At 43.5% G+C, this 72,089-nt stretch overlaps 1 protein-coding gene across 1 annotated transcript; it reads right to left on the bottom strand.

Moving 5' to 3' along the window:
- Positions 1–40,685: 40,685 nt before the first annotated feature.
- On the bottom strand, positions 40,686–50,487 carry LOC125543042 (ABC transporter G family member 31). Its single transcript, XM_048706286.1, has 24 exons — positions 50,013–50,487; positions 49,430–49,550; positions 49,148–49,236; positions 48,949–49,033; positions 48,385–48,544; positions 48,235–48,311; positions 48,098–48,151; positions 47,534–47,624; positions 47,119–47,420; positions 46,755–47,036; positions 45,443–45,759; positions 45,186–45,346; positions 44,990–45,093; positions 44,559–44,715; positions 44,356–44,472; positions 44,157–44,251; positions 43,740–44,072; positions 43,364–43,654; positions 43,040–43,123; positions 42,826–42,959; positions 42,512–42,739; positions 42,257–42,428; positions 41,907–42,161; positions 40,686–41,123 (listed from the first exon to the last, which is right to left on the bottom strand). Exons 1-24 carry the CDS (start codon positions 50,324–50,326, stop codon positions 40,851–40,853), a joined length of 4,296 nt encoding a protein of 1,431 aa, XP_048562243.1. The 5' UTR covers positions 50,327–50,487; the 3' UTR covers positions 40,686–40,850.
- Between the last annotated feature and the right edge of the window lie 21,602 nt (positions 50,488–72,089).

The following is a 72,089-nucleotide window of genomic DNA, read 5'->3' as shown; positions in this document are numbered from 1 at the left end:
TAGTAGAATCCGCCAAGTGCAAATTTAAAGAGCATTCTTCAATATTGGTAAGACCAAGCACATCACATAAAGATTTCGGAATTGTAGAAACACTAGCACCCAAGTCACACAAAGCAAAACACTCATAATTTCTAATCTTTACTTTGATAGTAGGTTCCCATTCATCATGCAATTTTCTAGGAATTTAAACTTCTAGTTCCAACTTTTCTTCTAAAGCTTTCATCATAGCATCAACAATATATTTAGTAAAAGCTTTATTTTGTTCATAAGCATGGGGTGAATTTATCATGGATTGCAACAAAGAAATACAATCAATCAAAGAACAAATATCATAATTAAAGTCTTTGTAATCCAAAAGAGTGGGCACATTACTAGTTAAAGTAATGACCTCTTCAAACCCACTTTTATCAATTTTCTCAACAAGATTTTCACCCTCCGAAATATCGGGACACCGTATAACTAAAGTTGACTCTTCTCTAGTCCCTTTTTGATCAATATTAACTTTACTAAACAAGGAATAAATAGAAGAAACACCAATCATTTTAAGATCTTCATCACTTTTACGAAAGTAAACACTAGAAAATGCTTTTTCTAAAAGTTCTCTTTTTGCTCTAAGCATAGCAGTTCTTTTCTTACTTTCATCCATAGAAACATAAAGAGCTTTAATTGATTCATCAACTTTAGGCACAAAAATTTTCATCGTGAGATTTTCCACATCATGAGCAATTCTATCAACACTTCTAGACAAAGCATCGATCTTACTCAACTTTTCTTCTATGGCAATGTTGAAAACTTTTTGCGCATTGATAAATTAGTTAATATTATTCTCAAGATCAGAGGTGTTCCTATTATTATTATAAGATTGATTTCCATAGGAATTACCATAATTATTAGAGGAATTACTAGGAAAAGGCCTAGGATTAAAATTACCTCTATAAGCATTGTTATTGAAATTATTTCGAGAGATAAAATTCACATCTATGGCATCACTATTTTGCTCAATCAAAGTAGAAAAAGGGATATCATTAAAATCAATAGGAGCACTTCTACTAGAAACCAATTTCACAAGAGCATCAACTTTTTCACTCAAAGAAGAAATTTCTTCAACCGAATTAACTTTTTTACTAGTAGGAGCTCTTTCGGTATGCCATTGCGAATAATTTGCCATAATATTATGAAGAAATTTGGTGGCTTCACCCAAATTAATTTCCATAAAAGTACCACCCGCGGCGGAATCTCAAAGATTACGAGAAACAAAATTCAACCCCGCATAAAAATTTTGTATGATCATCCAAAGATTTAACCCATGAGTTGGGCAATTCCTTAGCATCATTTTCATCCTTTCCCAAGATTGTGCAACATGCTCAAGTTAAAGTTGCCTGAAATTCATGATCTGGGTTCTAAGGGAAATAATTTTTGCAGGCGGAAAATACTTAGTGATAAAAGCATCTTTGCACTTATTCCAAGAATCGATACTATTGCAAGGCAAAGAAGAGAACCATTTTTTTGCAGAATCACGCAAAGAAAACAGAAATAATTTCATCTTCACAACATCATTGTCCACATATTTTTTCTTTTGCATATCGCATAATTCCACGAAGGTATTAAGATGGGACGCGGCATTCTCATTAGGAGTACCAGAAAATTGATCTTTCATAACAAGATTCAGCACAGCAGTATTAATATCACAAGACTCCGCACTAGTGGCGGGAGGAGCAATCGGACTGCCAATAAAATCATTGTTGTTGGTATTTGGGAAATCACACAACTTGGTGTTATCTTGAGTCATGATGGCTAGGCAACAAGATTGCACTCAAAAACAAATCCGGCAAGAAAACGATGAACGAAAACGAGGGGTGAATAAAACGACAAATTTTTGTGAAGTGGGGGAGAGGAAAACAAGAGGCAAATGGCAAATAATGTAAATTGCGAGGAGATGATATTTGTGATTAGGAACCACGTATATGTTGAAGATCCTCCCCGGCAACGGCGCTAGAAATTCCCTTTTGATAGAGGCCTTAAGCTACATCGGTATTTCCCCAAAGAGGAAGGGATGATGCAGCACAGCAGCGGTTGGTATTTCCCTCAATGATGAAACCAAGGTTATCGAACCAGTAGGAGAACCAAGCAACACAACGTAAACAGCCCCTGCACACAAATAACAAATACTGGCAACCCGACATGTAAAAGGGGTCGTCAATCCCTTTCGGGTAGCGGCGCCCCAAGATAGGAAAACGGACGTGAATAAAATTGTAGTAGATTGATAGATCGAACGCCAAATAAAATAAATGAGAATAAATTGCAGCAAGATATTTTTGTATTTTTGGTTTAATACATCTGAAAATAAAAGCAAAGAAAAAGTAGATCGCAAAGGAAAATAATATGAGAAAGAGGCCTGGGGGCCGTAGGTTTCACTAGTGGCTTCTCTTGAGAAAAATAGCAAACGGTGGGTGAACGAAATACTCTTGGGCAATTGATAGAGCTTCAAATACTCAGACAATATCCAGGCAATGATCATTATAGGCATCACGTCCAAGATTAGTAGACTGACTCCTGCCTACATCTACTACTATTACTCCACACATCGACCGCTATCCAACATGCATCTAGTGTATTAAGTTCATGGAGAAGCGGAGTAATGCAATAAGAATGATGACATGATGTAGACAAGATCTATCAATGTACAGATAGACCCCATCATTTTATCCTTAGTAGAAATGATACATACGTGTCGGTTCCCCTTCTGTCACTCGGATCAAGCACCGTAAGATCGAACCCACTACAAAGCACCTCTTCCCATTGCAAGATTAATAGATCAAGTTGGCCAAACAAAACCCAAATATTGGAGAAGAAATACGAGGCTATAAGCAATCATGCATATAAGAGATCAAAGAAACTCAAATAACTTCCATGGATAAAAAGAGATAGCTCTGATCATAAACTCAAAGTTCATCGGATCCCAACAAACACACCGCAAAAGAGTTACATCATATGGATCTCCAACAGACCATTGTATTGAGAATCAAATGAGAGAGAGGTAGCCATCTAGCTACTAACTACGGAGCCGAAGGTCTACAAGGAACTACTCGCGCATCATCAGAGAGGCACCAATGGAAGTGGTGAACCCCTCTGTGATTGGATCTGGTGGTTCTAGACTCTGTGGCGGTTGGAATTGATTTTCGTCGACTCTCCTAGGGTTTCTGGAATATTGGGGTATTTATAGAGCAAAGAGGCGGTCCGGGGCACACCCGAGGTGGGCACAACCCAACAGGGCACGCTTGGGCCTCCTGGCGTGCCCTGGTGGGTTGTGCTCCCCTCGGAGCACCCCCAGGCGCTGCCTTGGCCCATTGGGTGTCTTCTAGTCCATAAAAAATCTCCGTAAAGTTTTGTTGCATTTGGACTCCGTTTGGTATTAATTTCCTGCGATGTAAAAAACATGCAGAAAACAACAGCTGTCACTTGGCACTATGTCAATAGGTTAGTACCAAAAAATGATATTAAATGATTATAAAACATCCAAGATTGATAATATAACAGCATGGAACAATCAAATATTATAGATATGTTGGAGACGTATCATTTACTAACATGGAAATTTCCAAAACCATACTGTCCTCTCTCATAATAATTACATGTAGGTTCATATTCAAATTCAACAGTATAGCTATCACATAAATTATTCTCTACATGATCCACATGCATGCAAAGTTGACACTCTTCCAAAATAGTGGGATTATCATTAACTAAAGTCATGACCTTTCCAAACCAACTTTTATCAAAAATTTCATAAGATTGAATATTCTCCAAATATGTGGGATTTAAAGTAGACACTCTTCCAAACCCACTTTCAATATTATTGCAAACATTATTATCGATCTCATATTCATCATGGCGCTTAAATAAATTCTGAAGATCATAAGAAGAATCACCCCAATCATGATCATTACAATAAGTAATAGACATAGCAAAATTAGCATCCCCAAGCTTAGGGTTTTGCATAATATTAGCACAATTGACATTAACAGAATTTATAATAACATCATTGTAATCATGCTTTTTATTCAAGGAGCGATCGTGAATCTCTTCATAAATTTCTTCATCAAAAATTTTAGATTCATGAATTTCAAGCAAAACTTCATAAAGGTAATCTAGTGCACACAACTCACTAGAAATTGGTTCATCATAATTGGATCTCTTAAAAAGATTAGCAAGTGGATGAGGATCCATAAACTTTTAGCAAGCGAAGATGCAAGCAAAAATAAGGCACATGGTAACACAAGATCGAACGAAAGAAGGGTGAAGAAAAGGCAAATCTTTTCGAAGATTGTTTCAGAAGTGGGGGAGAGGAAAACGAGAGGCGAATGGCGAATAATGTAATGCAAGAGATGAGAGTTTATGATGGGTACTTGGTATGTCTTGACCTGTCATAGATCTCCCCGGCAACGGTGCCAGAAATTCTTCCTACTACTTCTTGAGCTTGCGTTGGTTTTTCTCTTGAAGAGGAAAGGGTGATGCAGGAAAGTAGAGTAAGTATTTCCCTCAGTTTGAGAACCAAGGTATCAATCTAGTAGGAGACAACAAACAAGTCACTGAATACCTGCACAAACAATCAAACAACTTGCACCCAACGCGATAAAGGGGTTGTCAATCCCTTCACAGTTACTTGCAAAAGTGAGATCTAATAGAGATAGATAAACAGTAAAGTAAATATTTTTGGTATTTTTGGTTTACAGATCGGAGAGTAAAATATTGTAAAGGAAGTAAATAGGAAACTAAAGTTTTAGATCGGAAACTTATATGCTAGAAAATAGACCTGGGGGCCATAGGTTTCACTAGAGGCTTCTCTCAAGATAGAAAATATTACGATGGGTGAATAAATTACTGCCGAGCAATTGATAGAAAAGCGCAAAGTTATGATGATATCTAAGGCAATGATCATGAATATAGGCATCACGTCCGTGTCAAGTAGACCGAAATGATTCTACATCTACTACTATTACTCCACAAATCGACCGCTATCCAGCATGCATCTAGAGTATTAAGTTCATAAAGAACGGAGTAACACATTAAGCAAGATGGCATGATGTAGAGGAATTAACTCAAGCAATATGATGAAAACCCCATCTTTTTATCCTCGATGGAAACAATACAATACATGCCTTGCTGCCCCTACCGTCACTAGGAAAGGACACTGCAAGATTGAACCCAAAGCTAAGCACTTCTGCCATTGCAAGAAAAACCAATCTAGTTGGCCAAACCAAATGGATAGTTCAAAGAGACTTGTAAATATATAAAATCATGCATATAAGAATTCAGAGAAGATTCAAATAATATTCATAGATAAGCTAGTCATAAATCCACAATTCATCGGATCTCGGCAAACACAGCGCAAAAAAGTATTACGTCGAATAGATCTCCAAGAACATCGAGGAGGACATGGTATTGAGAATCAAAGAGAGAGAAGAAGCCATCTAGATACTAGCTATGGACCCATAGGTCTATAGTAAACTACTCACGCTTCATCGGAAGGGCAATGGTGTTGATGTAGAAGCCCTCCGTGATCGAATCCCCCTTCGGCAGGACGCCGGAAAAAGGCCCCTAGATGGGTTCTCACGGGTACAGAAGGTTGCAGCGGTGGAAAAGTGTTTTTGTGGCTCTCTTTGTTGGTTTTGGGACATATGAGAATATATGTGCGAAGAAACTAGGTCGGCGGAGTCATGAGGGACCCACAAGGGTGGGGGGCGCGCCCTCCGTCCTTGTGGCCGCCTCGTGGCTTCTCCGACTTGCACTCCAAGTCCTCTGGATGTCTTCTGGTCCAAGAATAATCATCGTGAAATTTTTATTCTGTTTGGACTCCATTTGGTATTCCTTTTCTGCGAAACTCTAAAACAAGGAAAAAATAGAAACTGGCACTGGGCTCTAGGTTAATAGGTTAGTCCCAAAAATAATACAAAATAGCATATTAATGCATATAAAACATCCAAAACAGATAATATAATAGCATGGAACAATCAAAAATTATAGATACGTTGGAGACGTATCATGATCCATGCCGCAACTATCCATGATAGTTGGAGTGTTCTTTACAAAAGAGACATCGTCACCGGTACTAATAATTTTGACCGACTCGATTGGAATTGTACCCGATTTCTTGTGTTCGCCTCTTCCTCTTCCTCCTCTTCTTCAAATATTACCTCCTATGGGTCTTCTTCAGATGAGGAATCATCGCTCTCCATGCGACATGGCCTCTCATGCTTCTTTCCATGGAGACGAGATTCATCTTCAAGTTCAAAGTCCTCATGGTACCGGTTTGAACCATGTGGGAGGCTTCCTCCCTCGATGAGATGGTCCTCCTCTTTCCGAGAATAGGTTTGTCTTCCGTCCCATGATGTGTCGTGGCTCCGCGGATTCTCTATGCGCATGAACTTGACAAAGGGTCTAAAGATATTGATCTTGTTATTTATGAGGAGAGAAACTACCTCAGAGGGGTATATAAGAATGTTAGATCACACGGTTTCATCAGATAAATTTAATTGAAAGAGAATAGGAAACAAACCAGATGAAATCAGATCAATTTGCATCAAATCACATAGTTAGGGAAAAAGATGGAGTCGGGTATGAGTGGAGTCACTCCTATCGGCCCTCGTATCGACTCCCTTTACACGTGTCATTTCACCAAAGCAAAAGATGGCCTCGGGTACGAGCGCATACGCCCGTACAATAGTCATACTCCAACCTCAGCACCTACATTTTTTGTGGAATGAAAAAAGAATTATTTTTTTGAGTGCAAATCATATAATGGTCTACGGTACGAGCATTGGCTCCCGTACCATAGGCCGTACCTCGCTTCTCAAAACGTTCTTCGGTTTACTGAGAGAATGATGTCCTTAAGTACGGGCGAGGTCGCTCATACCGTCGGTCATACCATGCCCAAAAACCTTCTTCCTACATGTTTTCCTTAGCCCAGGTTAATGAAAACAAAATAGTCTTACCATGGTGAAATTTGTATAGATGATAGGGCCCATCTGTATGCTTTGCCCAAGGCTTGTTCTGGTGAAGTATTTTGGTCCCCTTCTTCTTCTTTGTTCTTGGCGGATTTGTTGAGAATTCTATCCTGGGCAACTTAATAAGACACAAGTTGTTAGGATAATTATTCTTATCGAAGTCACGTACCTATCTCACTTCTACCTTCAAAGGGAATGCACATGGGTAGATTGCAGGCATATCAATATTCCCAAAGGTGCATTTTGTGATCCCTCAAGAGACAGTAGTACCATAAGGAATACAAAGTTCTCCTCCCTTCTCTTCTACTTCACTTGGTTCCATTAGTGGGACCTTCACCTTAGCAATATTGATTTCGCTTCTTTCCACATGGGTAGCAGAGCCCACCGGATCCATCTTAGCTTTGAACCTATTTTTGCTAACACATTCTTTATTACCTGACGATCTGTATAAACTCTAACTTTTGCATCTATAATATAGGGTCTGAATTTTCATGAGCAAATACCACAACATATAGTTATCTATCATTTATATCATAATTGTAACGCCCTCGATGCGGCTATAGCTCCCACGTGTCGAGGCACGACTTAGAGACATAACCGCATTGAAAGCAATGTCGCAAGTTAGGCAATCTTCACAACATCCCATGTAATATAAATAATAAATGGGAGATAACATAGTTGGCTTACACTCGCCACGTCAATCAAGTACATAAGAATAACATTACAACATTCAAACACTCATGGCCCGACTATGGCGCCAAAATAAAAGATAACCCAACATGCGACACGGTCCCGATCACCCCTAACAGGACACCACTACTGATCATCAGGGAAAGACACGTAGTAACGTTGAGAGTCCTCGTCGAACTCCCACTTGAGCTCAAGCGCGTCACCTAGAGCGGAATCATCAGGCCCTGCATCTGGTGTAATAGTAATCTGTGAGCCACAGGGACTCAGCAATCTCGCACCCTCGCGATCAAGACTATTTAAGCTTAATAGGTAAGGCAAGGATTATATGTGGAGCTGCAGCAAGCGACTAGCATATATAGTGGCTAACCAGTTCGCAAAAGAGAGCGAGAAGAGGAGGCAAAGCGCGAACGAGAAACTAGAGAGCAACCTGCGCAAACATTACTCCAACATCGTGTCCACTTCCCGGACTCCGCCGAGAAGAGGCCATCACGGTAACTCACACTATTGATTAATTTTAATTAAGTTAAGGTTCAAGTTATCTACAACCGGACATTAACAAATTCCCATCTGCCCATAACCGCGGGCACGGCTTTCGAAAGTTCAAATCCCTGTAGGGGAGTCCCAACTTAGCCCATGACAAGCTCTCACGGTCAACGAAGGAATAGATCTCCTCCCGAGACGTTCCGATCAGACTCGGTACCTCGGTTCTTCAAGACACTTCGACAGGTTAAAACAAATCCAGCAACACCGCCCGAATGTGCCGACAAATCCCGATAGGAACTGCACATATCTCTTTCTCAGGGCACACTCAGATAGGTCAAGCTATGAGTAAAACCAACCCTCGAGTTTCCCCGAGGTGGCCCCGCAGGCTGCCTGGTTCGGACCAACACTCAGAGGAGCACTGGCCTAGGGGGGTTTAAATAAGATGACCCTCGGGCTCCGGAAACCCAAGGGAAAAAGGGGCTAGGTGGCAAATGGTAAAACCAAGGTTGGGCATTGCTAGAAAAGCTTTAATCAAGGCGAACTATCAAGGGGTTCCCATTATAACCCAACCGCGTAAGGAACGCAAAATCCGGGAACATAACACCGATATGACGGAAACTAGGGCGGCAAGAGTGGAACAAAACACTAGGCGAGAGGCCGAGCCTTCCACCCTATACCAAGTATATAGATGCATTAAGATAGCATGGCAATATAATGATATCCCAACAAGTAAATAATGTTCCAACAAGGAATGGCCTCCAATCTTCACCTGCAACTAGCAACGCTATAAGAGGGGTTGAGCAAAGCAGTAACATAGCCAATCAACGGTTTGCTAGGGCATGGTGGGTTAGAGGTTCGACATGGCAATTTGGGAGGCATGATAAGCAAGTGGTAGGCATCGTAGCATAGGCATAGAAAAAGAGCGAGCATCTAGCAAAGCAAAGATAGTAGTGATTTCGAGGGTATGATCATCTTGCCTGCAAAGTTGTCAGAGTTGACTGGATCCTCGAAAGCAAACTCAACGGGCTCCTCGTTAGCGAACTCATCTCCCGGCTCTACGGAAACAAGACAAACAAGCAAACGGAACACAATCAACCACGTGCAAGGCTCAAACAATATGATGCAAGGATGGTATGCTATGCGGGATGCAATATGTGATGCATATGCAAGATTTGGCAAGGAATGAATGAACCTGGCCTCAACTTGGAAATCCAAGTATGCCACTGGAAAGATGAGATGAAAATCGCTTGAAAACGATATAAAGATCACCGGAATCGGAGTTACGGTTTGGAAATGGCAAGCGATTCAAATATGACCACGTTCTGCGATTTACAGCAAGTAGCCATCTAAATGCAACAAATGAGCATGCCACAGCACTCAAACATGGCATCAAAATACATGGCAGGAATCCATTCATGATGCTTAACAAAAGTCTAGCACTGAGCTACGGCCAATTCATTCATTAATAGGTTCAAACAAGCATGCCAAAAATGCATTTGACAAACAGATTTCAGACTTAGTGAAATTAACACTTGTCTGGAATTTTAGATCAGATAGCACACTTCGGAGCAACAAAGCTACATGCTACAGGACCTGAACATGGCAAAGTAAAGCATGGCATGGGGCTACTCAAAGATCTTAACAAAAGTTACGATGCAATGAACAGGAGCAAAAAGTTAGGGTTTCGGGCAAAAGTCAACCCGAACGGGATCTCAGATCCAGATCCACTATTCATGCACGGATAACAAGGATCATCGGCCGGAGCTTCAAGGTCGCCGGAGTTCGTCGGGGAGGCGTGGGACTTGCCGCGGAGGACGCCAGCGTGGAGGAAGAGGCGCGGGGCCGGAGCCGCGTCGGTGGTTGCCGGAGATGGAGGCGCGGCCAGCGAGGATGACCGCGGCGGCCGGAGCGGGTGGAGGTCGGTGGCGGAGCGGTGGCATCCGGTGGCGGCACGGTGGCGTCCGGTGGCGGCGCCGGCGACCGGATGGAAGAAGACGGCGGCGCGCGGGCAGGGTGCGGCGGCTCGGGCGCGCGGGCCGGGAGGGCCGGCGCTGGGCCGCGCGGGCCTGGCGGCGGAGGAGGCCGGCGGTGCCATGTGGCAGGCGCGGATAGGGCGCGGGCGGCGGCAGCGGTTTTTCCGGCCGGCGCGAGGTGGAATTTAGGGTTTGGACGGGGGAGAGATCTGGATTTGGATGAGGGGGTCTATATATAGGCATAGAGGGAGCTAGGAGTGTCCAAATGAGGTGCGGTTTTCGGCCACGCGATCGTGATCGAACGCTCTAGATGATGAGAGAGGTTTTGGTGGGTTTTGGGCCAAATTGGAGGGGTGTTGGGCTGCAACACACACGAGGCCTTTTCGGTCCCTCGGTTAATCGTTGGAGTATCAAACGAAGTCCAAATGGTACGAAAGTTGACAGGCGGTCTACCGGTAGTAAACCAAGGCCGCTTGGCAAGTCTCGGTCCAATCCGGAAATGTTCAATCCCCACACACGAAAGAAAGGTAGAAATGACCACCGGAGGTGAACGAAGCACCGGAATGCAAAACGGACAACGGGGAAAATGCTCGAATGCATGAGATGAACACGTATGCAAATGCAATGCACATGATGACATGATATGAGATGCATGACAACGATAACAATACACGGAGACAAAAACCCGAACCCGAGAAAATAAAATAACTTAAGGCCGGAAACGGCAAGAGTTGGAGTACATATTGGGTAAATTACATCCGGGGTGTTACAACACTCCACCACTACGAAAGGATCTCGTCCCGAGATCTAGGACTGAAAGAACGCCGGGTACTCAGAACGGAGGTGATCCTCGCGTTCCCAGGTAGCTTCACGATCGGAATGGTGTGACCACTTGACTTTGAGGAATTTGATTGACTTGTTGCGAGTCTTGCATTCAGTCTCTTCAAGAATAGCAACTGGGTGCTCATGATAAGAGAGATCTTCTTGGAGCTCAATGTCCTCAAAGTTGACGGTGCGGTCAGGAGTCTTGAAGCACTTTTGGAGCTAAGAGACATGGAACACATCATGAACATTTGCAAAGTTTGAAGGAAGCTCGAGTTGATATGCGAGATCGCCTCTCTTGCTGACAATCTTGAAAGGTCCCACGTATCTGGGGGCAAGCTTCCCTTTGATACCGAAGCGACGAGTACCTTTCATTGGAGAGACGTGGAGGTAAACATGATCTCCGATCTCGAAAGCCAAATCATGGTGCTTACTATCATAGTAACTCTTCTGACGGGATTGGGCTGCTTTGAGGTTATCTCGAATGACTTTGCACATTTCCTCTGCCTCTGTGATTAAGTCATTTCCGAGAAGCTGACGTTCACCAGTTTCAGACCAGTTGAGAGGGGTACGGCACTTCCTGCCATACAGAATTTCAAATGGGGCCTTGCCCGAGCTTGCTTGGAAACTATTGTTGTAGGAGAATTCAGCATAAGGAAGACAATCCTCCCACTTCATGCCAAAGGAGATCACACAAGCCCTGAGCATATCTTCAAGAATCTGGTTGACACGCTCGACTTGTCCGCTAGTTTGAGGATGGAAAGCTGTGCTGAAGCGGATGTTGGTGCCCATGGCCTTCTGAAAAGAATCCCAAAACTTGGAGGTAAAGATGCTGCCACGGTCTGAAGAGATCACTTGTGGAATACCGTGCAGAGAGACAATCCGAGAGGTATAGAGTTCCGCCAATTGAGCTGCAGTGATCGACTCTTTGATAGGCGGAAAGTGAGCCACTTTAGTGAGTTTGTCGATGACAACGAATATAGCATCATTGCCACGCTTGGACTTTGGAAACCCAGTCACGAAGTCCATTTCAATGTGGTCAAACTTCCATTCTGGAATGGCAAGAGGTTGGGGGAGACCCGCTGGTCTTTGGTGTTCTGCCTTCACTCTTCTGTAGACATCACACTCATTCACGAATTGAGCAATCTCTTGCTTCATTCGAGTCCACCAATAAGCCTGCTTGAGGTCCTGATACATCTTCGTGATCCCAGGGTGGATGGAGAGGAGAGAATTGTGAGCCTCGTTCATGATCACTTTACGAAGTTCACCTTTGGGCACAACAATACGATCCTCGAAGAAGAGAGTATCCTTGTCATCAAGGCGGTAGCACTTGTACTTGGGTTGACTCTTGGCAATCCCAATCTTCACCTTTTTCACCATAGCATCAAGAAGCTGGGCTTGGCGAATCTGGTCTTCCAAGGTAGGAGAGACTTGAAGGTTGGCGAGGAAACCTTGAGGAACAACTTGCAGATTAAGTTTGCGGAAAGCTTCACAAAGCTCGGGTTGATAAGGCTTGAGAATCAGACTGTTGCAATAAGCCTTCCTGCTCAATGCGTCAGCAATCACATTGGCCTTGCCTGGAGTATACTCGATACTCGGATTATACTCTTGAATCATTTCGACCCATCGAGTTTGCCTGAGGTTGAGATTAGGCTGAGTGAAGATGTACTTGAGACTCTTGTGGTCAGTGAAGATGTCCACTTTTCTTCCCAATAAGAGATGTCTCCAAGTCAAAAGAGCATGCACAACTGCCGCCAACTCGAGGTCATGAGTGGGGTAGTTCTTCTCGTTGGGCTTCAACTGGCGAGAGGTATAAGCAACAACTTTCTTCTCTTGCATCAACACTGCGCCAAGACCTTGGAGAGAGGCATCACAAAAGACCTCGTACGGCTTGGATTCATCAGGCGGAGTCAGAACTGGAGCGGTGACCAATTTCTTTTTCAAAGTGTTGAAAGCAATGTCACACTCCGGAGACCAAACGTACTTGACGTGCTTCTGGAGAAGATTTGAGAGAGGCTTCGCGATCTTAGAAAAGTTTTCAACGAATCTTCGGCAGTAGCTTGCGAGACCGAGGAAGCTACGGAGTTGCTTCACGTTCTGAGGAGGTTCCCAATTCACAATCACAGACACCTTCTCAGGATTCACCGCAATGCCCTTGGCAGAGATGATATGACCAAGGTAAAGAACCTCATCGAGCCAAAATTCGCACTTGGAGAACTTGGCGTAGAACTTGTGTTCCCTCAGCTTATCGAGTACCAAACGCAAGTGCTTGGCATGATCTTCCATGTTCATCGAGAAAACTAGAATGTCGTCGAGATAGACCAAAACGAAGTCATTGGTGTAGGCGTTGAAGATGAAGTTCATCATGCAAGAGAACGTCGGAGGAGCGTTGACGAGGCCAAAAGACATGACAGTGTATTCATATGAACCATAGCTTGTCCTGAAAGCCGTCTTGGGAATATCTTGCTCCCGGATTCGAATCTGATGATAACCCATACGGAGATCAAGCTTGGAGAATACTTGGGCACCTTTGAGTTGTTTGAACAGCTCATTGATGTTGGGAAGTGGGTATTTGTTCTTGATGGTCTTCTTGTTCAATGTACGGTAATCAACACAAAGTCGGTCCGTTCCATCCTTGTTCTTCACAAAAAGAACACCACAACCCCACGGAGAAGAACTAGGCCGGATGAGACCCATTCTTTCTTGAATATCGAGTTGCTTCTTCAGCTCCTTCAACTCTTCAGGTCCGAGCTTGTAAGGACGCTTGCACACTGGTTCCGTGCCAGGCTCAAGATCAATGACGAATTCAACTGGCCGGTGCGGAGGCATTCCTGGAAGCTCTTCTGGAAAGACGTCTTGATATTCGCAAACGACTGGAATTTGTGAGATAGCATCCAGTTCACCCTTCTCATTGAGAGAAAACAGATGGATGGTATCATCACGAGCGGCAAAGACAATTACATCCTTAGACGAATGAGTCAATTGAATCTGCCTTGTAGCACAATCAAGATGCGCCTTGTGCTTAGAAAGCCAATCCATTCCGAGAATAAGATCAATATCTGAGTTACCAAGAACCATTGGGGAAGAAAGGAACTTGTAGTCGCCCAACGTGATAGTAACATCTGGCACCTCCAGACTTGCACTCAAACGTTTGCCAGGAGAAACGATATCCATTTGTTTACCCAAATGAGAAGAAACGAACTCATGATTGGTAAAAAATGGCTTTGACATGAAACAATGCGATGCACCAGTGTCAAAAAGAACTCTTGCAGGAATATCGTTAACAGGAAGGTTACCCATGATGACATCTGATGAGTCCTTTGCCTGGGCTGCATTCAGCAAGTTGACCTTGGCGTGCTTGGGGTTATGGTTGACCACAGCTGTACTTGCCGATCTCACAGGAGGAGGAGGAGGAAGACGCCTCTGGTTGAAACACTTGTTGGCATAGTGACCCTTCTTTTGGCACTTGTTGCACATGACCTCTGAAAGCGGACGGTGATACGGAGCACTTGATCTTGGAGCTTGAGACAAAGTCTTGTTCTGAAAGCCAGGGTTGGGTGGGTGGGAAGATCCACTGCCACCTTTGCTCTTGTGCTGATACGGCTGACGGAACGGAGGAGGAGGAAGCCAATACTTCTGTTGCTTGGCCACTTGAGTAGAGGAAGAAGGAGTAGCATCTCTGACTCGCTTCTTGGAAGCATCACACCTCAGTTGAGCGGCCTCTTGCTTCAATGCCATGTTGTAGAACTCATTGTATCTCAAAGGCTCAAAGAGGACAAGAGCTAGCTGAATTTCTTCTCTGAGACCACCCCTGAACTGGTATATCATGCTCTTCTCATCAGGGACGTCCTGCTTAGCAAAGCGGGCGAGCTTCTGAAACAACTTGTTGTAGTCATAGACAGACAAAGAGCCTTGCTTCAGGTTGCGGAATTCCTCGCGCTTGCTTTCAACCACGCTTTGAGGGATATGATGAGCTTTGAAGTCTTGACGGAATTCATCCCAGGTAATAACACGTCCACCTCTGGAATCCTTGTACTGCTGGAACCATTCTGCAGCTTGATCTTTGAGTTGGAAGGATGCGAACTTGATGAAGTCCTCAGGCCTGACGTTACTGCACTCGAAATGCTTGCACAGATCCACGAGCCAATCGTCAGCATCAGTTGCCTCACCACAATTGCTGAAAGTCTTTGGCCCATTAGCAAGGAACTGGTTGAGTGTAGCAAAGTGATTCTGATTGTTGCCTTGGTTCCCTTGGTTGCCTTGATTGCGCTCTTGAAGAATTTGCATGATCAACTGTGTGTTTGGATTGGTTGCGGCCATCACAGCTTGCCATGCCTCCGGAGGAGGTGGAGGTGGTGGCGGATCTTGATTCTGATTCTGATTGGTGCTCTTAGCGGGAGCCATCCTGAAGAGGTTGACCACCGTTAGCACATTGACAGACAAAATGAAGCTGAATCCAACAGAATGAAAATTGCAACATAAAGTCTTCACATCCGAACAAAATGAACGAACGCATTCCTCTTGAAATGGTCACATATCCATACATTGAGAAGCCACTTAGAATTTAGGTAGAGAAATAAATCAACAAGGTACGGATCAAGAACGAATACTCGGTAAGAAATCCCAATCTCAAACCAAATATCCGTGGAAGAAGAACTAGAGCTACGAGAATTCCCACCTATGAAACTCCCGAACCTTTCCGGTTATGCAATCAGGTGTTGGGGATACAGGGGAAGCATAATATCTCACCCAAATCTAGAAAATCCTACATCCAGCTGTATCCATCCTTCAACACATAACCGAGAAAAACTTCGGAAACCATCTACCTCAACCTTCGAAAAGCATCCGTTATACAAGTTATGGCGATACTCCCGAACTCCCGCCCCAGTACTGGGTGGCGTCGAGGTTATCTCACCAACAAACTGCATAAAAGAGATTTTCGATGTCGGCGTACTAAACTCAGGTATTCCAGAACTGCAACGATAAAATTATGACGACAACACCTCAGAGCTCAACTCCCCGGGACACTTCCACAAAACCCCTGACAGGAGGCACCAAGACAATGTTCTCGTCATAACACCATCGGAACGATTCCAAGATACCCGCGTGATCCTAAAAAAATTAGTGAAATTTGAGAAGAGAAGAGTCAAAACTCTACGTCAGGATGCCTTACCAGAGCGATGAGGAGACTGGGAAGTAAAAAGAATTCCTAAACTCTCCGGTATATAATTCCTAATTGACTCAAAACATTTTCTAGACACAACTCGGCTGCTAAAACGATCAAGCAATGGGGCTCCTAAGGTCGGGGAAGGCTCTGATTACCAACTTGTAACGCCCTCGATGCGGCTATAGCTCCCACGTGTCGAGGCACGACTTAGAGACATAACCGCATTGAAAGCAATGTCGCAAGTTAGGAAATCTTCACAACATCCCATGTAATATAAATAATAAAGGGGAGATAACATAGTTGGCTTACACTCGCCACGTCAATCAAGTACATAAGAATAGCATTACAACATTCAAACACTCATGGCCCGACTACGGCGCCAAAATAAAAGATAACCCAACATGCAACACGGTCCCGATCACCCCCAACTGGACACCACTACTGATCATCAGGGAAAGACACGTAGTAACGTTGAGAGTCCTCGTCGAACTCCCACTTGAGCTCAAGCGCGTCACCTGGAGCGGAATCATCAGGCCCTGCATCTGGTGTAATAGTAATCTGTGAGCCATAGGGACTCAGCAATCTCGCACCCTCGCGATCAAGACTATTTAAGCTTAATAGGTAAGGCAAGGATTATATGTGGAGCTGCAGCAAGCGACTAGCATATATAGTGGCTAACCTGTTCGCAAAAGAGAGCGAGAACAGGAGGCAAAGCGCGAACGAGAAACTAGAGAGCAACCTGCGAAAACATTACTCCAACACCGTGTCCACTTCCCGGACTCCGCCGAGAAGAGGCCATCATGGTAACTCACACTATTGATTCATTTTAATTAAGTTAAGGTTCAAGTTATCTACAACCAGACATTAACAAATTCCCATCTGCCCATAACCGCGGGCACGGCTTTCGAAAGTTCAAATCCCTGCAGGGGAGTCCCAACTTAGCCCATGACAAGCTCTCACGGTCAACGAAGGAATAGACCTCCTCCCGAGACGTTCCGATCAGACTCGGTACCTCGGTTCTTCAAGACACTTCGACAGGTTAAAACAAATCCAGCAACACCGCCCGAATGTGCCGACAAATCCCGATAGGAGCTGCACATATCTCTTTCTCAGGGCACACTCAGATAGGTCAAGCTACGAGTAAAACCAACCCTCGAGTTTCCCCGAGGTGGCCCCGCAGGCTGCCTGGTTCGGACCAACACTCAGAGGAGCACTGGCCCGGGGGGGTTTAAATAAGATGACCCTCGGGCTCCGAAAACCCAAGGGAAAAAGGGGCTAGGTGGCAAATGGTAAAACCAAGGTTGGGCATTGCTGGAAAAGCTTTAATCAAGGCGAACTATCAAGGGGTTCCCATTATAACCCAACCGCGTAAGGAACGCAAAATCCGGGAACATAACACCGATATGACGGAAACTAGGGCGGCAAGAGTGGAACAAAACACTAGGCGAGAGGCCGAGCCTTCCACCCTTTACCAAGTATATAGATGCATTAAGATAACATGGCAATATAATGATATCCCAACAAGTAAATAATGTTCCAACAAGGAACGGCCTCCAATCTTCACCTGCAACTAGCAACGCTATAAGAGGGGCTGAGCAAAGCGGTAACATAGCCAATCAACGGTTTGCTAGGGCATGGTGGGTTAGAGGTTCGACATGGCAATTTGGGAGGCATGATAAGCAAGTGGTAGGCATCGTAGCATAGGCATAGCAAAAGAGCGAGCATCTAGCAAAGCAAAGATAGTAGTGATTTCGAGGGTATGATCATCTTGCCTGCAAAGTTGTCAGAGTTGACTGGATCCTCGAAAGCAAACTCAACGGGCTTCTCGTTAGCGAACTCGTCTCCCGGCTCTACCCAAACAAGACAAACAAGCGAATGGAACACAATCAACCACATGCAAGGCTCAAACAATATGATGCAAGGATGGTATGCTATGCGGGATGCAATATGTGATGCATATGCAAAATTTGGCAAGGAAAGAATGAACCTGGCCTCAACTTGGAAATCCAAGTGTGCCACTGGAAAGATGAGATGAAAATCGCTTGAAAACGATATAAAGATCACCGAAATCAGAGTTGCGGTTTGGAAATGGCAAGCGATTCAAATATGACCACGTTCTGCGATTTACAGCAAGTAGCCATCTAAATGCAACAAATGAGCATGCCACAGCACCCAAACAAGGCATCAAAATACATGGCAGGAATCCATTCATGATGCTTAACAAAAGTCTAGCACTGAGCTACGGCCAATTCATTCATTAACAGGTTCAAACAAGCATGGCAAAAATGCATTTGACAAACAGATTTCAGACTTAGTGAAATTAACACTTGTCTGGAATTTCAGATCAGATAGCACACTTCGGAGCAACAAAGCTACATGCTACAGGACCTGAACATGGCAAAGTAAAGCATGGCATGGGGCTACTCAAAGAGCTTAACAAAAGTCCCTTAGTGACCTTGAGCCAAAAGGGATCAGAAAATACATTTGCAAGCATGTTAACATGGCAAAAACATAATCAGATCACAGACATAGTGAAAACTGGAGCATGCTGAAACAGATATCAAGTAGGCATGTTTACGAGCTCGATGCACTCTCTACAGAGCAAGCCATGACAATCTAAGTATACACCTATCAAGAATACACAAAATGCAAGCTAGACATGGCAAGAATAATAACATAGCATGCACGGGTCAACTACAACATCATCGGCAAAATCGCTAACAAGTAGACAATCTGCCCAGATTCGCGAAATAGCAAAAGTAGAGCTCGATTGAATCAAGCTAGGGTGCTCCATAATTGCAAACAAAGACATGGATCTATAGAGAAATACAAGATTAACAAAACATCCTTACTGATCATCCTTAAAAGAGGCACGGATCACTAGGAAACAACATGAACATATGGCAATATGAGATAAACAGGTCAAGGACTTAGTGGAAATGCCAAGTCCCTGAAATCAGCATTCACAAATGTCTCACTTTGCAAGCTTGTGCTAGTCACCACACACATCACAAAAATACATGGGTTGCACCTCTGGAAAGATGGCAAAACCCTTAACAAAACATATGTAGAGCTCATGGGCATATCATGCACACAATAATATGGCAAAAATGACAAATATCTAATTGGAGCAACAGATCTGACAATTATCTCAAGTAGCACTCTTCTAACAGAATTTTGGGCATCAAGATGAACTCAAATGAAAATGATGCAATGAGATGAAATGATGTGCTCTTTGAGATGAACATTTTTATATGCTATATGCCCAAAACGGAGCTACGTATGCAAAGTTACGATGCAATGAACAGGAGCAAAAAGTTAGGGTTTCGGGCAAAAGTCAACGAACGGGATCTCAGATCCAGATCCACTATTCACGCACGGATAACGAGGATCGCCGGCCGGAGCTTCGAGGTCGCCGGAGTTCGTCGGGGAGGCATGGGACTTGCCGCGGAGGACGCCGGCGTGGAGGAAGAGGCGCAGGGCCGGAGCCGCGGCGGTGGTTGCCGGAGATGGAGGCGCGGCCGGCGAGGATGACCGCGGCGGCCGGAGCGGGTGGAGGTCGGTGGCGGAGCAGTGGCGTCCGGTGGCGGTGCCGGCGATCGGATGGAAGAAGACGGCGGCGCGCGGGCAGGGTGCGGCGGCTCGGGCGCGCGGGCCGGGAGAGCCGGCGCTGGGCCTCGCGGGCCTGGCGGCGGAGGAGGCCGGCGGTGCCACGTGGCAGGCGCGGATAGGGCGCGGGCGGCGGCGGCGGTTTGTCCGGCCGGCGCGAGGTGGAATTTAGGGTTTGGACGGGGGATTGATCCGGATTTGGATGAGGGGGTCTATATATAGGCATAGAGGGAGCTAGGAGTGTCCAAATGAGGTGCGGTTTTCGGCCACGCGGTCGTGGTCGTACGCTCTCGGTGATGAGAGAGGTTTTGGTGGGTTTGGGGCCAAATTGGAGCGGTGTTGGGCTGCAACACACACGAGGCATTTTCGGTCCCTCGGTTAACCGTTGGAGTATCAAACGAAGTCCAAATGGTACTAAACTTGACAGGCGGTCTACCGGTAGTAAACCAAGTCCGCTTGGCAAGTCTTGGTCCAATCCGGAAATGTTCAATCCCCACACATGAAAGAAAGGTAGAAATGACCACCGGAGGTGAACGAAGCGCCGGAATGCAAAACGGACAACGGGGAAAATGCTCGAATGCATGAGATGAACACGTATGCAAATGCAATGCACATGATGACATGATATGAGATGCATGACAACGATAACAACACATGGAGACAAAAACCCGAACCCGAGAAAATAAAATAACTTAAGGCCGGAAACGGCAAGAGTTGGAGTACATATTGGGTAAATTACATCCGGGGTGTTACAATAATTTCTTTGAGCATAACATAAAACTCGTTACCTTATTGTGACAAAACAGTGCTTACCGCATTGTTGTTAGTCTCATGAATGACCTCAAAAGGTTGATCCCTCTTGGTTGGTTTGATAAGTTGGTGTTGTGATCAAAGCTTCCTTCCATTGTTTGAAGTCTAATATACATTATTTATCAAAGTTGAAAGGGGCACTTTTCTGCAATAGGTTAGTTAAAGGCTTCAAGATGCTAGAAAAAATCTTAATGAAGCGTCTATAAAAACCTGCATGCCCTAGAAAACTCTAACCCCTTTGATATCTCAAGGGTATGGTAGATTTTCTATGGCATCTATATTTTCTCTATCAACTTCGATGCCTTTACTAGATATTTTATGACCTATGACAATTCCTTTATTCTCCCTTGATTTATGTCGGTGAGGATTTCATCAACAAGATGATTCTTATTCACTCTAGACCAAACTCGATGTAGCTTTGGTTTAGGAGCTTGAGCTTCCTCTTCCTCTTCTTCTTGATCATCTCGTCCTTGAGATGCTGGTGAAGGAGGTTGGTTGTGATCTTGTTAAACTTCTCTTCTTCTTGCTGATTGTCACTAGTGGATGCCTCTTCATTTGCTTGTGGTTCACCTTGATATGATGTAGAGGGTTCCACCTGAATAGAAGAATTACACTATTTGATTTCCACGGGCTTCACATTCCCTATGGCTAGATCATTGATCACTTCCGAAGGTTCATTGTCACCTAAATAATTCGGCAATTTGTTGGCTTGGGAACCGCTAGATTAATCAAACTTCACATCTGCTATTTCTTCAACTTTTCGAGTGAAGTTCCTCAAGGCATGAAAAGTGTGCGAATTTAATTTGTAACCAAGGAGAAAACCTTCATGCGACTTGGGAGAAAATTAGAACGATGATGTTTATCAAGAATGTAGCATTTTGAGCCAAATACCCGAAAGTATCCAACTTGTCGTTTGTTATCGATTAAGAGCTCATACACCGTCTTGCCAAGTAGCTTGTTGAGATAAAGCCTATTTGTAGCATGAAATGTCATTTGAACCGCTTCGATCCAAAAATTCTTTGGAGTCTTGTACTCATCCAACAACTTACTTGCGATCTCGATCAATGTTCGATTTTTCCTCTCAACAACTTTGTTTTGTTAAGGAGTCTAAGTTGTCGGGAACTCATCTGAAATGCCTTCTTCATCAAGAAATGTGTCAACATTTGCGTTCTTGAGCTTGGTTACATTGTAACTTCGCACCTTCTTGATCTTCACTTAAAATTTGTTTTGTTCTTTCCTTGAAAAACCTTTAAAGATGCTTGGAACCTACGCTTTGTCATCAAGGAAGAAAACCCAAGTGAATCTAGAATAATCATTAGCAATGACTAATGATACAGCTCCAATGTATATTCTTTTTAAGTATTCATGCTATATTTACATCATTTATTTATTTATTGGCACAATATTTATTTGGACTAACCTATTAATCGAGTGTTAGAGGTCAGTTCTTGTTTGCTATTGTTTTGGGGTTTTTAGGTCAAAAGTTCACGGAGCCGGAACAAGCTGAAATTTTTTGTGATTTTTTTATGGAATATATCAGAAATTTTGGGTGAAGGAATAAATGTAAGGTGGTGCACGAGGGGCCCACACGGCCTCATGGCGCGGGAAGACCATAGCTGTGTGGTGGTTCCCTAAGGTAGTCTGTGCCACACTTTCGCCGCAAGAAAGGTAGTTTTCGAGAGAAAAATATGTATTTTTTAGCAGAAACGGTGCTTAGCCATAGAAGTAGGTCCAAAACATTGAATAAAAAAAGAGAAAAGGAGAAGGAGAGATCCAATATCAAAGGGGCTCTCGCCCCTCTGGGAGCCATGGTGGCCAAGTACGAGAGGGGGAAAGCTCTCCCCATCTAGTGGGGAGGTCATGGAGGGGGAGCCTCTCTCTCTCTCTCTTTCTCTCTCTCACTCTCTCGGTGGTGCCGGAGTGCCACCAGGGAGCTATCATCACAAACATCTCCATCATATTCATCACCTCTATTCAATGGTCTACTCTCCCACAACCCACTGTAATCCCCTACTTAAACATGGTGTTGGATGGTATCGATTATTATGATAATGATTTCTTGCATCTTCTTTGTGTATGAGTAGAATACTTTTGTCATTTGGGTTAATTGGTGAATTTCTATGATTGGTTTGAGTTACTTGTGGTTATGTTACTGTCCTTTGCTGCCCATCATATGAGCACCTACGCGTGGATCACACCATAGAGTTAGTTGTATATTGATAGGACTATGCATACGGGGGCAGGAGTGACTCCTCGCCGGACCATGGAAATTGGTACGTATGGGATCGAAGGGAGGCCAATAAAAATTAATGCTATGGTTGGGTTTACATTAATATGAACTTGTTAGTAGTTTGGGATGCTTGCTAATAGTTCCAATCATTAGTGCATGAAATTCCAAGTAAGGATAGTACACTAGCAGAGCTCTCTCCCACCTATAAACTTGGAGTGATGATCAGTTTAGTAACTTAGCTAATTGCCTAAGAATAATTCTGCACACCATGCCACCACTATTCCACACTCGATATTTGTATTATATTGTACTATTACATTGGCAGCACCTAACTTTTATGTTAACCTTCTTTGTTATCTTGCAAACCTATCCTTTCGTACCCATAAGGTAGTTCTATTTTTTTCCTAGATAAAGAAAACGCTTGTTGTACGTAGGGTTGTATCATTGGCAAATAGGACTTGTTGATTTGGATTTAACCTTTATCTCCTTGTGGGTTCGACACCCCATACTTACAACCTCTATCATTGGAAAGTGCTATGACAATTCCTTACACTTGCGGATTATCAAGCTCTTTTCTGGAGCCGTCGCTGAGGAGCAATAGCGTAGGATGAATATTCTCGTGTGGGCTTGTCAGCTTTAACTAAGTAGATTTTATTTTATGTTCTCGCTTTCTATCTTTAGTTGCGGGTCAAACACGCAAAATATAATATTTGTTTACTTGCACCGTTATGCCTAGATTAATGGCTTTAAAGAAAGCTTTGTCCGGGAGATAACCCGGAAGTTCTAGAGAGTATTTTTATTCTTTTGAGTGCATTTAAACTTTTCAAAAACACAAAAAAAATACAGAGGGGAACGTAAAACTTTTTCAAAACGGAAGTGATTGGAAAGTTATGCATTGAAGAAATTAGGATCAATCTTGAACACTTGTGTTCATGCTCATGAAAACAATATAAATCTTTTGATGGAAGTTTCTCATAAAAATAATTATCCCCTTGTATAAACTACTATACCATAAAAATAAAGTGCTGATGTTTTCCTTTAGGATGTTTATATTGCAAGTTTGGTATGTGTTGTGCAGAAGCAGAATAGTATCTTGCGATATTTTAATTTACTCTATGTACTAGAATGTGGTAAAATATTGAAATATTGACACGGTGCTACAGTACAAATTTTCTGTTATGTCCTAATTTTTAGAATCTTTGCAGTTGCAGAAGTATGCATATTAATGAGATTACTAGTATGCATATTAATGAGATTACTACCGATTGTTTTGGTTTTGACAGAATGTTGTTATGTTTTATTATCTTCATATACTTGTGTGTTCATGGCTTATACTGGAGGATATAAATTATTGAAATGAATGTATACAATAGCTAATATTTGGAAATAATTATGCACCTTGTCTTGAAAGTACTTGATATGTGATTTATGTTTATGTGTACTAATCCCTCTAATAAAAGTTTTGTTAACTTTTGTGTGGATGAAGTTTATAAGAGTCAGGGGAGACAATGATATGAGAGAAAGTTGGAGAGATGCAAGAGCTCAAGCTTGGGGATTCCCAAGGCCTCCCCATAAAATAATTGGTTCTCAAGCTCCAAGCCGAGGGTACCCCGGCATCCCCTCCATCTTCTTCAATAACTATCGGTGTGTCTCGGTTGAGCCTATATTTTATTTGTTCACATGATATGTGCAAAATCTTGGAGCATCATTTTTATTTATTTTTTATTTTGAATAAAACAAACACTATGTTGATGACTTGCAAGTGCACACGGTTGTTGTAGCATTTTCATGATAAGTAAGTGTTGAACCCACAAAGAGCGGAAAGGAAAGCACCACAGACTCCGCAACTGCGTTGTCACTTAACGCACTTATGTACACATCCAAATCGGAGTTTGAAAATAGTTTACTCCGTCGATTTCTAAGGAAACAGAATAAAGGGTGTTTGCTACACTATGAACTAGAAGGTAAAACAAGAACATAATATACTACACTAGTAGAGATGGTGCTTGAGCATTAAAGTGTTCTCGAGAGTTCCGAAGCCATTACCACAAATATGGCCTGCATAATAAGTGTGGAGCAAATGATCTCTCTATCTCTCTCTCTCTCTCTCTCTCTCTCTCTCTTATCGTCTATCCATCCTTCATATGCATAAGTGGGCGGTTCCCAGTACATAACATGTTCTACTCTAAGTTAGACTTCATGCCACATACGCCACCAACCGTACCTTCCCATGCAGGTACTTATTACTCCCCTATCAATTGCAAAGACTCGGAATTAAGGATTTTACTATCACCTCAAATTACCTCAACATCCTAATGCTTATGACGGTAGTAGTTCCTCCATGGCCAATCATGGCGATAATGCAAGTGAGGCATCCTCTCAACACTCATGAAGAATACTAACTGATACGTCTCCAACGTATCTATAACTTTTTATTGTTCCATGCTATTATAGTATCAATCTTGGATGTTTTATATAATTTTTGTGGTATTTTATATCATTTTTTGGGACTGGCCTATTAACCCAGTGCCAAGTGTCAGTTGTTGTTTTATGCTTGTTTTTAGTTTTCCAGGAAATCAGTACCAAACGGAGTCCAAATGCTACGAAATTTTTTGACGGTTTTTTTAGGGACAAGAGAGACCATATAAGCTTCGGGAGGAGACCAGACGACAAGCAAGGAGACGCTAAGGCAACAGGGCGTGCCTAGGGGTAGGCGCACTCTGATGCCTTGTGGGCCCCTTGTGGCTCCGTCTGACCTAATTCCACCTCTATAAATTCTCTGAAAACGGGAAACCAACAGAGAGCCACCCGAAACACTTTTTCCGTCGCCGCAAGTTTCGATTCTTCCGCGATCCCATCTGGAGGCCTTTTTCGATATTCTGCCGGAGGGAGAATCGATCACAGAGGGCTTCTACATCATCCTTGCTGCCTTCGGATGATGCGTGAGTAGTTCATCACAGGCCTATGGGTCCATATCTAGTAGATAGATGGCTTCTTCTCTCTCTTTGATTCAATACAATGTTCTCCTTGATGTTCTTGGAATTCTATCCGATATAATATTCTTTGCAGTGTGTTTGTTGGGATCCGATGAATTATGGGTTTATGATCTGAATATTTAAGAATATTAATTAAGTCTTCTCTGTACTCTTTTATGCATAATTGTTATAGCTTTGTATTTCTCTCCGATCTATCAATTTGGTTTGGCCAACTAGATTGGTTTATCTTCAGTCGGAGAGGTGCTTTATAATGGGTTCAATCTTGCGGTGCTCCATTACAAACCCGTCCAGTCCTAGCCGTTGGAACCAGGACTAATGCTCACATTTAGTTCCGGGCCAAACCCGGCCGGGACTAGTGCTCCGGATGAAAGGCCAGTTTTCTACTAGTGCTTTGAAGGAGTAATACACCTTGTTCACCTGCATGATTCTAGAAAACAGCCCATATGATATGGCACTCGGTGAGACTATGACTTTAGGGCATTGGTCCTTAGGGCCACGTGCACGAAGACTTTCCGGTTGTCATTGACAAAGTCATAGTGGCTCTGATATGGAAGCAACGATAGAGACGCGTCAGCGGCTCATTTTGGCGGTGGCAGTGGTCGTTTGGTTGTCCAGAGAGCTCGATGTAATTATTATTATGTTTGGGATGTTTGGTACTTTCTCATAGTAATTATGTACGTGCAATCCACGTATTAGGTAGGATATTAGTGGCACATTATATTAGGTAAGGTATATTTGTGGCACATTGATATTTGGTAAGATATTAATTGCTTTCTTCACGGGAATGGTAAGATATTAATTACATGTTCTAATTACATAGCACTGGTGGGTAATTAGAGCGTTAAACGTATTTGGTGCTCAACATTGAAGCAATTTGAACTACTAGATCACATGATTTGACGGTTGAGATGGTTTGAATCTGCTTCTTTGAGTCTTTTTATATTGGTATAGATATAGATATATGGGTCATTTCGTAAAAGGAAAAAGATACGGGCACTCGGCGCAACCCCCACCCACCAAGCATAGGCAACAGTCGGTTTGTCCGCAGACAATCCGAAAGCTTTAGAGACAATTGTACATGACGTAACGACACAGGAAATACCCCCATCATGCTCACTATACCATAGATTAGAGCATGTGATTGCTTGACTAACCGATATATATGTAGCTCAGGTGCCAAATCAATCGGGGCTTCATTCTAGTTGGTGACTAATCAACATCCACAGATGGCCAAGGCTCTGTACCATCTGTCTCCATTAAAACCGTTGCCCCGTACAGTGCAGGAAGTACGTGGCCAACCCTAATCTACACATCTATTGCCTTTTCCTTTCCCCGCTAGTGCACGGTGCTTAATGCTGTCACTAATATCCCCTCCAAAAAAGCTTATCCTACGCCGCTCCCCTAATGTCGGTACGTGACGCTGTCGGGCGCGCTGGAATGACTCAAGATCTGCTCCACTAGTCAACGCATCTGCATGGGGTTTCCTTGTTTTGGTAAAAGGACATGCAAGCAAAACCCTAGCTAGGTTAGCCTAGATGCACCATGACCATGACTCGTCCTGGTACCAGTCTGCCACTAATTTGATTCACATGACACAAAAGGACGTAACCTTTTTGTGTGGAGAATAACAGAATCCAGCTCCGGTTGAATTCTATCCTGTCCTGTCTAGTGGGTGAAATAAGTGTCACTGGTCGATCTCCCGAAGATACCACCAGATGGTGCTGTCCTAGCTAGCTAGCAGCTAATTACAATTCGGTTAGCTTTTCTTGTTTATCATAGCATTGAACTTATAAAGGATGAGCGGGTTGGTAGTCACAACCGCGGCATCCACGTCGACTGTGAATAGTCCTGCGACTCGCGCGGCAGCGAACGAAAAAGCGGCAGCGAAAGAAAAAGAAATGACCCCACGTCCTCCCATGCCCCCTCCTCCTCCTCTCACGAGTCACGCCCGACCCCCTCCTCCTCCTCTCCTCCTCCTCCCGTCCTTCCTCAAAACCCTAGCCGCCGCCCCCCTCCTCCTCCCACCTCAGTCGCCGCCGCCGCCTCCTCCTCCTCCTCCCACCTTAGTCGCCTCCTAGGAGAGCTCGACACGATGGGGTGGCCGTGGAGCGCGCCCCGTCCGGAGAGACAAGGCGGCTCCCGAGCAGGGCATCCGACAGCGCTGGCTTCTCCTCCCCTGCGCCACCGCTGCCCACCCCTCCTCATCTCGTGCGGGCACGGAGGTGAGCTTCTCCGACGGCGGCGGCGACCTGCAGTCAAAGGGTGATGGCGACGGCGCTCGATTTGATCTACAGGAGAGAGAAAGAAGATGAGAGGGAGAGAGAGACGGAAGGAGAGGAGGTAGAAATAGAGAGGAAAGAGGAGAGGGATGTGCGGCGGCCGACGGGAGAGGGTCACCGAAAGGAACAACTGGTCATCGTTCACACCGTGTTGGGCCAGAGATGGCTCTGTACAGCCCACACGTCTGCAGGTTCCTTCTTCCTTCCTGCTCCTCTCCTCTTTTGATTAGCTGTAACTGCATGTTTGGGTCAGTGATATGCCTGCTGTCGCTGGGCAGTACTTTAGGCAAGTCAACCTTCCAATTCAGTACACGTCTGCACAAGGAGAAGAGCCCCTGTTAGCTTTTCTTTTTGCAGATTAGCCCAATAATCTACATCAGTCGATTTGAGGGTATGCTGAATGTGATATTTAATGAATATGGTCATTCTGTTGTTCAGAGTACACAAGTGGTTGCCCTTGAAGTCTCCTCCTTGCCCCGCTTATTCATTAAGGTAAGATTTTGATTTTCTCAATTTGTCGCTTCAGTTCCACATTAACCATGAATTGTTGTGTGTAAATACTCATATCCCGTTAAGTTCATGTGTATAAATCAAGTGGGTTGAAGTGTACTGTGAATTTCCTGAAAAATTTTACTTGAGATATTATATGCATGGTGTGAATTGTTGAGTTTGCTTGGTTAATGCCATGCCTATGCAGATCAACAGGGGGGAGGTCCAGGGTGAGACCTTCAAGAGGGATTTGATGTTGCTATTATTTCAGTTTGCAGATAGAGGATGTGATTCCAGCAAGACAGTGACGATGGCGATGACAAGTGAGATTTATGTTAAGGAGTATTAGCATATGCTCATAGGATCACTAGAAGCATATAAAGGTATCCACAATGATGGTTGCTTTCTTATCGACAAAGAATTAAATTATAATTATAGACGGTAAGAGTAGTACCTTTATAATCATAGCTGTATGCAATGATCCATCATGTATTTCTGTTTAAAACCGCAACCCGTAATTGTTTGATGTCATGAAATGTATATATATATATATATATATATATATATATATATATATATATATATATATATTGTTTACATTCTTAAGTTAGCCTCCAGACTATCTACATTGTCATGGTAACCTTGGTAGGTTATAATATGCAGATCGATAATCCCGGTTCAGTTTGAGCTTTCCATGTGTCTTTTTAGCCAAATATTAGGATCACAACTTAACTTAAATTAGCAGTATAGTGTCAATGGGCGTCATCTGAAGCTAATAAGATGTTGTTACTGAAGAACAGCCCCTTGCTACTTACTTGCACAGTACGTGAAAAACACCCTAAATAGATTAAAGAAATCATACTTGACTGTGATTGCATTTGGTTGACGCTTACGTGTATTTCTCATCGGTAGATCAAGGGGGTAATCTTCTACATTTCAGGTCCAAGCTTTCAATGCATTTTTCTATCTTTTTTTCATATCCCAATCATCATCTGCAAGGCCGAAGCATGCATGTCTATATGGTTTTGTGGCACTGATTTCGTTCCATGCCAGTTTATTTCCAGCAGTTGGTCTGCTTCTTCATAGAGATTTTATCAGTATACTAAATTAAATAAGAAACTGAATGTGTACTGCTTTCACCTTCAGTTTGAACATGATTGTCCTATTTGTGACATAGGTGAAAATTAGCAAGCAAGCTACAGTCGGTGCATGGATGACCAAGTTTACTTGTTACTTTATGAAGATGATGATTCCTAAATAGAATTACGAGCTAGGTCCTGCATGTTGACCGTGCTTCAAGGTACAGTTGTTCATGCCTTATAAAATTGTAATGCTTTTTATTGGTTGTGCATCCTAGGACCAAAAGCTTGATTCATAGATAGCCGAAGAACTGAGGAATTTTACTCTCTGTCGTTGCAGGGTAGAAGAGAATGTGAGGAGGGGACGCGCACTCCATATTTTGTTATGCACACCTTCCTAAACTATACTTTTCTTCTTAACATATGTTCATTGTCCGGCAGAAGCTGTAGATTTCAGCGTACAATAATTTCCAAAATGGTAGAAGGTAAGAACCATGTTACATGATCCTTTTGTGTTCTCTTGATTTAAATTAACACGTACCTGTTAAACTTGGTGATGATTTTCGAGGTGTATTTATAAATTATCTGCCAAGGTTATTCCTTCAGGCAGTTTTTTTTTCTGAAGCCTAGGCATATTGGTTGTTTGGTTGGCTCTCTTTACTAGTAGGAAGATAACTACTACGTGTTGCTTAGTTGTGTTGCTTAGTTATTAGTGGATTGACTGTATGAATTATCTTATGTTCACCCAGAGTTATAGGTTTCTAAATACTAGCTAGGCTCTTGGGACTTAATTCTAATGGTTAGTTTTTTTGGATTCATGTACTCCGGTGCTACAGCCTAGGTAAAGCTCCTTCACAATAGTATTTAAAGCTTATATTGATAACTCCATCAGAGTTCAAGCATTAGGCTCTCTGCTCTGTGTATTGCAAAGTGTTCTATATAATGCTTTGATGTTCCTTTGTCACTGTTTGATGTTCTACCTTGGGTGGCCTCTGTCTTGGTTTACAGCTCCATATGGCTACCTATGTATACCTATGTAGATTTTGTTTGAACTGTACTCAAATCGTGCAGATGTTTCTATATTCTTGCCTTCATCTTTTTAACTCATGAGATTGTTAGATAGTTGAATATCATTGGTCTCTGTCGGCATTCTATTTTCGCAGTTTGAAATGAGTATTGGTCCATTGATATTAAACTTCACAATAGGTAGTGGCATCTTCAGGAAAAAGTAGTGGCAAATATGCTGGAGATTTCTTTTCTGCTGCAGGAATGACACTATTGCCCAAATCCTCAACACATATTTTTTAGTAACTGAGAGGATTATTCACCTTTGTTGTTGTAGGCATTCAAGACCTGGCAGGGCTGGGTCAACCGGCCCTTCGTGTTCAAGACCCGGCTCTTATGAGCCTTGACAGTCGTGCTACCGGCTGGGCATCATCATCCTGAGCCATGTCCGGAACCAGACCAGTAGGGGCACCCTAAGCGAGCACTCGAGGCATGCTGTCAAGTTGGACGAGTGCAACCAGGCCAGCTGTTGTGTGTGTCCACGGTTACATTGTTGTATTGTTGGTTAAAGACAATGTTTTTCTTCCTGAATTATGAAACCTCGAACAACAGTAGGATATAATCGTTTTGTTCGTTTTGCAATCAAAGCTTCCATCGAATAATATTTTAGAATTGTGCTCCGTCTTATTCATAAACTGTGGCTATTTTGTAGATTCATACACGATATGGCTTTGTGTGCATTGAAATAGCAACAAGTTGGCCTCTCGGTCTCATTTTTGTATACATTTGACTCATACACGCAGCCAGCATGTCCATGTGATCTGGATGAATTTCTCTATCATGTTTTATGTTGTGATGTCTTTGATTTTTGTCTCTTCCAGATTTACATATAGATGCCTCGGTGAATACTCAAGAATTTTGTGTTCTTTTCTATTGACGGCCTTTAGGTATTTTATTTTTATTTTTGTAATGATTCTGAAACGAGGTCATTCCCTACTAATCTTGCTCTCCAGGCCTGGTGGTGGGATGCTTGATCAAGAATGCAGGGTGAGTAAAACAAAACGCTTTTATCTCTCTGGTCATCTAGAGCATATGGAGGGAGCAAGATAGCGGGCTTTGACAGTGTCTTCACACCACCCCAGAGGGGGTGCCACTGAGGTCTTTCTCATGGAACACGGTGCAATGTGGTTTTATGCACGCCTATGAGCAGGCTACCCTGCATGCTGGTCTTCTACTGCTTTCCCAGGCATATTACTTCCCCGTGAGATGCTTCCAAGGGCTCTATTCGGCTCCATTGTATTTTTCTTCTTTTTTGATTGCTTTTCCTTCTCTGTTTCTTTTTTATATGCAAGGCCATAAATTTTTACCATGCATCCTTGCTCACACAGAAAATTACTTCAAAATACACATGCTTCTAAAAATGCACATCCTTTTCAAAACTATGTATATCTTATTATCAAAGATTATAAGGTAGAATGTGTTTGCCCACGACTAAAACAAGTAATGCATTGTACTTTTTTCAAAGCACACGTGGAATTAGCAGGCTCCTTCAGGTATTTCAAGGGAAAACAGAATCTGTTTAACTAATTTTCTATATTGCTTATTTATGCATTTGTGACCATAGCTTTCCACTTTAGCTCATAAACTGGATGGCAAAATAGAGTTTGCCCATTTCATATCTATGTTGTCTTATTAGGAAAAAAGATTTTGTTTAATAGCTGATGCTTAATATGTTTTGTTGTCTAGACAGCTGATGGCATGCTTCTTTCTTGATAATTGTCAATTCTTTTGTACAGGGTCCCTCAGCTACTTATGCTTTGGTAGACAATGAGAGTATGTAGATAGCATGTATGGTTTTTACATTGTTTTGCGCAGGTTGAGATGCATCACATGATGTTTTCCTTTTACGTTTTTGAGTATTACATAGTCCTTTCTTTTTTCACAAGGGGCAGTAGTTGTGCCATTTGATTCGAAGGACAAAGAGTTGATCACAAAGGCGTAGCATTCAGGATATATACACAAAAAAGTATAGAACCAAATTATATGATGTAATTGACCACTTTCTATTAACTTCTCTTGTATACAATGTTCACGAGTTCATGTATTAAGTACATTTTATTGTGTCACTTGTGTTTACTCTTTTTTAATGCAAGTTTACAGCTACTCGGAGTTCCTAATTGTAGACTCAACTATCTTGACCTACTGATGATCTAATTTGTGGCATTATTACCTTAAGAAAATATTTGCATTTAATTTCCTTTATATATAGGGGTATAAGTTCTAACCAAATGTACTCAAATATACGGTTATTAAAAAAATGCAAACATTTTCAACACGAACATGGTTTTAAACGGGTCTTTGCGCCATTTGGCGCAACTGGTCATCTAGTACTAGAAATACTACTACTACACATGTAGGTAAATTACTACTTCAGGAATAGCAATATTTTTTTCAATATTGCTCCATCTACGGACAAGCTACGAAAAAGTAACGTAATCTTCCTAACTATTATTCTCTCCCCCCTCCCCTGAATTTCGGGGGTGGGCCCCTCCATCCTCTTATACATCCAATAAAGCACCTAAGAAGTTTTACGTAGGTGTAACATTACTCTTTTTTTTGTCTAATGATAATCCATGGCGATGACTCGTGACATGAATATTTTTCTTTGAACTACTCCAATGGGTACCAAGCATAGACACCACCCCTCAAGCGGTTACCAACATGTTAACCATGGCATTCGACAATATATCAAAGGGTAATCATATCGGTTCTCTTTTCTTCTTCGAGTACAAACAGTTGAATTGCTAGGCAAACTAGCTAAGCTAGAAGCTAGGATGAATACAAGAAACTTTTAGGGTAAGGTGGATCGTCAAGGAGATACTCCTACGTGCAAGTGCATGGAGCAACATGCTCATCGCATCGTCGGATCTTGTCACTTATCATCTTCCATATATTTTGGTTGGGCTAAATGCCGATACGGCTGAATGACTAGATGAGTCACCGAAAGGTCACCACCACTGAAAGGCAGATCAATCTTTGAGCAAGGCCATGTAGAATCTCACCTATCCGTCAAAATTAGCACGGCATGCCATGTTTGTCCCCACCTAGTGCCGACCGTCAAATTTAGCATGGTACGCCCTGTTTAATCAGAGCCTAAACATACTTATAGTGTCCCTACAAAAATTATAGTGTGAGATCAAAAAAACAAAAATTATAGTGTGTGCAAGTACTCTCTCTATGAAAAAAGAGAGCTAGGTCACTAGTCACTACGATCGGCAACAACACACAGGCTAACTTTACACAACATGCAGCATGACAGGCTCCGTCTCTCTACAGCTAGCCTTTGCATGCCACATCCATGTCCTATAGCTGGCTAGCCATATATAGGATAGCAACAGTATGCATGCAGGCCAATTCCATCTCAAATTTTCTGTTTTGAGAACCGAATCTTAGCCATATCTGATCTTGCTTGCTCGTGCTATAGAGTGGCTTTGGTTGAGTTGTCGATCTCGCGATTTTCGCGCTAGGAAACAACAGAATGGTGTGGAACATTTGATCGGTCCGTTATATATCCCAGCCAAGAGGTATAATATATATTATATGACAGGGCGAAGTTCAAAAATCCAAACAATTAATTACACCAAACATGAAATGAATCAAACTAAAAGAGAAAACCCTGAGATTACGTATGTGTTCTCGCTTGTTTGTTCACTGAGCAAGATCGCCACTGTACACAATGGAAAGAGATAACCCTTCTCATTCTAGAATAGCAGAACACCGGGTGTATACAAACTTTGTTCGTCATTTGTTGTCTTAACTGAATAGGCGGTGCTCTCGACAAGTATCGTGAATAAATTTGATACGTATAACATCTTTCATATTGAAAAAAAAAACCTGCATGTCCTCTTCCTCCGCTAGACACGCATTAATCTCATAGGATTTCTATAGTATAGGATTTACATAGGAAATTTTCCTTTGAAGCCTTTTGGTTTGTAGGAATGGATTCCTATTCATATGTAGGATAGGAATCAATCCTTCACATTTTGGAGGAAAAAAAACATTAGCTAAGACTCAATGAAAAAATTCCTATCCTATGCATCAAATGGCATCTCTTTCTATATAGGAATTGAGATACATGTCATCTCACTTCCTATGATCTTCCTATTCCTATAACATTCATATCCTATGAACCAAAGGAGGCTAACTAGGCAATGATTACTAAAGTAACCGACGTGGGAATGCTTTGTCGGGGAACGGATCCAAGATTGAGAAATTGTGTACAAATAATGTGTTTATCAGAGACAAATTCAAGATTAGTAATGAAAGTCAATCAAAACTTTAACACTCCATGGGGAAATGGTGTAGCAAATATCACTTTAGTACTATGCATATATAGCTTAATTAAGAAAGAGTTCGGCCTCGGAGGCTTAGAGGATATTATCCTCCGCTGTATTATGTCGTTTCCTTTGTTGTGTGTGTGTTGTGGTGTTGTGTTCTACTGTTGGCTGTAAAGATTTCATTAATTTAAAGCCGGGTGATAGCCTCTTTACTAAAAAAAATCTAAAAAGATCTGGCTCTGGACATATATATGGCCTATTACCTGGCTTCGTCCCTAGCGATCATTGAGGTGTCGACTTCTCACTGGAAGCGTTGAATGTGTTCGGCAGCATCCTTTTTCTGGATTTCCATTGTTTGATTGGAGGTCCCATCTTCAGTTACACATGGTTCAATCATGCTAAAGCATATCATGGAACAGCTAGTGAGTAGTAGTACTGGCAAAAGAACTTATTTGCATGCGTACAAGGAACTGATAGATAGTGATCACTCCTAAATGGAGGCTCACCATGTGGGCATTCCAAGCCTCCAACACATATTGTCTAGGAACATTGTCAGGGAAAACATGACAACCCAAATTGGAACTAGGAAGTTATTGCCTTCCATGTGGATGGCACATGATGTGGGGAACCAACCCAAAATTTTTAGAGTGGGCAAACAGCCCCAGAATTCATGAACACAAGGACATTGCCTGCCTTGTCCCAACAGGTTGCTCAACTTGTCCGGTCGGTGCACACATACCCAACAGCAAGGCCCAAACATTTATCATGTTGTAGAAATTGGCGACGCACACATACACATACGTATGGGGGAGTAGATCATGCTAATCATCGTCCATGGAGCAAACTCTCACCAATGGAAGCGTTTGTACATGTTGCACCTCAGACATAGCAGCTAGATAGCTAGGTTATATAGGAAGCATTAGGACAAAGTGTGTGAGGGTGGTGGGTGTTGAGGGTGGTAATGCATGTGATGTCCCTTGGTGAGGCTGCGAGGCTGCTGAGCTAGTTGGTTGATAGCTAGTACATACAAAGGAGAAAGAATAGGGAGAGGGGATGGAGTGTAGTGTGCACATCTCCTAGCTGACAGGACCTCCAGCACTAAGAGCTCAATGGGAAGAAAGGCACATCTATATGCAGCACATGAACAATGCTATGCAAGGATCATGCACTTGGAGATTTTGTCATTTCGGTGTCACAACCTCTCAATGTAGGACAAGAAAACACATTGGCTAGCTCCATGTACAAACTAGTTAGTGCACTCCCCTTCTGGTGGACAAAAAAGAGGAGACACCGGGCTTTGTTGCTTCTCCGGCACCATTGATCGGAAGCAGGACATTTTGTTGGGCATGTGAGGCGGTCGTTGTGGAAAAAAGCAGTTAGGATATGCTTGTGAAAATGTGTTGTCTATCATGATGAAATCCTAGAGGATGTATAGTATGTCTAGCTCGAGCATTTTCCTTCTTCCTTTTTCTTCTTTCCTTACCTCCCTTTGCAGCGTACTACTCCCTCCGTCCCAAAATTCTTGTCTTAGATTAGTCTAGATACGGATGTATCTAACACTAAAACGTGACTTGATACATCCGTATTTAGACAAATCTAAGACAAGAATTTTGGGACGGAGGGAGTACTTCGGTAGACTAATCAAGGTATGGCATGAAGATTCGGTGCAAGTCCTCTGGTATTTATTTTATTTTATTTTGGTTGGAAATTTTCGTGGTAAATGATTCTACATCCCTTCAGCAAATATCACAGATATTTATAAACTTGTTGATGTAGACATTGTTTCCAAATTTGATCATTGTATAACTGAATGATCAATGCTCCCAAGTGTACCCTTGAGAAAAGCTACATCACATGTATAGCATGATGCATCAGAGAGTTATTGCTGCCTTTAGTCTCTCTTTCCGACGAGATTTTTCTTGGAACAATTATGGCGGAAACTAGGAAAACCATAGGAGAGGGCACTAATTAAAATGAAAAGTTATAAATCATCGTCAATCGCAATCGAGCGTATTGAAGGGAGGGGGCATGAGGACATGATCAATTTGCCAAGTGCCCCATTAATTTGGCATGTCCTGTCGACTGATTCATACGCATCCATATAAGCCAAACCATGTATAAAACTGCCTCTGTCACACTTATCTCCTTGTAGCTTCTTCATCCAGCAAGGGTCCCATGAGCATAAATGTTAGTCTCCTTTTATTTCCTTTTGTGCTACCACAAGCACTGGACAGAGGGACATGATCCAATTGCAAAATCTTAGCTGAAATTCGATGTGGATTAACCACTGCTAAGCAGGGATAAAAGCAGATGCGATATTATCTCACATGCATGTCTGAGAATATGGACATATCCCAGGTGGCAAATGAAATTGAGGATGAGTGGTTAAGAATAAGATATGTTTCTTGTTATTCCCCACTATGTATATATTCTTGGGAGATTTATTGGTTATTGTGGATATGATACATGACATTTCAGTATTTGTATCTTCAGACCCACAAAAAAAAGTATTTGTATCTTCAGATTATTAGGTACAGGACCTGCCACGTGAACAAGACCACCGCCACATCATCAACCGTACGGCTTTGGCAAAGGTCAATGAACAAAAATATGCGTGGAATTTAACGGCCATAAGTTCTTTTTTCTTGTTTTCGTTTATCAAGGGGGCATTGCCAATGAAACTCTGATACAAGAGCAGTTTTAACATGGTCCCTCTTACCCCCTCTTTTCACATGAAAGGTAAGAGTATAAAATAGATCTTAGCCGTTGATCTCATCAATGAATGGCTTGATTGACTCTTACCTTCTTACCTCACATGTAAAAAAGGAGATAAGAGGGACCATGTTAAAATTTGCCCTGATACAAATAGAAGGAATTTATTGACTCGGTTGTGGCATCAAAGCGATACAACTGCAAAGACTTCATACCCGGTCTATACATAACAAAGCCCTAATCAACTAACTCTGAAATAGCTGCTCTTGTTTGATTCTCAAGGCTAGACGACAGCTTACGTACGTGTGAGTGTGCAGAGGGGAAAAAACAGAGATCGAGAGGCAGCTGCTGGACGCCAGAGAAGACGGCAAAATCTCGTAGCGAATTAAGTTGGTGCTATTGGTTAGCTTAGTTTAGTTGGCGCTCATCAGTTTGGCAGAGAGCGAGAGGGGGATCGTCCTTGGCATTAGCTTTGGTCTTTCTTTGGTCCTTTCCCTTGGAGCGTGCCCATCTTGTCTCATCAATATATTCTCTGCAAGAGCAAGAGCGAGTGATTGTCCTGGCCTATATAATATTGTTATTTTCCCCTATCCTCACTAGCTCTTCCAAGAAGAGTTATCAAAAGAAAACAGGCGAAAAAACAGAAGTACTTGCTCTAGATTAAATATTGAGTCCAATCAGTGGGTTGGAACAAACTTGATCCCTAGTTTTAGCTTTAGCTTTAGTTTTGTACTACTTCCTCCTCCGATGGATCCTTGAAAATGGATGTATGCGCATGCATATTTTTTTTATAAAGAGGGTTTTTATTAATTTAAAATATAGCATCAGGCAGATACAATCATGATGACCAACACCCATTCTCTGTATATTTAGGATGTGCACAACCAAAACACGAACTATCAGACAAAAAAACGACATATCAGCAACAGAGTTGTAAGCTTTTTTCGAAAAGGAGGATACACACCATCCCTACATCGAGCAATGCACATAGCCATTTTATTATTCAACAGAGTGACAAAAATAAATATATGGATCTATCCAAAGCCACCTTCCTAACGATTTATGTCGCTACACCTATTAGCTTGATGATGCGTCCAGACAACGCACCTATGCACACCATCTAATCCGATGATCTCAGCAAGCCGCAAACAGTGAGCCGAGATCAATAACCGGTCTAGCGGACTCTCAGCGTGCATCGCATGTACACGCTCCAGAATCTGCCGCCGCCAGCTATGGCTATGTCGATTTGTCGAGGGAGATGATAGTCCGATCCAAAGATTATGTTGTCACGGTGTCATTCATGTTAGGTAAAAACCTTCCTGCGCATCCTCTGATCGTCCCTAGATGGATGCGCATGCATGTGGCCGGTGGGTGAGTCGATCGGCAGAAATCTGCGCCTCTTGTCACCATCCGTCTGCGGCGCCGCAGCTGCCAAAAGACGATCTATCTAGTGGTAACAACTGACTGGTGCAGCCGATCCGTGGGTCTGCTCATGCATGATCAGCCCAATTATTGTTAGGTTAGCAGCTAGGTAGGTGAGCTAAGCTAAGGTAGCTGCCTGGCAGATAGGTCATTAGCCAGCGGCCGTCCAGTCCATGACTAACGACGCAGCTGCGTGCATGCATGGCTGGCTTTGGCTAATGGCTCTAGCCCTGCACCTGCACGCGGTCACACACATGCACGGTCGGTCGCAACTGGACTGGCCTCGGATGAGCCGCTACGTAAAGGCCAGAACGAGCCCGGTTCGATAAGACCTAAAACCGCCGCGAGAGGTTAGCACGCATGTACCGATGTACGTACGGAGGCCGGCCGGGATAAGCCTAGCTCGCCGCCCGCCTTGGAGAGCTCGATCGGTGCGGTGGAATTCGGTCTCATCGACTGGGCATGCGATTTGTCCACACGTAGTACTCCTACTTGACCACTGACTGACTGGCCAGACCGGTGACTTACTTTGCTGGTGCGTACGCCTCGCGCTTGCTCTGTGCATGCATGCATGTAGGCGGCGGCTCCGGGCCTGTCGCGTTCCGGCACGCCCTTAAAGCTGATGGATGGACTATGCGCCACGGAAGAAGGGCTACGCGGCGCCGTAGGAAACCCCTACGCGCGCGCGCTACGCTACCGTCCACGTACCGAGGGCCTCTTGACACTCGTCAAGGACCAGCCAGCAGCCACCGGCCTCCACTGGATCGGATCGCCATCTCTTGGTTGGTTTGGCTCTTGCATGCATGGCAGCATGGCGCTGACCGCTCGAGACCGATCGAGCACGCGAAGGCCGCATGCATGCATGCAGGGGCCACCGTACAGGCTACATGGCTAAGCGGCCACACGGCAGTGATCGATCTTCTTATCACCGGTCCGCCGCTGCTGCAGGTGCTGCTGCAGGGCGCGCAAGAGCACAAGTTGTAGGTCAGTCAAATACGCCATGGAGCCGACCCAAGTGCGGCAGCCTAACGATCGACGGCGCCAGGGCAAGCGGACAAAGGTTCGGCCCTGGCGTATTGGTTGTTGCCTACCGCCCCCGCCGTGCCGTGTGTATACGCGCGCGACGTCACGCGTGCATGCGCCAACGACAAACACTCTCCACGTAGCTAGTATATTCTTCCGTCACGATCAATCAGGCTGTAAAATAGATATACAGTACTAGTACTGTAGTATAAAGCCGGGGTACGTGTGTGTCTTGATCTGTTGCGTTTACGTGCGTACGTGCCTGCTGAAGCGCAGAGAGATGCTATGCTATATGCTTCTTGTCAAACGGGTGGTTCTTTCGCATCCAACGGTCAGGTCAGTGTCCTTGGATGGAAGCAGCCATGGCTGGATGGATAGATAATGTAGCTGCTGCTGCTGCTACGTCCAAAAGGGTATCAGGGCCGGACGACGGACAGCCCAGATGCATCGCCCAAAGCGGTCAAAAAAGACGGCCAGGTGTCGACCACGCACCGGCGCTCCCGGACGCGGCAAATGCTCAACGAATATATGCAGGCCCGCCCCGCCCCGCACGTATCAACAAACAAACCAACTCAAAGCCTTTGCTTGCTATACATGATAATACATACACTTCTTGTTTCAAATGTCTCTCTCGAAATTATTTACGAGCTCTTAATTGATTGAACACATGCATGCTGGGTAATTAAGTTAAACTGCGCGGGGTACATTTGCTGCTGCCGATCATCTGCGCTGGAAGTTGAGGTTCCTGATGGCGAGGGCGAAGACGACGGCGAAGAGGACGCAGAAGCCGATCACCATCGTGGCGACTACGCCGAGGAAGTCGTGCCGGAACCCAAAGTGCTCCTCCAGGAACGCCACGACGGTGGTGGTTCTGATGCCGTCGGCCAGCAGCAGGGGCTGGTCCAGGTCGCCGAACTGGGAGGTCAGGAGCCCGTACAGCGTCCAGGACACCGGGTTGGCCCAGTAGTACCACCTCCACCACACTGGGATCAGCTGCATTATTATTTGGTAACGGAATCGTTAACCAAGCACAACAGGATGGTGCCGACTAGCAAGTGTATGATTGTTGTTCTGATCAGGTACAAGCGTGTAGATCAAGACAGGCAGTGTGTCTACCATGCTAAGCTGAATATACTTAAATTTGTTTATTTGTTTTCCTTAATGTTCGACAAAACTACAAAACTGTATCCATGTGCATGTGTTGTGCTGGTTCACAGCATGGATAAAAGAATGAGTACCCTATTTATTTGGAAGGAAAAGGAAAAATTGACAAGCCCAATGGTCCAGTGCTGACGCGGTTGTGTGTGCACAGTGATCGATCTTACTAGTGTATGGAAGCCCATATGGCCCGACACGTTCTGTACAGGCCAGTCAAACATATTAGGGCCCACCTATCACCAACTTGCCTTATCACAAAAATTATGTGATGTTTTCCTATTGCATGGAATTGCTTGTTCAACTCTACGGTGCTGATGAAACCCTTCTCCCAAAAAAATAAGAAAAAAAAACTCTAGAGTGCAAATAAGAACAAATCTTAGGTCATACGCACCAATTATTGGTTTGGATATTGTGCATTTCAAAAAATTCTCCACTAGAAGACCATACGACCTACTAGTATACTTGATTTTCCCAAAAGGCTTGCACTGGAAAAAACACCCTAGGACTCAACCATACCCAGATTGCCAAACGGAAACGGAACTGGAAGTCCACCGTAGGACGGAAGTTTTTGATTGGTTTCGTTAGATTCAAATCATGGGGGTGATATTCGTTCCATACCTTTCTTGGGATCATGAACCCGCAGAAGAGATTCCATAGCGTGTAGAATGGGGCGGCAATGATAGGCGCGACCATATGGTTTGGTGTGATCGCCGTTGTCATCATGCCATAAAAGGTGAAGTACAACAGAGTGAAGTACATGAAGAACAGGAACCACAAGAACTTCACTGCTGTCCACTCAAACGAACCCAGGCTGTAGAAAATTGTACCATAAACAAGTGACTGTACAAGAATGTAAGGGAACTCCACAGTAACCTGCCGAAGAACAATGCGTTAGAAAGTGCTATGATGATGAGCACTGGATGGATACACTGAGGGATATAGAAGTTCCGTATAAGAAATATATATACCAGAGAGAATGCGAAAGGTAATGCCGAATACATCCCAGCAGCTCGCTCTCTATATGATACGAATCTTTCGATGGAAATCACAGGCTGAACAGATGTGGCATTAGTGATTCCTATGAAAAGCACTGCTGCATACATGGCACCCATGGCATTGAATATATCATGTTGGGTCTCCCTGACAATTATAAAACGACATTACAGTTAGCTCGCTGTGAATATAATTATGGAAATCGGTGTCAGAACCATCAGATGACATACCTTCTAGATCCAAATTTCCAACAAATCGTCCCAAACATCAAGGAGATGATGACAGTGTAGAAAAACCGAACTGCGGTGTATTGAGGATTCCTCCAGTATGATAGGTTTTGCTTCCATAAGCAAGCAATAAACTGAGCACAGAATGGTTGAGCATACTTGGTAGAGAAAGTAAGCTCTTTCACTTCACTGTTCGGTTTGCTCAAGGCCTCGACGATTTCTTTGGTCTGCCTGAAATACAATAACACAAACAGGTATGAGTGACGGAAAAACAACTATGAAACACATAGTGCAATTAAAAGGGATATTGTGTTTACAGAAATAATTTCGACTGTCGATAGTATTCAGCAAAATCCACTCCAAGAATCTGCTCCATTTGTGTACTCGTGACATCCAACATCCATGCAGCAGGATTATAGCCATCCCTGATTTTAGGCACCCCTGGAACTGCCTGTTTGTAAACTTCAGAGTGTAAGTACAAAGGCCTTGTCTAAGTTTCTTCAGTGAGAAAACACACACTGCAGAACATACCTGGAAAAACTCAACCAGATTCCGCGATTTGGAACCCAAGGGACCAGCATATATGAGTTGCCCTCCACGCTTCATAAACAAAAGCTGAGGAGAATATGCATAAGTTAGGAGAGGACAATGGTGGAGTCATCATATATCCTTAACAGTAGCAGTACAAGATAAAATCATGTACAATACATATTATTAAGATAAATGGAACTTTCAAAGAGGTCATGTACATTCCATATTATTAAGATAAATGGAACTTTCAAAGAGGTCTGAGATAAAATTATTTTTAGGTGTCATATTCACTGTTAAAAACGGATATTTTGTGGAAAAAATAACCTCATCAAAGGATTCAAATATGTCGATGCTTGGCTGATGGATGGTGCACACGATTGTCCGCCCTGTATTAACAATATTTCGTACAGTTCTCATCACAATGGCTGCAGACCTAGCATCCAACCCTGACGTAGGTTCATCCATGAATACAATGGAAGGATTTGCCACAAGCTCCACAGCTATCGTCAACCTTTTGCGTTGTTCCGTAGACAGACCATTAACTCCTGGCAGGCCAACAAGAGCACCACTTAACGGATTCAGCTCAACAAGTTCCATTACCTCTTCCACAAAGGCCTATGAAAAAGAAAACAGCAAAGATCGAAAGGTCAACATTATGATGTCTGGAACAATGAAACATATAGCTTCAGCCAATGCATACCCTTTGAGTGTCATCATTGACATGAGAAGGCAACCGGAGGCATGCCGAGTATAACAAAGACTCAATCACAGTCAAGCAAGGTGAATGGACATCATTTTGTTCACAATAACCGGATATCCTTGTGAAAGTCTCTTGGTTCTTAGGATATCCAGATATAGAAATGCTTCCTTCTATGAGTCCTCCAGTCTTCCGGCCGGCTAAAACATCCATGAGGGTGGTTTTACCAGCACCACTGACTCCAACAAGGGCTGTTAGTACCCCTGGCCTAAATGCGCCAGTGACATCAACAAGCAACTGAAGGCGGTCTTCTGCTATCCCTTGCTTTTTCAATTCCTGCGAGCATAAGTGGGTGAATGCATAAATTATAATTCTTTTAAACATTTTTTTTGTCATGCATATGGACAACATCTGACATACCTCTGGTACATCAACGTAGTAGTTTATATTCTTAAAACACATAGAAAGGGGTTGAAAGGGTAACACCATGCCCTTCTGTTCCTTGAGCTTAAGCCCTGCAGCGCAGTGAATACGGACGATGGGAATCACACTTAGTAAAAGGTGAAAATATCTTGTGATGTAAGAGCTGGATTGAAATAATTCATTTATCTAGCTTTACCATTCAGTGAATTTGAATGCAGGTAAGATCTCAGCTCTAGGGCTACTCTGTCACTCCTCCTAGATTCCTTGTTTCGAATTGCATCCTTGGACACAACAGCTTGCATATTCCCAATTGCTGTCAACGATAATCACTTTGGAGAATGAGAAGCTATTTTGAATAAGCTCAAACTGCTTGGGTCTTATAAGGTAGTGTGAACTTACGGTTGAGAATTGTCAAGAACAATGTAAATAAGGCATTCAAAACAATCGTGTACCCTAACAATGCTCCTACTCCAATCCAAAACCAATATTTTTCCTTGAATAATCCATATCCAGTGAGTACAGCTTCACCTAATGTGATATTCTGATCTGCAAATGGCTGCCATCAAACAAAAGTAAATTAAGTATCAGTTACAAATACTGAACTATTATTCCACAAAAAAGAATACTGAACTATTTTAAGGCTAATTACAACTTTTCTTGGTAAAATGCCTTATTGTAAGTTCATGAGAACAATATACTATGTCTTAAGTAATTTGGGTTTCCACATTATTACACCCACAAAAATCCATGTGTTGTGTGTTGTTGTTGCGTACAACTAAATCAAAAAATATAACAGACTGCCTCGGAGAAGGATTAAAATCAAGTATCACCTTGCTCCAAGAATGCCCATGGAATTCATTTACCGATATAGCATTTTGTGCATACATCATAGGAGATATCCAGTAACCCCAAATCCACCAGACTGGTATGCTTTCTGTTAGATAGTCAGAAACAGGTTGTAACATGTTAGATGTATAGGTTCAAAATGTAACCGCAGGTAGTTGAAATTATTTCAGAGAAATCAACCTTTGGTTATGATGAATCCTCCAAGAATCATAACAACCAACAAAGCAAACGATCCAAAGGTATTAGCAACTATCATATTTCGGCCCAAAGATGCCATGACCCGGAAAAGAGCCAAAGATGTCTGGTGCAGAAAGAAAAGCAACAGAAATTGTCCCAGAAATCTGCACATCACAAACTAAGATCAATCTTGAAACTAAAAGATCTCTGAAGTTCTGAACAGAAAACAAAATTAACAAAGTCGATGTCATGTCAGTTACCTTGTGAATTGGGGATCATAACCAACCACATAATATGTTACAAGTGTCCACATTCCTGATTCAATAAGTGAGGTTGGAATGCTCAGGAGCCATGAAGGAAGCGTATAAGCCCACGGTGGATAGAAATGCAAATCTCTGTGCTTGTAAAGAACTGGAAGCTTCGCCACCAACATTGAGACTTCAGTAAAGCCGTTGAATAGAATCATCACTATTGCAAAATAGAGGGCTCCAAGATAAATGATACCATCATCAACTGAATCATGGTGCATTGTTGTTCGAAAAAATACAGTCATTGTGATGAGGGCCACAAGTAGAAGCTGGCACAAAGAGATCATGTCAGAACATCCTTGATTGATTGTGGAGAGAATTCATATGTTGTCATAATACTATGACATTGTCCAAGACGTAAACAGAGAACACTTGTCATATCAAACTTGTGACTGGATATAACAAACATTTAAGCGCAAATGGTAAAGTTACGGTAACCATTGCGCTTAGCCTTTCCCGACTCCGATAACAAATTCCGTCTGTAGGTGTGGCATTACTCACATTTAAGTATACTAGGATTGCATTTATACACAAACTAGGAAGAAAAAACAAGCATTTCTAATAACTCAACACTTTACATTTCAGAGTTTGTTATATAGTTGCCTTAGCAAGGCCAATATAGTCCTTGATTTGTACGTTGAGCCATGCATAGGCTTTCTGTGTCAATTATCAAATAGTGTGATAGCTACCCTGTGCATGTACGTATTGTATGATAATAATAGAAAGTCAGCAAACCGCAGTTCAGTTACAGCTGCTAAGGAAAATAGGAATATGGTAAGAATTCTGACAGAAATCTAGCACTTAATTTGGTGGACACTAATATTGAAGTAAGATATTACAGTTGCTTAGAGGTGTAACATTTTAAATAACTCTCACAAAAGAATATCTAACCGTTAACTTGCTGCCTTTTGGTGAACTGTCAAAGTCTTTCATTGACAGTTGGTTGGGATATATTAGTTTTTTAAAACAGGAAAAAAAATAAAAAGGATGTAGGTAGCACCACCTATAATCCAATAGTCCCTTTCACATATATCCAATTAAATGTGAAATGAAATATCTTCCATTCGAAAAACATGAAATCAGATAGCACATGATTTGTTTTCTTAGAAATTAATTTTAACGATTAATTCATAAAGAAAAATTGATATGCTCTAGTATACCACATTACACCGTGCAATTGCACAGGGCAATTGGCTAATTGGTTCTAACCTCTAACTCGTGCCATGGTACTAGTCTAGAAGATGCATCTCTTGGATTAAAGTACCTGAATGAATTTGAAGACGTAGATGAATGAGTTCCTTTTCATCAGCAGACGCTGCCACTGGAAGTTGGACTTTAGAATCTCAAGCCTCTTGACACCGTAATTTGAAGTTGAAAGAGCAGCCGGATGATTATGTTTTCTATTGTATGGCCTATCTAAATCATCATGCAGCCTCTTACCAATAACAAATGTTTTGAAGGCTTCAGCAAATTTTGTTACGGACACAAACTGGTATGGATAATCATATTGACACCAGTACTGCTGTTGATCTTTCTTGGACAAAACCTGCAGTGCAACAAACGTGAATATACCAGAAAAAAACCAGTTGGCATAAATGTACAAACATAGAAAGAGTGGAACTGCTTACTTCTTGCAAAAAATCTGCCACATTTTTCCTTTCAGGGCACCTGAATCCCATTGCAGCAAAAAAATCAGCAGCATATTCACGTGGTCCCTGGTATACAATTTGACCTTCAGATATAAGGATGACATCATCGAATAGCTCATAAGTTTCTGGAGCAGGCTGCAGCAGGGATATGATTGTAGTGCCATCCAGAGCATGTGTGGAATCCCTCAAGTACTTGATAATCTGATATGTGGTTGCACTATCAAGGCCAGTTGAAATCTCATCCATGAACAGAACACGAGCAGACCCAACTAACAATTCACCTGCAAAAGCAACCAATATTAGAACATAAATTCACCACAAATACCCCTAATACAAATGATAGTAGGATATCCTCCTTTTTTGAAATAAATAAATAACAGTAGCATGTTTCAACCTGTTGTTAGACGCTTCTTTTGCCCACCGGAGATTCCTTTGACCATTTCATCTCCGACAATAGTGTCAGCACAGATGTCCAGCCCTAAAATCTTGACTAGATCAAAATTAGCAATTCAGAAATCTCACCAGAATCAGGTAATCAATATCTTAATAGGATTGGTTCCCGAAAAGAACAGAAAAACGAAGCATCATGTGGCTGAACATATAAAATTCTCAAATCAAGAATATAACTACTTCCCAAAACATGGAAACAACCTTTGAAAATGAGTTAGTGAGTAACACTAGCACAATCTTGTGAAAATATACTAGTAAATTGCAATTTGCACCACCTAATTTGGTACCCATTTCACAAAATAAGAGTCATCTCTCTTTACATAACATCACGTATTCTAAGTCATGAGATAAAATAGTAAAAGTAATGAGATAAAAGAGAATAACAAAGCAGGACAGGTGCCAGATTATACATGCATGCTACTACTGACGAGTCCAAATACGAAAGAAAGGAAACATGTAAGACTGACCAAGCTAAAAAAAGCAACGACTGAAAGAAACACGTCGCTACCTTCATTACGTACTCAGCCACGAGACTCGTCTGTCTACCTTCAAGAGCCAATGCCTGAAAAGTAGTAGAAATTATGACACAGTCACAGACGAAATAGCGTGGGTACATCTATCCAAAGCTTGCTGGGTGCATCATACCTTCATGAATACATCAAGGTCCTCATCAGGCTTGATCCCAGCATTCTTTTCTCTCCTCAAAAGTTCAACGAGCATATCTGCAAGTCGGCGGTGTCAAAATGGAAATCATCAAGGAAAGCCGCCAAATGACATGGTGGTGCGATAACCTACCATACTTTATACCAACACCCTGACAGCGCCCAGCAAACTCCAGGGTTTCTCTGACGGTCATCTCTGAAGCATGCCAGTCTTGCTGACTTACATAAGCAGATGTTCTTTGAGGCACAAATTCGTTTAGATGGTGGCCATTGTAAGTAATGCTCCCAGACATCTGCAATTAGTGATGATGGTCAGTAATAATATATTGTTTCAGATATTGCACCTTGATTGATAGGTTCACCATACCTATCAGGATAGTTTTTTTTTTAGGAAACAAGAGGGGATTTCTCCCTACTGCATTTTTATAAACTTTATAAAATAATTTTACATAGTACAACAAAAGCAGAGAAGGCTTAGGGTAGCTAATAACAGAGTTCTGAACTTCTAATATGATAGGGATGAGTGTTTCCCAGATAATCATTTTCAGGAGCAGGATAATGCCAATCTATCTCTCCACTTATCATCAAGTGATACACACATACAGATTTGGTCGCAAGTGATCGGATAGCAAAGATTTTCCCATCATCTATGAGTAATGAGCATAAAAAAATAAATGTAATTAATCTGATATCACACCTTTAGTCCAGGACCAAGTCGACCGGCAAGTGCTAAAAGCAAGGTGGTCTTCCCGGAACTTGGAGGGCCCAAAAGCAGTGTCATTCTGCAGCAAGAAAAGAACATACAATTTATCCGAATTACTAACTTCTCTTCACAAAGATCTCTGTCAGAGCTTAGTTGATGCACCGGAAAAGCACCAGTTAATTTTCAATTGTACCTTGATGGGCGAATGATCCCATTAATGTTGTCCAATATAGGTAACTTCATTCGTCCCCCTCTGTAGATCCTCAGGTGCCTCAGAAATGCCTTAATTTCACAGAAAAGTAAAGTAAGAACCTCGACAGTACATTGGTAATTGCTCTGCTTTCGGTAAATGATTCACTTCACGGGCAGTAATTAAATCGTAACAGAAACCCGTGACCAATATTACTTTCACCTAGATAGAGAACTGGGAGGGATGGAAATTTGCAATTCCAGCTGTGTATCACGGGCCAATTACCTCTGTCATGTTGCATATGAAGTTGGGGATGGTGGGCAGCGCCCTGCTGCCGACATGCACGTACGCGTCCACCGTCAGGTCCTCGTACCTCACTTCGATCTTGGGGAACTCTATGTGCACCCTGCATCGAAGAACAAAACAAAAAGGATTCAGCACAAAGCAGAACCCAACAATTTTTGCGCTGGAAACCAAAGCCGATGCAGCTCGATCTAGGTGTGGCTGCAAATCTGCAAGCCAACAAATGGCAAGTCTGGGCAGTGGGGCCATTGTCAGCGGCTCCAGTTATGCACATCTAGAACTTTTTTCCTAGAACAAGCTCGAACAGAACGTATACAATCTTCTGCCACTAAAAAACATGCAGACGGCATGGAGATGGAGCAACCATTTTCAAGCAGCGGCTGGATGCGCCGGTTGGGCCCACGTGTCAGCCAATTGTGGCGGCGGCGGGACCCTGTGGTCAGCCACTAGTAGATTTGCAGAGCGCGCGCGCGCAGAGACCGAGGAAGGCACGCTGATGACCATGGTGCACCGACGCGGGAGCGAAAAAAATGTAGTATGCAGATGCACGGTTCGGTGTACTCACGCGTCGAAGCGGGCGCGTATGCGGCGGAAGAACTGCTCGGCGTCGCCGGAGTCGGCGAGCAGGCGGTCAACGAGCGCGGTGCGGTCGCCGGAGGAGAGGCCGGTGACGTCGACCTCGCAGAGCGCGTCGTCGCCCTCGACCGGGCCGCCCGGGCCGGAGGCGCCGGGCGCGACGGCGGGCGACCTGAGCAGGCCCCTCCTGGCGCGCGCGACGGTGGGGAGGCGCTGCAGCGCGGCCCAGCGCAGCGCCTCCTGCTCGTCCTCCGCCTCCCGCCACGACCCCGACCGCGAGAAGGGCGCCTCCGCCGCCCACATCGCCCCCGGCCCGCCAAAACCCTAGCCACTGCCCGCTGCCCTCTCCTCCTCGCCGCAGCAGCTAGCAGCAGTAAGTAGGAGTAGCTAGCAGCAAATGGTGGCGGTGGCAGGGGTGGGTGGTGCGGTGGTAGGGGGATTTATGGAGGGGCGTCCTCGCTCGGAACAGTGGCAATGGAGGTGGGGGTGGGCTGGCTGGCTGGATCCACCGACTCGCCGCATTTATGGGCGCCGCGCTCTCTCTCCTCGCTGTGCAGCGCAGTACTACTCCGCTTGTCTCTCTCTCTCGCTGATCGTTGGGGTTTTTGATCGGGTGGGGCGGAAGATGGGAAAAACGAGAGAGGGAGGGGGAAAGGCGACAGCCTGCCTTTCGGGTTTAGACCGTTCGGTTTGGTCCGTTTGGGCCACCAACCCGTGCTGCAAGTACCTGCGCTTCTAGAAATTTACTAGCCCGTTTAGTTGCTTATATATACCAAACCTTACTCTTTCACCATGCCTTGGCCTATCTAGCCCGGCCAGCCCGCTAAACTGAAGTTTGACAAATATACTCCCTTTGTTCCTAAATATAAGTCTTTTTAGATATTTTAAATGGACTACAATACGAATGTATATAAACATATTTTAGAGTGTAAATTCACTCATTTTGCTTCGTATGTACTCCCTTGTTGGAATCTCTAAAAAGACTTACATTTGGGAACATAGGGAGTACCACAGTCTGTGAAGACTTGCATCTTTTTATGACATATCGTTGAAAACCGAGGAGGTTCTGCAAGCGATAAATATGCACACTATTTCATCCTTGATAAAATGATACTACAATTGTGATGATCTCAAAAGTTAGTCCGCTGAAAAAGGTAACCTATTTTAGACCGGTCAGCTTGTGTAATATGGTATATAAAATCATTGCAAAAATGGTATCGACTCGTTTGAGGGTTTTTCTGCTAGATATTATTAGTCCAACTCGAAGTGTTTTTGTGCCTGAAAGAATGATTACGAACAATGTAGTAGTGATTTATGAGTGCTTTCGTAGAATAAAGAACAAGAGCAAAGGCAAAGAGAGTATGTGTGCTATCGTAGCGATCCAACCTTAAATGGTTGAATCTCTGTGCATAAGTGTCATCCCTGAATCGATAATGCTGACACACACAGTACTTGAAGAATTTTTAACAGAGTGCAATCACACACTTATTACATCGAATATCTCAAAAAGAGCACTTATTACAATAATATGGTTGAAGGCCATCTAATGAAGATAACAGCGGAAGGCTTCGAAGGCAAAAGTGAGTCCATCAACTTCAACGGCATGGCTGAGTGCAAAACAACGACCTAGTGCACCTTACTCTTCGTCTGAAAAGTCTGCAACATAATACGTTGCAGCCCGAAACGAGTCAGCACATGGAATATGCTGGCAAAATAACACTGTAGAGCAATGAACAACAATAACTGCTATCACTACATGCATATATGGCTGGTGGAGGCTCTATGGTTATCATGTTTGTGTAAAGCCAATTTTTCCCTACTACAAAGGAATAAATTTTATTTAGCTACCAAGTTGTTTAATAAAATATTGAGAAGGTTCCTCCAACTCAATCCCAATTAAAAAGTAATTTAACAGCCCAACAAAATTAATTGAAGTGATGAGATCAAATCAATAATTCAAGAACCAGATACTCGAGATGTCCATAATCGGGGACACGGCTAACCATGATTAGTTTGTACACTCTGCAGAGGTTTGCGCATTTTTCCCCACAAGACTCGATCTCCTCTGTTGTATTTCTCGCACTGCATGGTGTTTGAGAAACGGACGACCGAGACACAGTCTTTCCGAAGAGGTCCCCTTAACCGATAGATAGGCCGGTACACCTACAATCCCCTACATTTGCTAGCCCATCATGGAAAGGTTTCCCACAACTTACTCAACTATGCCAGAGCCCATAATGGCTTGTGACTGCACACGAAAGTTTCTAGCATGAATAATCTTATGATCCCTTTGAGTCTGGGTGACGAACCATAGAATGATCACACGAGTACTCCGGGATATCCCAGGACAACGCTGGATTGCTCCAGGTGCCCAGACCACTGGGTACTCCACGGTGCCTCAACCAATCCACCCAGATGTGTATTAAAGTAGCCACCTTAAGTTAACCATTATTTAACAACTCTCACATCTGTCATGGATACACTCAACCAAACCACGTCTACGAGCATATCATAGTAGTATAAGCATAACGTAGAAGTAACTCCCAAGGTTTGCATAAAGGATAATAGGTTCTACCTCATCAACTACTTTCCAATACCCACATGTTAAGCAAATCCTACTCATGCAATGTTTGAGGGTTGAAACTGTTGGAAATATGCCCTAGAGGCAATAATAAATTGGTTATTATTATATTTCCTTGTTCATGATAATCGTTTATTATCCATACTAGAATTGTATTGATAGGAAACTCAGATACATGTGTGGATACATAGACAACACCATGTCCCTAGTAAGCCTCTAGTTGACTAGCTCGTTGATCAATAGATGGTTACAGTTTCCTAACCATGGACATTGGATGTCGTTGATAACGGGATCACATCATTAGGAGAATGATGTGATGGACAAGACCCAATCCTAAGCCTAGCACAAAGATCGTGTAGTTCGTATGCTAAAGCTTTTCTAATGTCAAGTATCAATTCCTTAGACCATGAGATTGTGCAACTCCCGGATACCGTAGGAGTGCTTTGGGTGTGCCAAACGTCACAACGTAACTGGGTGGCTATAAAGGTACACTACAGGTATCTCTGAAAGTGTCTGTTGGGTTGGCACAAATCGAGACTGGGATTTGTCACTCCGTGTAAACGGAGAGGTATCTCTGGGCCCACTCGGTAGGACATCATCATAATGTGCACAATGTGATCAAGGAGTTGATCACGGGATGATGTGTTACGGAACGAGTAAAGAGACTTGTTGGTAACGAGATTGAACAAGGTATCGGGATACCGACGATCGAATCTCGGGCAAGTATCATACCGCTAGACAAAGGGAATTGTATACGGGATTGATTAAGTCCTTGACATCGTGGTTCATCCGATGAGATCATCGTGGAGCATGTGGGAGCCAACATGGGTATCCAAATCCCGCTGTTGGTTATTGACCGGAGAGTTGTCTCGGCCATGTCTGCATGACTCCCGAACCCGTAGGGTCTACACACTTAAGGTTCGATGACGCTAGGGTTATAGGGAATAGATATACGTGGTTACCAAATGTTGTTCGGAGTCCCGGATGAGATCCCGGACATCACGAGGAGTTCCGGAATGGTCCAGAGGTAATGATTTATATATGGGAAGTCCTGTTTTGGTCACCGAAAAAGTTTCGGGTGCTATCGGTAATGTACCGGGACCACCGGGAGGGTCCCGGGGGTCCACCAGGTGGGGCTACCTGCCCAGAGAGCTGCGTGGGCCAAGTGTGACGGGGGACCAGCCCCAGGTGGGCTGGTGCGCCCCCCCCACCAGGGCCCAAGGCGAAGAGAGAAGGGAAAAAGGGGAAACCCTAGGCTCAGATGGGCCTAAGGCCCACCTAGTGGTGTGCCCCCCCTCTCTCCTCCCTTGGCCGCCCCCCTAGATGGGATCTAGGGCTAGCCGCCACCCCTAGGGGTGGAAACCTAGGTGGGGGCGCAGCCCCTCCCTTTCCCCTATATATAGTGGGGTTTTGGGCTGCCATACACACGAGAACATCTCCTTCTTGGCGCATCCCTACCCCTCTCTCTCCTCATCTCTTGTGGTGCTTAGCGAAGCCCTGCTGGAGTACCACGCTCCTCCACCACCACCACGCCGTCGTGCTGCTGCTGGATGGAGTCTTCCCCAACCTCTCCTTCTCCCCTTGTTGGATCAAGGCGTAGGAGACGTCACCGGGCTGTACGTGTGTTGAACATGGAGGTGCCGTCCGTTCGGCACTAGGATCATCGGTGATTTGGATCACGACGAGTACGACTCCATCAACCCCGTTCACTTGAACGCTTCCGCTTAGCGATCTACAAGGGTATGTAGATGCACTCTCCTTCCCCTCGTTGCTAGATTACTCCATAGATTGATCTTGGTGATGTGTAGAAAATTTTGAATTTCTGCTACGTTCCCCAACAGTGGCATCATGAGCTAGGTCTATGCGTAGTTTCTATGCATGAGTAGAACACAAAGCAGTTGTGGGCGTTGATTTTGTCAATTTACTGGCCGTTACTAGTCTTATCTTGATTCGGCGGCATCGTGGGATGAAGCGGCCCGGACCGACCTTACACGTACTCTTACGTGAGACTGGTTCCACCGACTGACATGCACTAGTTGCATAAGGTGGCTAGCGGGTGTCTGTCTCTCCCACTTTAGTCGGATCGGATTCGATGAAAAGGGTCCTTATGAAGGGTAATTAGAAATTGGCATATCACGTTGTGGTTTTCGCGTAGGTAAGAAACGTTCTTGCTAGAAACCTATAGCAGCCACGTAAAAACTTGCAACAACAATTAGAGGACGTCTAACTTGTTTTTGCAGCATATGCCTTGTGATGTGATATGGCCAAAAGGATGTGATGAATGATATATGTGATGTATGAGATTGATCATGTTCCTGTAATAGGAATCACGACTTGCATGTCGATGAGTATGACAACCGGCAGGAGCCATAGGAGTTGTCTTAATTTATTTATGACCTGTGTGTCAACATAAATGTCATGTAATTACTTTACTTTATTGCTAAAGCGTTAGCCATAGTAGTAGAAGTAATAGATGACGAGACAACTTCAAGAAGACACGATGATGGAGATCATGATGATGGAGATCATGGTGTCATGCCGGTGACAACGATGATCATGGAGCCCCGAAGATGGAGATCAAAAGGAGCAAAATGATATTGGCCATATCATGTCACTATTTGATTGCATGTGATGTTTATCATGTTTTACATCTTATTTGCTTAGAACGACGGTAGCTTAAATAAGATGATCCCTCACTAAAATTTCAAGAAAAGTGTTCCCCCTAACTGTGCACCGTTGTGAAGGTTCGTCGTTTCGAAGCACCATGTGATGATCGGGTGTGATAGATTCTAACGTTCGAATACAACGGGTGTAAGCCAGATTTACACAGCAAAAACACTTAGGTTGACTTGACGAGCCTAGCATGTACAGACATGGCCTCGGAACACGGAAGACCGAAAGGTCGAGCATGAGTCGTATAGAAGATACGATCAACATGAAGATGTTCACCGATGTTGACTAGTCCGTCTCACGTGATGATCGGACACGGCCTAGTTGACTCAGATCATGTTTCACTTAGATGACTAGAGGGATGTCTATCTGAGTGGGAGTTCATTAAATGAACTCAATTATCATGAACATAGTCTAAATTGTATTTGCAAATATGTTGTAGATAAATAGCTCACGTTGTAGCTCCCTGTTTCAATACGTTCCTAGAGAAAGACCAAGTTGAAAGATATTGTAATCACTAATGCGGACTAGGTCCGTAGTCCAAGGAGTGTCCTCACTGCTACACAGAAGGCTTACGTCTTTGATGCACCGCTCGATGTGCAAACCCCTACAACGTTGTCTGTGGATGTTGTGAACACCTGACAGACACATCCTGATAACTACTTGATAGTTTAGTGCACCATACTTTACGGCTTAGAATCGGGATTCGAATGACGTTTTGAACGCCGTAAGACATATGAGATGTTCAAAGAGCTGAAATTGGGATTTCAGGCTCATGCCCATGTTGAGAGGTATGAGACCTCTGACAAGTTCTTTTGCCAACAAGATGGAGGAGAATAGCTCAGCTAGTGAGCATGTGCTCAGAATGTCTGGGTGCAACAATCACTTAAATCAAGTAGGAGTTAAACTTCCGGATAAGATAATGATTGATAGAGTTCTCTAGACACTATCACTAAGCTACTAGATCTTCGTGATGAACTATGACATGCAAGGGATGGAGTTGATCCCGGAGCTGTTCGCGGTGCTTAAGACCGCAAAAGGTAGAAATCAAAGAAGGAGCATCAAGTGTTGATGGTTTAACAAGACCACTGGTTTCAAGAAGGGCAAGGGCTAGAAGGGAAACTTCATGGATGGCAAACCAGTTGCCGCTCCAGTGAAGGAACCCAAGGTTGAACCCAAACCCGAGACTAAGTGCTTCTATTGTAAGGGGAACGGTCACTGGTAGCAGAATTACCCCAAATGCATGGTAGATAAGAAGGCTGGCAACTTCAACAAAGTATATACATGTTATTAATGTGTACCTCGCTAGTACTCCTGGTAGCACCTGGGTATTGGATACCGGTTCAGTTGCTATTACTGGTGACTTGAAGCAAAAGCTATGGACTAAACGAAGACTAGCTAAGGGCGAGGTGACGATGTGTGTTGGAAGTGTTTCCAAAGTTGATGAGATCACCATCCCACGCTCCATCTGCCTTCGGGATTAGTATTGAACCTAGATAAATGTTATCAGGTGTCTACGTTGCGCATGAATATGATTAGATCATGTTCATTGCAATACGGTCATTCATTTAAGTTAGAGAATAATGGTTATTCTGTTTACATGAATGATACCTTTCATGGTCATGCACCCTATGTGAATGGTTCATTGAATCTCGGTCGTGGCAATACACATGTTCACGCCAAAAGATGTAGAGTTAATAATGATAGTACCACTTTCTTGTGGCACTGCCGCTTAGGTCATATTGGCGTAAGATGCATGAAGAAACTCCATGTCGATGGATGTTTGGAGTCACTTGATTTTGAATCACTTGACACATGCGAGCCATGCCTCATGGGCAGGATGACTAAGACCCCGTTATCAGGTACAATAAAACGGGCAAGTGACCTGTTGGAAATCATACATGCTGATGCGTGTGATCCAATGAGAATTGAAGCGTGCGGTGGATATCACTATTTTCTCATCTTCACTGACGATTTGAGTAGATATAGGTATATTTACTTAATGAAGCACAAGTCTGAAACGTTTGAAAAGTTCAAGCGATTTCAGAGTGAAGTTAAGAATCATCATAACAAGAAGATCAAATTCCTATGATCTGATCAATGAGAATATCTGAGTTATGAGTTTGGCAAACACTTAAGACATTGTGGAATTGTTTCACAGTTGAAGCCACCTGGAACACCACTGGGTTATGGTGTGTCCGGACGTCGTAATCGAACCTTATGAGATATGGTGCGGTCGATGATGTCTCTTATCAATCTACCGTTTTCATTTTGAAGTTATGTGTTAGAGACCGCTGCATTCACTTTAGATAGGACACCATCTAATTCCGTTGAGACGACGTCGTATGAACATTGGTTTGACAAGAAACCAAAGTTGTCGTTTCTTAATGTTTGGGGCTGCGATGCTTAAGGCTTCAGCCGGAGAAGCTCGAACCCAAAGCGGACAAACACATCTTCATAGGATACCCAAAGGTGACAGTTGGGTATACCTTCTATCTCAGATCCGAGGGCAAATTGTTTGTCGCTAAGAACGGGTCCTTTCTCGAGAAGGAGTTTCTCTCGAAAGAATTGAGTGGGAGGAAGATAGAACTTGATGAGGTTGTCGAACCTTTATTTCAACCAGAGAATGATGCAACACAGAAAGATGTTTTCTGTGGCACCTACGTCTGTTGAATAGGAAGTTAATGATAGTGATCATGAAGCTTCAGATCAAGTTGCTATCGAACCTCGTAGGTCGACAAGGATATGTACTACTCCTAAGTGGTACGGTAATCCTGTCTTAGACATCATGTTGTTAGACAACAATGAACCTACGATCTATGGAGAAGCGATGGTGGGCCCATATTCCGACAAATGGTTAGAAGCCATGAAATCCGAGATAGGATTCATATATCAGAACAAAGTATGGACTTTGGTGGACTTGCCCGATGATCGGCAAGCCATTGAGATAAATGGATCTTTAAGAAGAAGACGGACGTGGGCGGTAATGTTACCGTCTATGAAGCTCGACTTGTGGGAAAGAGTCTTTTCACAAGTTCAAGGAGTTGACTACGATGAGAATTTCTCACCCGTAGCGATGCTTGAGTCCGTCGGAATTATGATAGCATTAGCTGTATTTTTTGATTATGAAATCTTACAGATGGATGTCAAAACAAGTTTTCTTACCAGTTTTTCGTAAGAAAAGTTGTATGTGATACAATAAAGGGTTTTTTCGATCCTAAGGATGCTAAAAGGTATGTGGCTCCAGCGATCCTTCTATGGACTAGAACAAGCATCTCGGAATCGGAATATATGCTTTGATGGAGTGATCAAAGCTTTTAGGTTTATACAATGTTTGATAGAAACTTGTATTTACAAGAAAGTGAGTGGGAGCACTACAACATTTCTGATAAGTATATGTGGATGACATATTGTTGATTCGAAATGATGTAGAATTTCTGAAAAGCATAAACAGTTGTTTGAAGAGTGATTTTCAAAGGAAGACCTAGATAAAGCTGCTTACATATTGGGCATCAAGATCTATAGAGATAGATCAAAACGCCTGATGATACTTTCAAAGAACGCACACTTTGACATGTTTTTGAAGGAGTTCAAAATAGATCAGTCAAAGAAGTGGTTCTTACCTGAGTTGTAAGGTGTGAAGTTGAGTAAGACTCAAAGCTTGACCACGGCAGAAGAAAGAGGAAGGACGAAGGTCGTTCCCTATGCTTTTGTCATAGGCTCTATACGGTATGCCATGCTGAAGTGCCGCACCTGATGTGTGCCTTGCCACATGTCTGGCAAGAGGGTACAAAGGTGATCTAGGAGTAGATCACCAGATAGCGGTCAAAATTATCCATAGAGGAATAAGGAAATGTTTCTCGATTATGGAGGTGATAAAGAGTTTGACGTAAAGAGTTACGTCGATGCAAGCTTAACACCTATCCGGATAGCTCTGAGTAGAGATACCGGATATGTATAATGGAGCAACAATTTGGAATAGCTCCAAGTGGAACGTGGTAGCAGCATCTACGATATGACATAAAGTTTTGCGAAATACATAGGGATCTGAATATGGCAAGACCCGTTGACTACAACCTCTCTCACAAGCATAACATGATCAAACCCAGAACTCTTTGAGTGTTAATCACATAGTGATGTGAACTAGATCATTGAGTCTAGTAGACTCTTGGATGTTGGTCGCATGGCGATGTGACCTGTGAGTGTTAATCACATGGCGATGTGAACTAGATTATTGACTCTAGTGCAAGTGGGAGACTGTTGGAAATATGCCCTAGAGGCAATAATAAATTGGTTATTATTATATTTCCTTGTTCATGATAATCGTTTATTATCCATGCTAGAATTGTATTGATAGGAAACTCAGATACATGTGTGTATAGATAGACAACACCATGTCCCTAGTAAGCCTCTAGTTGACTAGCTCGTTGATCAATAGATGGTTACGGTTTCCTAACCATGGACATTGGATGTCTTTGATAACGGGATCACATCATTAGGAGAATGATGTGATGGACAAGACCCAATCCTAAGCCTAGCACAAAGATCGTGTAGTTCGTATGCTAAAGCTTTTCTAATGTCAAGTATCAATTCCTTAGACCATGAGATTGTGCAACTCCCGGATACCGTAGGAGTGCTTTGGGTGTGCCAAACGTCATAATGTAACTGGGTGGCTATAAAGGTACACTACAGGTATCTCCGAAAGTGTCTGTTGGGTTGGCACGAATCGAGACTGGGATTTGTCACTCCGTGTAAATGGAGAGGTATCTCTGGGCCCACTCGGTAGGACATCATCATAATGTGCACAATGTGATCAAGGAGTTGATCACGGGATGATGTGTTACGGAACGAGTAAAGAGACTTGCCGGTAACGAGATTGAACAAGGTATCGGGATACCGACGATCGAATCTCAGGCAAGTATCGTACCGCTAGACAAAGGGAATTGTATACGGGATTGATTAAGTCCTTGACATCGTGATTCATCCGATGAGATCATCATGGAGCATGTAGGAGCCAACATGGGTATCCAGATCCCTCTGTTGGTTATTGACCAGAGAGTTGTCTCGGCCATGTCTGCATGACTCCCGAACCCGTAGGGTCTACACACTTAAGGTTCGATGACGCTAGGGTTATAGGGAATAGATATACGTGGTTACCGAATGTTGTTTGGAGTCCCGGATGAGATCCCGGACATCATGAGGAGTTCCGGAATGGTCCAGAGGTAAAGATTTATATATGGGAAGTCCTGTTTTGGTCACCGGAAAAGTTTCGGGTGCTATCGGTAACGTACCGGGACCACCGGGAGGGTCCCGGGGGTCCACCAGGTGGGGCTACCTGCCCCAAAGGGCTGCGTGGGCCAAGTGTGAAGGGGGACCAGCCCCAGGTGGGCTGGTGCGCCCCCCCACCAGGGCCCAAGGCGAAGAGAGAAGGGAAAAAGGGGAAACCCTAGGCTCAGATGGGCCTAAGGCCCACCTAGTGGTGCGCCCCCCTCTCTCCCCCTTGGCCGCCCCCCTAGATGGGATCTAGGGCTGGCCGCCACCCCTAGGGGTGGAAACCTAGGTGGGGGCGCAGCCCCTCCCTTTCCCCTATATATAGTGGGGTTTTGGGCTGCCATACACACGAGAACATCTCCTTCTTGGCGCAGCCCTACCCCTCTCCCTCCTCGTCTCTTGCGGTGCTTGGCGAAGCCCTGCTGGAGTACCACGCTCCTCCACCACCACCACGCCGTTGTGGTGCTACTGGATGGAGTCTTCCCCAACCTCTCCTTCTCCCCTTGCTGGATCAAGGCGTAGGAGACGTCACTGGGTTGTACGTGTGTTGAACACGGAGGTGCCGTCCGTTCGGCACTAGGATCATCGGTGATTTGGATCATGACGAGTACGACTCCATCAACCCCGTTCACTTGAACACTTCTGCTTAGCGATCTACAAGGGTATGTAGATGCACTCTCCTCCCCCTCGTTGCTAGATTACTCCATAGATTGATCTTGGTGATGCATAGAAAATTTTGAATTTCTGCTACGTTCCCCAACAGAAACTAATGCATAAAAACTGGGTAACAAAGGGTATGATCAAAGTATTACTTGCCTTGCTAACAATCCGAAAACCCTAGTGACTCGTAGTAGCACGCTTCACACTCCGGAAACTGTACCGCAAACAAACAATAACATAAATAAGCACTCAAGCAATAGATGCAAGGGTAAAACTCAAGATAAAAGATCCAAATCAAAAGTTCAAGAGAAGAGCTTCGATTTGCAAAAAGAATCAATCGAATTGGAGCTACGAAACTCAAACTGCGATAAAAAAAATTCCAATTCAAATATGCTTGCAACTAAATTTTAAATTGTCAAAATTATGTTCAAGTTGGTTAGCTGGAAAGAGGGGTTCGTGACGAAGATTTTGGCGCTGGTTTCACTGGATTTGAACGAAGGGTTAAAAAGTTACGAGCGTTTGAGAATCAGGGGCTAATCTGCGATAAAAATAATCGCGGATAGTTCCCTAGCCAAAAATAAAATAAAAAGAAAAGACTAACGAACGAATGTTCGCGAACAGAGACGAATGCGTTCATGAACAGAGGCGTTCGGGTGAACGTTCGCTAAATAGATCCGACGGGAAAACCGAGAAACCCCTAACCCTAAAATAAAAACTGATCTAGAACGTAAACCGAAAAAACTGAAAAGGACCGGTGGTTTTACCGGTTCACGACGAAAACCGGGGTCGGCGGTGAGGCGAACGGCGGCGGGAGGCGGCTCCGGTGGAGCGGCGGTGGGCGGCGGCGGCAAGCGGCGGCAAAAGCAGCGGCAGCGCGCGGCTTGAGGCGGCAGCGGTGGCGGGGTGGTGAGAGGCGGCGGGGGCGGCGGCTATTTAAGGGGATGGGGCGGCGGTGTGGCTTGGGGAGGGGGCCGGCTCGGGGCGGAGTCCGGCTTGGACTCCCCCTCGGCGTCCGTGCCGAGCACGGCGGCGCGGGAGAGCTAGGCCACGACCTGCTCGGCTGGGCCTTCGGCCTAGTCGGGCGGTAACTTTTTTAAAATAAATTCCGCCGAATAAAAATTCTAATAAAATATAAAAAAATTCTAAAAATGCCCAAAACTATTTTCACCGTATAAATAAAATATTTAGACTAAAGTCAACATTTTTCTAGCCTAAAAATGCATATTTTTTATTTCAAATAAAATAGCAAATAAAATCCAAATAAATTATATATTTGATTTTTAAAATGTTTCCTCCAATATTTCTCTCTTTTTGAAGAAGTCATATTATCTTCTCTTTTTAAATTAAATATTGGAAATAATTGGAGAGAAAAAAATATTAAAATCAAAGTGATCCATTTTTTTTTCAAATTTGAGAAAATTCAAATATGAAAATAAATGAAATCCCCAACTCTCTCCTCGGGTCCTTGAGTTGCTTAAGATTTCTAGGATCACAACCAAAATGCAAATATAATATGATATGCATATGATGACCTATGTATAACATCCAAATTGAAAATTGGGATGTTACAAACCTACCCCCCTTAAGATGAATCTCACCCTCGAGATTCGGGTTGGCTAGAAAATAGGTGTGGGTGGTCTTTCCGTAGATCTTCTTCTCGTTCCCAGGTGGCTTCATGCTCGGTATGGTGGCTCCACTGAACTTTGCAAAACTTGATAACCTTGCTGCGTGTAACTCGGCTGGCAAACTCAAGAATCTTGACGGGCTTCTCCTCGTAGGTCAAATTACTCCAACTGAATTGCTTCTAGGGGCACTGTATCTCTTAGTGGAATATCGGCCATCTCTGCATGTCACTTCTTCAACTGGGAAACATGAAACACATCATGAACTCCTGACAGTCCTTCGGGTAACTCCAACTTGTAGGCAACTTCTGCCATACGTTCCAAGACTCGGTATGGTCCTACAAATCTCGGGGCTAACTTTCCCTTAACTCCAAATCATTTAACTCCTTGCAGTGGTGACACACGAAGATATGCTCTATCTCCAATCTCATAAACTACCTCCTTGCGTTTAGTAGTGGCATAACTCTTCTGCCTAGACTGAGCTACCTTCAGTCTATCTCGAATCAACTTAACCTTCTCTTCAGACTCTTTGATTAAATCTATCCCAAACAACTGACGATCTCCAACTTCAACCCACATTAACGATGTCCTGCACCTCCTTCCATACAGAGCTTCGAAAGGTGCCATCTTCAAACTAGCCTGATAACTGTTGTTGTAAGAGAACTCTACGTAAGGGAAATTTTCATCCCAAATAGATCCATAATCTAGCGCACAAGCTCTCAACATGTCCTCTAGAATCTGATTGACTTTCTCGGTGTGTCCATCTATGTGCGGATGAAAGGCTGTACTGAACTCTAGCCTAGTACCCAAAGTCTAGTGCAATTGATTCCAAAACTTTGAGGTAAGCTGTGTCCCTCTATCTGATATGATGGTCCTCGAAACTCCATGCAGACATACGATCCTGGTCATATATATCTTGGCCAACTTCGTGCTTGTATAGGTGGTTTTCACTGGGATAAAGTGAGCTATCTTGGTCAAGCGATCCACTACCCAGATAGAATCATATCCTGATCGGGTCCTGGGTAATCCGGTGATAAAATCCATGCCAAGCTTGTCCCACTTCCATTCAGGAATTGACATAGGCTGTAATAATCTTGCTGGCTTCTGATGTTCTGCCTTCACTCTCTGGCATACATCGCATACTGCTACATACTCGGCAATATCCTTCATCATACCTGTCCACCAGAAACGCTCCTTCAAATCCAAATACATCTTGGTGTTTCCAGGGTGAATCGAGTATGGCGAGTCGTGAGCTTCCTGAAGTATTAACTTCTTGATCTCCGCATTATTTGGCACATAAAAGCGATCGTCAAACCATAAAGTCTTGTGATCATCCTCACGAAAACCCTTGGCTTTTCCTTTGCTCATCCTCTCCTTTATCTCAGCAATTTCCTTATCTTATTTTTGAGCTTCTCGAATCTTTCCCAATAATGCAGACTGAACCTCCATTGTTGCCACAAAACCCCTTGGAACTATCTCTAAACGAAGTTCCTTGAGATCGTCAACTAACTCCTGCGGTAATCCTCCGCTTACAAGGGTATTGGCATAACTCTTTCGGCTCAAGGCGCCTGCTACGACATTGGCCTTACCTGGGTGATAGTGCAACTTCATGTCATAATCCTTTATAAGCTCCAACCATCTCCTTTGCCTGAGATTCAGCTCCTTCTGCGTGAAAATATACTTCAAACTCTTGTGATCCATGTACACATCACATCTGTTTCCAATCAGAAAATGTCTCCAAGTCTTGAGCGCATGCACTACGGCTGCTAACTCCAAATCATGCATGGCATAATTCAACTCATGAGGTCCAAGCTGACATGAGGCATATGAAACCACTCTTCCATCTTGCATCAGTACACCTCCAAGTCCTAAGCGAGAAGTGTCGCAATACACTTGGAAATCCTTGCGTATATCCGGAAGAATCAGCACTAGGGCTGTAACCAAACGTTTCTTTAACTCCGGAAAACTGGCCTCACAATCTTCGGTCCATTTGAACTTGGTGTCCTTCTTCAACAACTTTGTCATGAGTTTCACAATATTGGAAAAATTCTCAATGAACCTCCTATAATATCCTGTGAGTCCCAGAAAACCGCGGATCTCTCCAACTGAGGTGGGTGCCAACCACTCAGTGACAGACTGAATCTTGGTGGGGTCTATTGCTATACCTTCTCTTGATATAACATGTCCAAGAAATCCGACTTCCTTCAACCAAAACTCACACTTGCTAAACTTGGCATACAACCGATGTTCGCCGAGCTTCTCGAGAACTAAGCGCAAGTGTTCCTTATGTTCATCCTCATTCTTCGAGTATACCAATATATCATCAACGAACACCACAACAAACTTATCCAAAAACTCCACGAACACCTTGTTCATCATACTCATGAAATAGGCAGGGGCGTTAGTCAATCCAAATGACATAACCGTGTACTCATATAGCCCGTACCTTGTGGTAAAAGTTGTCTTAGGTATACCATGTTCTCGGATCTTCAACTGGTGGTATCCTGATCCCAGATCGACATTGGAGAATACTTTAGCTCCTTGCAGCTGGTCAAACAAATCATTGATCATCGGTAGTGGGTACTTGTTCTTGATCGTCACTTCATTCAATGCCCGATAATCAACAATCATTCTCAAAGATCGATCCTTCTTCTCAACCAAGAGAACTGGGGCTCCCTATGGTGACGAACTTCGTCGAATGTAACCTTTCTCCAGTAACTCCTTAACCTGCTTCTTAATTTCCTCCAAATCATTTGCGGGAATCCGATACGGTCTCTTCGATATTGGTCCGGTGCCTGGCAATAGTTCTATAAAAAATTCAATGTCTCAGTCCGGTGGCATGCCTGGTAATTCCTCTGGAAATACATATGGGTAATCCTTCACAACATGCACTTCTTCTTGAACAACTACAGAGAGGAAATTTACTTGGGTCCTCCTTGGCGCATGCCTAGACACATACTTGATCCTTTTTCCCTCCGGGGTGGTGAGTAAAATTGACTTACTAGCACGATCGATGTTTCCTCCATACTTCGATAACCAAACCATGCCTAATATCACATCCAATCCTTGGGACTCCAAAATTATTAGGTCTGAGTGGAAAACATGTCTACCTATGGTCAATGGAATCTGAAAACATCCACTGCTTACCATATACTCAGCTCCTGGCGAGCTTACTAACATAGGTGTCTTAAGAACTTTGGTGGGCAACTTATACTTATCCGCAAACCACCTCAAAATGTATGAATGTGATGCACCAGTATCAAAAAGAACGATCGCAGTAAATGACTTTATCAAAAACTTACCTATAACTGCATCTGGCTGCTCTTCAACCTCCTCCACGTTAATGTGGTTCACTTGTCCCCTGTTGAAAGGGTTGGGCTTCTTCCCAGAGCTTTCATTGCTGTTTCCATTCTTTGCTTCGGGGCATTCGGTGGCGTAGTGTCCAGTCTTCCCGCACTTGAAACAAGTAATGTGACTTAAATCCTTCCTGGTGGGTGTTGCTGGGTTGGAACAGTTCTGTCCGTTGCTTCCTCCATTCCCATTCCCATTCTTGGGGCCACTGTGGTTATGCAAACTCCCTCTATTGTGGGTATGGCCTCCATGATTATGAGTGTGTCCTCCCGAGTTCGGGGTAAAACGAGGCTTCTGCTGAGCTCCAAAATTATACTTTCCTTGTCCGTATTTCCTTTTGCGGCTCTCTATCTGTTGCTGCTTCCCTTCAATCATAAGAGCCCTATCTACCAACTCCTGGTAGTTAGTGAATGTTTCCACCATCAACTGCATACTCATCTCATCATTCAACCCTTCCATAAACTTCTCCTGCTTCGCGGCATGTGTGGCCACATCATCTGGGGCATAGCGGGCTAACTTGCTAAACTCATCCACGTACTGCCCCACAGTATGATTTCCCTGGCGTAAGTTGCGAAACTCACGCTTCTTCATGCTCATTGCTCCAGTTGAGACATGGGCTGTGCGGAATGCTTGCTGAAACTGATCCCAAGTGACATTGGCTATGGGAAAAGTGGCTGTGTAATTTTCCCACCATGAGGCTACGGGTCCATCCAGTTGGTGTGCGGCAAAGCGCACCTTCTCAGCATCTGTGCAACCTACGGTGGTCAACTCCCTTCCAATCCCGCATAGCCAGTCATCAGCAACAATCGGCTCGGTGCTACTAGAAAACACCGGCATATTCAACTTCAAGAAACAGGCTAAGTTGTCAACTGGAGGTGGTGGCGATGGGTTGTTGTTATTGTTGTTGTTGTTGCTTTGGTTCTGGACTAGCAACTACATCAAGGCGTTCTGCTGCTGGATCAACTGAGCGAGCTCCGGTGGGAAGACACATCCGGGGTCACGTCTCGGAGGCATTTGATGGGTTTAGAGGGAAGAGATTAGAATAGAGTGAGGTCTAGGGGAAAATCACTACCCATATGCATATGAGACAAACACAATCATATCACACCACTCAATTCAAACAAGGGCATACAATCTATCTGACTACTGTTACAAAATACTCAGACTATTCTATATACATGGGGGAATACTACTGATAATTGGTGGTCGACTAGAAATTTTGATCGAAAGAAGACTCCATGATATCTGCTCCAGCTTCATCTTCATAGTCATAATCACTGTCGGGGTCGGAGTCGGTGTCGTCGATGATGATATAGTCTCCGGGATTGTCATCACCTCCTAGCACAGGGTCTCCCATGAATACTCATAGCTTATTCTTTAGGTCTTCATTCTTCTCCAGTAGAACTGCGATTTCCTCTTCGTATCCATCGCGGGTAGACTTGAGTTCCTCTTCTAGCTCCATGTTCCTTGTCATCATCTTCTTCAGATCTATCATGCTGGTGCACATCTGGTACTCCTGTCGACGAATGTTTTGGTTCAACTCCTGGATGTAGGCTGCAATGGACTTGTCCCTCCTGGTGCTGATCATCTCCCATTGCTCATCTCGGCGCCCACATATTTGGTAGATGGTGTCCTTAAGATCCTTGTGATAGACTTCGCCAATGCGTCCCATGGTGATGTGAGCTGTCATGCTCTTTCCTAGACTCCAGGTTGGTGCATCAAAGAAGGGCTTAGTAACTAGGGTGAATGTCCTTCCTGGAACATGTACTCGAATGGTCCAATGCTCTTCTTCAGGTAGAGTGGCGGTGTAGGTCCCGGTGAAGCTTGGTATTCCGATGTTCAAATATCTGGTGGCTTCCTTCAAATGTCGTCTGAAAGGGGTGTCTTCATCCGGTTGCGCAAACTGGTTCCTTGGGTCCGCCATCTATAGAGTGGAAAGTGGAGAAGAGTCAAAAATGAGTAGAAAAGAGTGACATAAGGCTTATCTTAGTGGTCGCGTCCTACAGTCAGCATGTGCTCTGATACTATCTTGTAGCGATCCAACCTCAAACGGCCGAATCTCTGTGCATAAGTGTCATCCCTCGATCGGTAATGCTGACACACACAGTACTTGAAGGATTTATAACAGAGTGCAATCACACACTTATTACATCGAATATCTCAAAGAGAGTACTTATTACAATAATATGGCTGAAGGCCATCTAATGAAGATAACAACGGAAGACTTTGAAGGCAAAAGTGAGTCCATCAACTCCAACGGCATAGCTGAGTGCAAAACAACGACCTAGCGCACCTTACTCTTCGTCTGAAAAGTCTACAACATAATACGTTGCAGCCAGAAACGGGTCAGCACATGGAATATGCTGGCAAAATAACAGTGTAGAGTAATGAACAAGAATAACTGCTATCACTACATGCATATATGGCTAGTGGAGGCTCTATGGTTATCATGTTTGCGTACTGCAAAGGAATAAATTTTATTTAACTACCAAGTTGGTTAATAAAATATTGAGAAGGTTCCTCCAACTCAATCCCAATTAAAAAGTAATTTAATAGCCCAACAAAATTAATTAAAAGTGATGAGATAAAATCAATAATTCAAGAACCAGATACTCAAGATGTCCATAACCGGGGACACGGCTAACCATGATTAGTTTGTACACTCTGCAGAGGTTTGCGCACTTTTCCCCACAAGACTCGATCTCTTCTGTTGTATTTCTCGCACTGCATGGTGTTTGAGAAATGGACGACCGAGACACAGTCTTTCCGAAGAGGTCCCCTTAACCAATAGATAGGCCGGTACACCTACAATCCCCTACATCTGCTAGCCCATCATGGAAAGGTTTCCCACAACTTACTCAACTGTGCCAGAGCCTATAATGGCTTGTGGCTACACGCGGAAGTTTCTAGCATGAATGATCTTATGATCCCTTTGAGCCTGGGTGGCGAACCATAGGATGATCACACGGGTACTCCAGGATATCCCAGGACAGCGCCGGATTGCTCCAGGTGCCCAGACAACCACTGGGTACTCCAGGGTGCCTCAACCAATCCACTAAGATTTGTATTAAAGTAGCCACCTTAAGTTAACCATTATTTAACAACTCTCACAACTGTCATGGATACACTCAACCAAACCACGTCTATGAGCATAGCATAGCAGTATAAGCATAACGTAGAAGTAACTCCCAAGGTTTGCATAAAGGACAATAGGTTCTACGTCATCAACTACTTCCCAATACCCACATGTTAAGCAGATCCTACTCATGCAACGTTTGAGGGTTGAAACTAATGCATAAAAACTGGGTAACAAAGGGTATGATCAAAGTGTTACTTGCCTTGCTGACGATCTAAAAACCCTAGTGACTCGTAGTAGCACGCTTCGCACTCCAAAAACTCTATCGCAAACAAACAATAGCATACATAAGCGCTCAAGCAATAGATGCAAGGGTAAAACTCAAGATAAAAGATCCAAATCGAAAGTTCAAGAGAAGATCTTCGATTTGCAAAAAGAATCAATCAAATCAGAGCTACGAAACATAAACTGCGGTCAAAAGAAGTTCAAATCAAATCTGCTTGCAACCAAAATTTAAATTGTCAAAATCATGTTCAAGTTGGTTAACTGGAAAGAGGGGTTCGAGACAAAGATTTTGGCACTGGTTTCACTGTATTTGGACGAACGGTTAAAAAGTTGCGAGCGTTTGAAAATCAGGGGCTAATCTGTAATAAAAATAATCGTGGATGGGTCCCTATCCGAAAATAAAATAAAAAGAAAAGACTAACGGACGGACGTTTGCTAACACAGACAAACGGGCGAATGCGTTCACGAACAGAGGCGTTTGGGTGAACGTTCGCTAAATGGATCTGACCGGAAAACCGAGAAAACCCTAACCCTAAAATAAAAACCGATCTAGAACGTAACCGAAAAAAACGAAATGAACCGGTGGTTTTACCAGTTCATGACGAAAACCGGGGTCGGCGGCGAGGCGGGATTCCGGCGAGGTGAACGGCGGCGCGGGGCGGCTCCGGTGGGGCGGCGCTAGTGGGCGGCGGCGGCAAAAGTGGTGGCGGCGTGCGGCTTGAGGCGGCGGCGGTGGCTGCGGTGGTGGGGTGGTGAGAGGCGGCGGGGGCGGCGGCTATTTAAGGGGGCAGGGCGGCGGTTTGGCTTGGGGAGGGGGCCGGCCCGGGGCGGAGTCCGGCTCGGACTGCCCCTCGGCGTCCGTGCCGAGCACAGCGGCGCGCGGGAGGAAGGCGGCGCGGGAGAGCTGGGTCGCGGCTGCTCGGCTGGGCCTTCGGCCTAGTCGGGCGGGAACTTTTTTTTAAATAAATTCCGCCGAATAAAAATCCTAATGAAATAAAAAAAATTCAAAAAAAAATTTCGCCGTCTAAATAAAATATTTAGAACAAAGTGAACATTTTCTATTTCAAATAAAATAGCAAATAAAATCCAAATAAATTATATATTTGATTTTTAAAATTTTCCTCCAATATTCCTCTCTTTTTGAAGAAGTCATATTATCTTCTCTCTTTAAATTAAATATTGGAAATAATTTGAGAGAAAAATATTAAAATCAAAGTGATCCCTCTTTTTTTTCAAATTTGAGAAAATTCAAATATGAAAATAAATGAAATCCCCAACTCTCTCCTTGGGTCCTTGAGTTGCTTAAGATTTCTAGGATCACAACCAAAATGCAAATAAAATATGATATGCATATGATGACCTATGTATAACATTCAAATCGAAATTTGGGATTTTACAGCTATCAAACTTGATATGCATCAAGCTTATGGACGAATTTTTGCTATGCTTCCGAGATAATTGGGTAATTTTATCATGCGATGTGTATCCACTACCGGGTTTGTTTTAATGCGGAAGAAAGTGAGCGCTTCAAGCCTACGAGAGGTTTACGGCGGGGAGGTCCTTTATAACCTTCATATGACTCGTTGATCCTCATAAGAGCTAATATGCATAATGTTTAGTCTTTGAAGTCGGTTCTGAATTCTTATTGTGTTGCTTGGGGCAAATGGTGAGTGTTGATAAATCTATCATATTTTTTAGTTCTAATACGAGTGTGGAGACTAGATAACATATGTGTACCAGTCTAAACCCTCAATGACAAATATTTAGGTTAGCTAGCCAATATGGGGTTGGATAAAACTGGTTGTTTTCTGATTGATATTTAGGTTAGGTAGCCAATATGGGGTTAACTAGCCAAGTATGTCATTCAAGATATTCCCTCATAAGAAATGACGGTCTTTAAAAATCCTAAAAAGGTGAGACAGTGTCGCATTTTTTAGGAGAAAACAAGGACAGCTAGAGGAGGATGCATTGGATGGCCTGGTGAAAATGTGTGTCCCAAAGAATTAAGGAGGGGTGGGTTTTCGTGCTATCCATTGTTTCAATCCGACGATGCAGGCAAAATAGGTTTAGCGTCTTCTTGAGAACCCCGACTCTTTTTGTGTGCCACTATTTTGAGAGTTTGGTATTTTTCTAATTGTGATTTACTGAATACAAAGTTAAAAATGATCCTGATTTACTTGGCAAAATATTATGAGGAGAGTGAAATCTCTGAAACATGGGTATATATAGAGAGCTAGGAATATTTAGAATATTCATATTTGGGATGATGCTTGGATTCCAAGATGTGCTAATAGAAAAGTTATCAGCCCTAAAGGGGTCATCCGTTATCTAAGGTGGCGGATTTTCTTGATTTGGTTTCTAATAACTGAGATGAAGATCTAGTGAGAGAAATGGTGTGGCTAATCGATGCATAACGGGTCCTCGCTATCCCTCTTCCTCAACACGACATGTCAAATTTTGTCGCTTGGAGTTACACGAAAAATGAGATGTTTTCGATTCGGTCAGCTTATTTTGTGGAATGGGATCATCACATTGGGAGGAAACTGTGAT

Source organism: Triticum urartu, chromosome 3 (genome assembly GCF_003073215.2).
Source record: "Triticum urartu cultivar G1812 chromosome 3, Tu2.1, whole genome shotgun sequence".
Lineage (NCBI taxonomy): Eukaryota > Viridiplantae > Streptophyta > Magnoliopsida > Poales > Poaceae > Triticum > Triticum urartu.
Note: the sequence above shows the minus strand (reverse complement) of the source record. Positions and strands in the feature narration are given on the sequence as shown.

Bases quoted from the DNA above. Each gene is read 5' to 3' on its own strand.
- LOC125543042 (XM_048706286.1), bottom strand. From the start codon at position 50,326: ATGTGGGCGGCGGAGGCGCCCTTCTCGCGGTCGGGGTCGTGGCGGGAG. The intron at 49,034-49,147 runs GTACAATTGAAA...TTCTTGCTGCAG, and splicing joins GGGATCATTCGCCCATCAAG to AATGACACTGCTTTTGGGCC. The intron at 45,347-45,442 runs GTAACTGACATG...TGTGATGTGCAG, and splicing joins TATGATCCCCAATTCACAAG to ATTTCTGGGACAATTTCTGT.